The sequence below is a fragment of the Anastrepha ludens genome, chromosome 5 (assembly GCF_028408465.1).
Source record: "Anastrepha ludens isolate Willacy chromosome 5, idAnaLude1.1, whole genome shotgun sequence".
Classification (NCBI taxonomy): domain Eukaryota; kingdom Metazoa; phylum Arthropoda; class Insecta; order Diptera; family Tephritidae; genus Anastrepha; species Anastrepha ludens.
In genome coordinates, this window is record NC_071501.1 from 107,490,817 (window position 1) to 107,562,905 (window position 72,089).

A 72,089-nucleotide genomic window follows, 5' to 3' on the forward strand; every position below is an offset into this window, starting at 1 on the left:
TCACCCTGTGTGCATGCCAGTTCATATCTAATAGCTTTGACATACAGACGGTCGTTTAACAAAATACCTTTAACGGCCCTTAGGCACACAAATCGATTGTCGGACAGACAGCCGAACATATGTTAAATGACATTTTTGTAATTTTTCTTGTTTTTACCGACTTTTGGTTTATCGTCGCCTCATGGCATTGCGTATAATAAATTAACACATTCACTCTCAATAATAATAACAATGTACAATAGCAAATTTACAGGCAGCAACAACAAAAAATAACAACTACACACATACTAGCGCAATGTGCCAGTTCTGTGTGTGTGTGTGTGTGGTTGCAACATTTACTTATTGTGAGAAAAATTTATAGCACCCTCGAGTGCATATTTCATGCGAGTGCAAACTGACTTGCATCGCCCCTCCATTGAGTGCTCGCTCCCAATTTGCATGGATGGCGGAATGCTTTTCCTGGTCTCAATGCTGGCACTCATTTGCACAAACTTAGTTTCTTGCTGCCACTTTCATAGACTGACTGTCCTTCAACTCAAACAAAGCAGACGACAAACAATATTTCACTTTTCACATTACATTTAAATGCAAGTAATGGCATTCATGCATATGTGTGTGTATGTTTGTGTGTATGTGCGCATGCCTGATTGCCTTTGTTTGGTTTCGTATGCATAATTTGTAGGCTATTGACGTTAAAGCTTTAAACCGTATTGAAGTAACGGACGCTGGTGCTTTAAAATATCAAATTAAGTAAAAAGTTCTGACCATTTCCTCTCAAGTTTTTTTTAGTGAGCCATATCTTATGATGGATACATTGCATCAAGTCATGTTATGGGGTGATGTGAAAGGAGCTATAACGCTTCAAAAACAGTTCTTGAATAGTTCTGTGCCTGTTGAGGCCAGTTGTGTGTTACAGTTTTCTAAAATATAGCTAGAAAAAAAAGGAAATTCGATTCATTTTTCAGCACCACTACCGCCAATGTAAAGTGTCGAAGTAGGAGGCCAAAAAAATGTGTGCTGTTTAAGTTAAATTGGAGGTGCCATACCATAACGCCCTAACGCTACGAGATGACGGAATACTTCCGCATCCATGATATGGATCCCAGGTGGTAGTAACATATCATGAAACTGTAAGGCAGATAACTTAACGAGGGGGGGCACTACCACTTGCCTCCCTCTTGGTATGGAGATCGCAAGTATACCCGTCTCAACCTGCTTAAACAAACTGTGTGGTACAAATAGCATTGCCACTTCAGCCAACAGGAGATCAGGGTTGGGTATATATATAATAGATATATATAATTGGCGCGTACACCCTTTTTGGGTGTTTGGCCGAGCTCCTCCTTCTATTTGTGGTGTGCGTCTTGATGTTGTTCCACAAATGGAGGGACCTACAGTTTCAAGCCGACTCCGAACGGCAGATATTTTTATGAGGAGCTTTTTCATGGCAGAAATACACTCGGAGGTTTGCCATTGCCCGCCGAGGGGCGACCGCTATTAGAAAAATTTATTATGAAAACGGGTGTTCAAATCAAAATGCATATCGTGCACTTTGTGAAGAAAATCATCTTCAGTGATGAGGCAAATTTTCACCTCAGTGGATTCGTCAATAAGCAGAATTGCCAAATACGGCGAATGATAATCCAAAAGTGATTGCCGAAAAACCAATGCACCCACAAAGAGTGACTGTTTGGTGCGGTTTATGGGCCGGCGGCATTATTGGGCCGTATTTTTTCCAAAATGAGACCGGTCAGGCAGTTACTGTGAATAGTGTTCGCTATCGTGAGATGATAACGAACTTTTTATGGACCGAATCGGAAGATATGGATGTGAACGATATGTGGTTTCAACAGGACGGTGCCACTTGTCACACAGCTAACGAAACAATGGCTCTTTTGCGCGAAAAATTTGATGGCGGAATAATCTAACGTCGCGGCGAAGTCAATTGGCTGCCAAGATCATTTGATTTGATACCGTTGGACTTCTTTCTTTGGAGTTATTTGAAAGAAAAGGTATACGTCGATAAGCCAGCAACAATTCAAGAGCTAAAGGATAAGATAATTCGGCACATTAACGTCATAGAACCTCAATTATGCCTCAGCGTCATCGATAATTTGGACCATCGGATGGAGGTGTGCCGCTGAGCCCGCGGCGGCCATTTGGCCGATATTTTGTTCAATACGTAATTGGGCCATACCAATATTATCGTAATAAAGAGAAATTACAATAATTTCCTAAAAAAATTGTATTTTATTCAAAATCAACACCGACCCTTGAAACTTAACCACCCTTTAGAACGTAGTCTCGCGTAAGTGCATTAGCCTGCCATCCCAGAGGTTGTGGGTTCGAACCCCACGTAAGCCACGGTCCTTGCACTTCTCCATACTTACCTACTTTCCTAGCTTCTAAAAAGAAATGCATTCAACCCCAAAAACCTTATCCTTCCATTCCATACTCCCACACAAACGTCAGCACATTAATTGCATTGTGGCTGCTAAAACAAGGAAAAAATAAAGAAAAAGACACAGTTACACATTGCATCAGTGACGCCAGGAAAAAGAAGTGGCCAACCGCGGCAATAACGCCGACTGGTGGGCATTCACATTATTTAGGACTGAAGCGGCAGGCTAATCACCTGAGTCTTGTCGAGGCCTCTAGGGCTCTATGCTCCCGAGTGGAGTAAATAAGAAAAAAAAACCTAATTAGCTGCTTCTGCTTTTTATATGTAGATATCTGTAGCTAAAAAAAAGGGAATGACAATACCTAAACAGTCGCTCAGGTGTAAGCTACTGGGTGCTAAAATTACATCATCGAAAGAGTGAACAGCTGAAGAAAAGAACCATATGAATAAAGCAGCACGAGTCTCTGGATGCCTACGAGACCACTCGGACGCGCTTCCAAATGCTGGAGTGAGGTAACTAATATAGGTAACTAATATATTTTTACAACAATATAACCCAAACGATTTATATCTCTTGTACAAAAATTGTTGAAGAAGAGTAGTTAATCCTGTAATAAAGAAGAAGAAGTACCTACTTTGACAACATTGTTTAAAATTTACCAGATGTTTATATCGAACGGCGGAAGGAATGAGAAACAGCAAACTCCAAGTTTATTAAAAGCGCCCCCCTATTCTAAACCAGGACGAAAATCATTGTTATTTGAGCCGTTCTGGAAAAATGAATATCACCATCGTGTTCAGCAGGAAACATATCACTTTCGGAACGTAGTGTTACCAACTCATTGCATTGATTCTTTGGTAAATGTTTTGTAAATGTCCTCCAGTTTTAGAGAACGAATTATATTCATTCCAACGACATCGGAACCCTAAATTCGTAGACTTGCGCTAGCAAAGGCAGGACAGTCACAGAGAAAATGTTCAGTGCTATCCGGCTCCTCTAAGCAAGACAGGCAAACCGGATCCTGAACAATCCCAATGGTGGCCATATGCTGACCCCATGGATTGTTTCCTGTAATAATACCGATCATGAACCGAACGTCTTTCCTGCAGAGTTTTAGTAGACAAGTTCACAGTTTTCTGTTCGGGCTTGTCACAAAACACTTTCTGCAGTTCTGCAGCGTTCTAGACTGGACCATCGCTCTTTATGTAAATTGCACACATAATCGCTGATCCAATTCATGATTCCTGTGGAACTGATTCCGATTATTGGCTCCGGCCCTTGTGGGGTAGCCGCTGATCCGTAATTTCATTTTCCCGAACACCGCTGTGTCCTGGAATCCATTTAAGTACGAGCTTCGTCTTGCAGCAGAATTAAGCTTCTCTTACATTATTGAACATTATTTGGGGTTTGCTTCGCGTTCTCCAGGGCCTTCAGTGCAGCCTGACCGTCACTGAAAACTCAAATCTGTATCCCGCTCCAGCTCCTCTCGATTATCCTCTCTTCATATTACTCACTTATATTTCGCAAACTTTTAAAATTGCTTTCCCCATTTTTTACACGACTCTTTTACTTACACTTTTCAAGCTTTTAAGTCTTCTTCTAACTCTTTTTTGCGTTACTGTTTTACTTACATTTCTTAATTTTTTTAAGCTTCCTGCCATTGCATGTTTTGGACGGGTCTTTTAATTATATTTTTGTAGGTTTAGAAACTTTTTGCCCATTTTTTTTTGTATGAGTCTTTTACTTACATTTCTCAAACTACTTAGCCGTCTTCCGAAGATTCTTCGAAGTATGATAGTTCTGCTTCCTAAGATTTTCCGGCTCTTTTTTTATGGGTCTGGCGGTCTCCCTAGCCGAATGAGTTGGTGCGTGTATACTACCAAATGATAGAACAAGTTTTTTCGTAATAGCGCATGCCCCTCGTTGAGTAAAGGCAAACCTTCGAGCGTATTTCTCCCACGGAAAAATTCCTGCTAAGAAACCATTTGCCGTCCGGAGTTGGCGTAAAATTGTAGGTCCCTCAATTTGTGAAAATACATCAAGATGCACACATATAAGTGGTTTTTGTTGTTGTTGCTGAAGTGGTTGGTGTAATCCTAATTAGTGACCAGCAGCGTTTTACTATCACTGCCTCGTGTGATGATGTCTCTTTTTTTTGTCCTTCTAAGTCAGATCCATTTAGTCAGATCGAAGCATAGCAGCAAATTCAATATCTCGATGTCTGAAGTTTCATTAATTTGCTGTAAGAAAGACTTACCGAAGGAGTGAAGTCATGCCCTAGCTAGCCCTAGACATACACATAAGTAGTACAAAAGACTTTCCTTCGCTCCTTCCGCTTGACAGCTTCTGCTGATGGGATTGAAGCGTAGGTAGAGTCTGGCTGCATGATCCCCTACTTTTCAATAGCCAGTAAGGATTGCAGTGATGCGTGAAATGTTTAGTCGAGAACATCCTAACACGTGATTCCTCCTTTGGATTTTGTACGACGGCCATGTGATTTTTGTTGTAATACATGTAGTTAATTGCTTCCATCTTCTTTCGGCTAAAGCAAGATAGTGTGAAGCTATGGATGCTTTTAATATGTTTAGTGGGGTGGAGACTGCCACCGCTTCTGCTATGTCTAGTGTCGAACCTTTTCTTGCTAGCTCATCCGCTATCTCATTGCCTCGTATGTTCCTCTCTACACTGTAAGACTAGTTTGAAGGAAATGGAGTTGGAGTCTAAGGCCTTGATAGCTGCTTGACTGACAAAAAATAGCTTCTCTTGCACCAACTTCCTTAAGAGTTTTAGGGATTTACATGCTTCTCTGATCGCTAAAAATTCTGCCTGGAACAGTCTGGCATAGTTAAGAAGTCGAATTCACTGAGATAGTTTGAGCGGCTCCGAATGGAAACCAGCTCCCACACCACAGTTCATCTTAGAGTGTAGATTTCAATATCGTATCTTCCAATCACCTTCCTTTTGCCCCATTCGGCTCTCGGTGGAAAACGTACGGTAAAGCCTTTCTTGAAGTTAAGGTCGGGGACTGTGTAGTTTGATCTGTTTTTGAGCAGTGAGTGTCCCTGTAGGAGGATCTTGCTGTGACCGTACGACTTTGTTGTCCCGCTTCCAGCTTGATGGTAATAGATGAGTTGGTACATTGAGCGCTTCAGTAGAACTGGTGCTAAGCGCTCCTGTAGTTGAGATACACGCTGCTCTTTGGTTCAGCTAGTGTGGTTGTACGTATTTCTTCTATTACATACAAGTGGTAGCACATAATTAAATTCATGACAAGCTGTTCTGGGAAGTTGACTGCCAGCTGAACTCCGATGCATTTGTTTTTTAATAATTTCCGGACGAAGGGTTCATTTTTTCAAAAAGTAATATTATGTTAATAGTCTGCTAAAAGGTCAGAAAAGGAGAAACACCAACTACCGCAAGGCAATCAACGCAATTGTTTCACTTTGTTTCGCTTTATTTTAATTGTTTGGCATTTGATTACTGTGAGAATCAGCTGTGATAGTTTCTTTCACATAATTCAAGGTTGCATAGACGAATTTCATCTAGTTAAAGTTTTAATCTCCTCAATGATGAGATAATCAAGTTAAAGTTTTGCATGGGGAAATCTTGCTAAATCATGTGGACTTACCGGTCAATTCATTTAACAATGATAATTACGGGATTCTGGTAGCGTAGGCGATTAGAAGCAAAATAGATTAACGAAACCAACGCAAGTCTGAGTCTTGTCGAGGCTCTACGCTCCCGAGTGGAGGGAACAACGAAAAAAAAAATCAAAAATTACGGCATTAATTTCGGTCCGAACAAAGTATTAGAAATGCTTTGCAAATAAAATAACACGGTGCTACAAAAAAGAAATCGAAAGAATATAGTGATATAGTGCACGTTTTCGGTCAAGACCAGTACAACACAAAACTGTATTTACAATAGAAAATTCAAAACATCCTCAAACTTTTTATTTATTGCTAAAAACCCGATTTATGGTGTTTTTAATGAAGTAAAAATACATAACTAACCCATTTTTCAACCGATCTTTTATTTCAATATGGTCTTGGGAAGGGGAGTGTATGTGCGTTATGAATGTATATAATTCTAAGATTGAACGATTGACGTTCAAAAGAAATTTTCAATAACAAGCTCTGATTTGTGAAAATTTTTCACGTTTTTTTCAATGTGATGCAATTTTTCGGCCACTAATCTCCAACAGGCACCACAAATATATACATATTTTCGAACACCAATAAAATGTGCTCGAAAGAAGCTATTTTTCATCTTCATACATGGAAAGCTGTCAAAGTTACGATTTAAAAAAAAAAAAAATTTCCACATTTTTAAAAATCCAGCTGAACCGAGACTGCGAGAAATACCGCATGACTGATAGTGCTTTACTGCTCATTGTGGCTAATTTTGAGAGACATCAATAAGTTTACATAACAATTAATACATCGCACCAAACTGACCAACCGAAGCTTGCATGATACAGCAGAACCGTTTGCAATTTGCTGGTAAGCATGCACAATTTAATGAGTGTGAAAAATCATCACGCTGGAATGATCAAGACCTATTAAAACTTAGCATAAGTGCATCTAACCTAACCTAACCTTATTTAAATTAGGCTAATATACACACAAACGTAAGACAATGAAATTAAGTGTGTTTCAGTGCCGAGCGAAATTATGTGAATAAATTCACAGAGTTTGTAAATCTAGCCTATACAAACTAAACAATACATAAGATAACCTAACCTAATCTACCCTAATAGAACCTTACCCTGGCAACGGCTTTCCGAAGGCTAAGCGTTCGGCGAGCATTCGGAACGCATTCGTCTAGCATTCGGGACGTTTGCGGATATTTCTCAGATACACCCACACGAGCGCGGCGGGTTACGTCGGTGAAGTCGGCACTTATTCACTTAAGTTGATAAGTGCAATCAAATTCAACCCGAATATACAAACCTAGTTCCCAAACCTACAAAAAAACCTAACCTAACACAACCTGACCTGACCTAACCTACGTTCATTAGAGCGAACAAAATTGAATTTAGAAATAACATCTTCGTATCCAAACCTACAAAAAAAACCTAACCTCACCTAGTCTACCCCACATTGATAAGTGCGCGCCAAATTCAACCCAGACATAACATTTTCGTGTTCAAACGTACAAAAACACCTAACCTAATATGAAAGCAGTGAACAAAACTTTCAGTTTACGGATTTTTTTGTTTTAGAAAAAAATCCGTTACTTCGACACATTTTGATCGATTTTTTAAAGTAAATGCGTTTTACATTCGGAATAGACACAGCTAAATATAAGACTTTCTACTAATAAATAAACCTTTCATTTCAATATTATCGTCAACATCTCGTTAAACTCGCAAAAATTGGAAAAATTGACTACAATTTAAGTTTTGTGTTGAAAACTCAGTGATTATTTTTGCTTAGCGTGAAAAATAGAAGACATACGTCAGAAGGACTAACATTTATCTCAACAAAACTGTTTCAAGATTGGAAATCGGATAAAATGCAGACGAGCTACGAATTTTTAAGTGCCGGAAAACACCAAAAATCGGTTTTTTAACGATAAATGAAAAATGTTAGGGTGTTAAAAATTTTTTGAACACGGTTCCGCGTCGTTCTCGGCTAGATCCACAGTGCGCATCATGTCACTTCAAAAGTTCTGATTCACTGTAGCACCGTGTAATCAAAGTAAAAAACGATTTTTTTTGGTTTAAAAAATGCTTCTTTTATTTATTTCCACACTTGTCTCGCTTAGTTTGTGACGTTAGTTATTTCGTTAGTATATTTTTTTTCGAAATTTTTTCTTACTGCTTTAATATTAAATTCCAGTTATTATTTATTTATCAATAATCAATGCTACCTTTATAAATTTATTTACACACATGCACATGTGTAGGTGTGTGTGTAATGCAATATTTATATTAATACAATCAATAAGGGTACGTATGTGTGTATGTGTGCTATGTTCCTGCTGCTCTTCTTCGTTTTTTTGTGGGTCAGAATACACCAAAAATATTTTGAGTACTATAATTTTGAAACTCTTCAAATATTTTTTTATTGTTTTATTTTTTATTTTATTTTATTTTTTTTTTTTGAGGTTGGCAAGGATAGACAGTTAACGCGACACGCTGACACTAGACAGAGAAAGCGCTGGAATATTCGAAAAAAAATATTTAGGCGCTTGTGAGTGTAGACTGCATTTGGTTTAATTTCGTTTCACCGATTTTATATTTATTCCCTTGGTTTTGCATAGATGAGTAAAATTTTAGTGTACTCGCTTTTGGGTCTCTGAACTCTGAATTTCGACGATTTGTAAGCATAATTTTCAGTTTAAGCTAAAGTTAAGTTTAAATTTCCATTAAAGTTAGTTTAGCCACTTCTATAGTATTGTTTTTTTTTAATTTTTTCCAACGCACACACATACATTTACACATATTCGCATGTACATACTACATATATACTGTGTATGTATAGGTATATTTATTTATTTATTCACTTATTTTTATGCACTTGTAAGTTTTGTAATAAATTTTATTTATTATAATAATAGCAGTTGAGTGTATGTATTTGTATAGTTATATGTATGTATGTAGTTAATATGTATGTATATCGAATATGAAATGCATTTAAATATTTATTTATATTTTTTCTTCATTTTTTTCTCTTTCAATTGCATTTCATTACACTGCATTATTTCATATCAGTTGAGTTAGTTTCGGATAAACATTTCAAAATTTTAACATAGTTTAAATAGGCAAAACTGGCAACAAAATTTCTATTTAGTACTTAAGTTTTTATAGTTTGTAGCTTTTTTCGATTTTCGGCTTTTTTTATGGAAAAGCTTTCGTTTACACTTAAATTTAGCTAAATATATTAACAATTTTAAATAAAAAACTTATTTATTTAATATTTCATTTTATTTCTAAGTTTTGTTGAGTGTTTAGCAAAGTCAACTTTTAAGTAGTTCAAAGTAAAATCGCGTTAACTACATAATAGCGCTAAGAAAAGAGGCAGCAACTGTAAAGAAAATCACTTAACAAAAAATAAAAATACTCAAATTAGAGCATAGGCTGTGAAAAGCTACTGTAGAGGTAGCAGTCAGATGTGGTAAGCACGCAAGCGAGCTTGAAAGGAGGCAGCAAATCAGCATAAAACTTTTCAAACATTTCTTTTCATTTTCATTATTTTCTTTTTCACATTAGCGCCTCAGTTAAGCAGGAGCTTTAGCAGCAAACTTATAAAGTGAAAGCTGTGCATGAGTATTCAAAAGCATTTTCTAAAGCTTGCAAAACCATTTCAAGAGTAGCCTTGATTTTTTGCGTTACTTGCTTTCAACTGACACTTAGCAACGCATTAAGCTTTCACTCGCACTATGGGGTAATTATAGGCGCACACATGTGCTTGCCGGGCTGTGTTTAAATCATTAAACTGAAACACTGAAGATTAGTAACCTTTCCATGCATTTCAGAATCTATAAATTAATTTAAAAAAACTCTTAGTATCTCTATTTTTATCCCACATGTTGTTCAAACTTTCATGAGCTTTCACGAGCTTTCATACGCGCTTTGTAGCAATCACTATGTAACGAATTTGGCTTTACACTTCAATTTAAAAGCTTTCGCATGTGTTTATGCTTTTAAGAGCTCGCAAAATTGTTGTGGAAAGCTTTTGGGATTCTCGTCTTCTTAGTAGCGCATTGAGCTTTCACAAGCCTTCCTTACGTTTGGCTGCTTATGACAGTAAACTCTCTCGCTGTAAACTACGAACTCTCGCATATATTTGGGGTGTATGTATAGGGTGTTTCAGAAGTGAAGTGGTTGCAGATCTTTGGCGGAAATGATTCGTGATGTTACATTTTTATGTTTTTAAATTTGGTAATGGAACGAAAAATATTCATGACCAAAAGGTCCGATACAACCCCGCATTATAAATAATAAACAGTCTGAACTACAAGGTGAAGTCCAAAGTAAACAAAACTGGCATCATAAAAATGGTTTTGATGGCGCCATCTTTTTAATGAAAGGTGAAAGTTTGGTGACATTCGGTTCAGTGGAATCGAAGTTATTGCGTCTAAAGTGTCAGTATGTTTGTGTCGTCGGTACAAAAAGGAGTTTCGAACAAAGAGCTAATGTCAAATTTTGTTTTCAAATTTACATTTGAATTGGAGAAGTCAAAACTAAAGTAGATGCTCAGTTGTTTTTACGATTCCAAACGAATTGTCTAAAAGGGGTTCGTGCTACTAGGCCAAACCGTCAATGCAATGTTCTATATTGGCGTTTTGAAGCCTTGAATACCGCGAAGGAGAAAGCAGGCGCTTATTGCATGATAATGCACCATCTCTGCGATCTACTCTCGCATTGAAACCGCATTTTAACCATCAATCACTCACTGTATTCACATGAAATGCCTCCCTGTGACTTTTACCTATTCGAAAAATGAAAGGAAAACGTTTTGTGTCCGTAGCGGCCATCCAAAAGGCTTGTACCGACATCCTGAAGGACATTCCGGTCAAACACTCTTTCGAAAATCGTTTAGATCGCGCAAAACAGTGCATCGAGGCCAGAGGGGACTATTTTGAATAAATAAACTCGAAGTTATCAGAACAAAGCTACTATCCTTTCCATTTCAAGTCCGCCTTGTTTATTTTGGACTTCACCTTGTGTGTCAAAAAGGAACATTTTTATACGCGCATCCTGTGTTGCCAGAGAAGTCGTGGTGGGCATTTAACGGGTAAGAAATTTCATACACTAATCGCAATCGATGAAATAAAAAAAAAATACTTCGAAAAGTTTTTTTTTTTTGATCACCCTGTACTTTACAAAACCAAATCGTTTTTCAGTGCTTTTATTGCTTGAAAAGTTTGTAGATTTATTTTCGAAATGCTTTTGTGATCGCTTTTTAAAATTAACAAAAAAAATATTTTCACTTCTAAGCTTGAAAGGTTTTCAAAAGCTTTTGCACTCAATATTTGAAAACCATAAACTATGTCGCTTACAGCTTACAAAAAGCAGCATAATAAGCATACAACATGAAATGGATAGCCTTTTACATACCAATAAATGCTTGGTTTCGCAGGATTTAATTTGAATAAAGTTTTCACCGTTGAAGTTTCTCAAAAGCTTGAAAACTTTGTTTGTAAAGCTTCTGGCTTTTTACTTTTATGAGAAAATTAATGATTTTAGGAATAATTAATTTATATTCATTGAATTGAAATTACGTGGGTATTTTCGCTATATCATTTTGGAAACCATGACCTTTAATAGCTCTAAACTTTCAATTTTAAATAGCGTAAGACTTCACATATTTATGTTTCGGCCCACAATCCTCACGAATGCAATTTATTTATTATTAGTAGCCCACAATCGTATTTCGGAAAGCTTTGTGCTTTGTAATATTTTACTATGGATTTCTCTAGCCTTTAAAAGCTCACAAACAGCGTGCACTTAAGCGAGTAAAAAGCTTTCAACACAAAATATAATATTTCAGCCCTCAGAAAGGTTTGCGAGCACACATTTTAAAGCACTCAAAGCATACAACCCGAATTCACGCAACTTTCACGTGGCTTTCGTGTGCTGTGCGAAAGCTTATAATTCAGCAGACATCATTACTTCACATTCAATACTTACTTACACAAAAGCTTTCACTTCACTAATGGATTATGCGTTATTACGTTTTGTTTTTGATAAGTACTACCATTTTAAAAATATTTTTCGTTTGAGTTTTATCATAATTTCAATTTAAAAATTCAGTCGCCATTTCAACTACCACATAAAAACATTGGCTTTGGTTCTCCCAAAAAAAGAAACACTAATTTTAATATTAAAGTAAAAAATTTGGCATGCTTTCATGTTATTGTTTCTAACGACGCGCAAAAATTTCTTGGTGGGTTTGGCGCACTTTCGTTCTTATTTATTTATTTTTTTGTATGTTGCATATTCTTTTCCAATACGTCTGCTCTCGTGAACCCTAAACTGGTTTACCTCTGTTCGTGTAATAAATTCGAGTTCCGCCCTCCGGCCTACTTTGCTCTTCAAAAGTCGCTGATCTCGCCTTCAGTCTCTGGATATGTGCAGGTAAACGGATTCATAAGCCAATTGCACAGCCCCTTATCCTGACGCTTCTTCTTCACCATTGTAATGCGATTGTGATGTTCTTTCGACAGACCTGACGTAAAGCTACTTTCATCGCTATCCCGCGCTGTCGCCACACTATGATAGCCGCTCTCGGCGCGTCGCGAAATGCCCGAATGCTTGGAAGTGCGTGGCGTTGACGAGTCGTGACCGCTGTCGTAAGCCTCACAGGAGGTATTTAGTGGCAGCAATGGTAATTGGGTTTGAGAGGATGTTGGCATGGCGGCGCCACCGACGCCTGGCAGATGCTCTTTTTCGAGGGAGGGTCGCTTAGAGGGTGAGAGTAGCGCTGCTTTTTCATCTACTTCGCAGATGTTCTCGTGTTCCATGACGAAGGGTTTCTCCACTTTTGGCAAATTCGGATCGGAAGCACCGTCGGGATGGCGCAGAGAAGCATATTGTTCCATGCCGGCGATTTGCATGATGCCATTCAGGCTGGGCAGACTGCCTTGGCTAGGACTGCGCGAGGGTTGTCTGTAAGTGAAAAAATAGACAGAGGAGAGATATGTTGATTATTCAGCAGGGATTTACAACAATAGGGACAAGATATGTGCCATTTGAGGAGAGTAAATGAAGGTGAAATCAAAGCGTTCTTAAAAGGAGGGTTAGTGAAATAAATAGAAGGTTAAGGTAAGCGGGCCCGAGTTAGGTCTGAAATAACAAAGAAGTTAGAGAAGATAAATTAAGGAACAGAGGTGCTGATACTACTGATTCAGATTAAGTGGTAAGAATTCAACGGACGGAACCGGAGTTAGCACAGTATAGGAACAAAGGAAGCTCGATGAGCTCAGAAGAAGAAAAATATATGTAAGAAGACTGCCCTTGGGACTGGCTAAGTTTATGATTTGATCTATGTGAACATAGCCCAACCAAGAACTAAAATACTGCCGGATTTGTTCCAAAGCAATTTAGTCAAGAAACAAAGTACAAAAATATAAATGATTAATATTAGAGGATCAGCAATAAGAGACCAGAGAGGAAAGAATATTATGGGAAGTATTTATGATAAAAAAATAAGAGCAAGAAAACATCAAAAGTTAACTTAAATAAACAGAGCTGAAAAAAGTCTGCATCATTTAGCGCACATTAACTCATTTATCGCTGAAATCAATAGCTTCCAGCTCCCATTCAGTACTCACCGCGGGCTTGGTGGCCTATAAGGCGGCTCACTGCACACACTACCTGGACCCGTATTGAAGCGGTAGGCGGGTTCACTATACACGCTACCCACATCGCAGCCGCTGCGGAAGACGGGCGTCACTTCGGCCATGGCCAGCTGTGAGGTGAAGATCTCACGTAAACGCGCTAATTGATCGAATTGGTTCCTAAATGGAAGTAGAAAAAATTTACATGTATTATCATGCATTCAAGCGAAACGCTTCCCATATCTTACCTCGTTCTTTCACCCATCGCACAATCGCTAAACGCATCGCCGGCCATGTTGAAGCTCGACACAATGGACATGTTGTCAATGTGACTCAGCGCGGACAATGGATGCTCGCTGCTTAGCAGAGAAAAGGAAAAGAGAAGGAGAAACAATATGGTTGTATGAATTTTATGAATACATAGTAAGTACTTATACGCTGCCCAGCCACATGTGTATAACTCACCCGCCCATTGTGCGCGCTATTTCCTCCTCTGTCACCTGCAGCCCACAATCGGACATGCCCATGCTGTGTTGGGAGTAGTGATGCGATGATTGCCGTGAAGGCGTATTGTGTTGCAGCTCCTCTTGGCGTCGCAATTCTTGTTGCTGTTCACGTTGTTGTTGTTGGTAGAGCGATTCGCGTGACACATGTCGTGACAGTATGCGATGCAGACTTTCGTGCGAAATTTCACGCGAACCAAGTGGCTCGATTAGCGGCAACGCTGGCGGCACCTCCGAGGGTCCACTGTCCTGGTCCTCATCACAGTCTGCTGGCCGATCGCTTTGGTGTCCACTCACACCAACACCTTGCTCCGATGCCGCCGTAGTGCCGACTTGTAGTTGCTGTGAAATGGTGCCATAACCAGTGTGCGAGTGCGTCGAATGTAAATCAGTCTCATCTTTTGTCGTCGTTTGGGTAAGCCCGAGCGAGCCGGTGGCGCTGGACTGTCGTTGATGGTACAACGCCTTGGAGCCACGTATCTCCGCGGGTGCCGAGGCATTCGTTGTGCTCACAGCTGTTGAAAGACCCATGGCAATGGCTTGAGCCAACTCCGCCTCGCTGGCGCACAAAATAAACTGCTGCTCAACGGGTAGCGAATGTTGCTGTTGCAATTGTGGTTGTTGTACAGTGCGCTGTTGGTGTGGCAATTGCCTTGTGCTTGTCGCATACAAATCCTCCGGTGCGTCGAGTGACTTCTGCTTGAGCTGTGACATGTGGTAAGTAATATTGCGTAGATGCTGCGCTTGTTGGTCGCGATGAGCGGCGTTGGCAACGCCATGCGTGGGCGATGATGCTACCGATGTGGTTTGGAAGACTTGCGAAGTCTGGTTCTCCACCCATTGGCGTATCATGGATTTCTTATGCGAATCCATGAAGCCATAGCCCTGCACTTGTGAGGGCGCTGTAGGCAGATTACCGGCGGTCAGTGAACGGGTGGATTGCGACTTCGGGCCATCGATCCACGTCTCGCACTGCTTCACATGATTGACTTCGCGCATCAAATGACGCGCCTCAGCCACCTTGGCGCGTGAAACGCGCGGCCCATCAATCCATTGCTCTTCGCTTATCTTGCGCATTGGACTGCCGGGACAGTCGAGTGCATCGGAAGTGGCGGCGACAACATTTGTGCCACCACCCACGCCTGGGCGTCGGAGCGGCGAGCCTTTAGGTGACGGCACATTCGAGCCTTTCGAACACATCATCGCAGTCATGCCGGTGTGGCGCAAAGCGCCTGCAACTATCTTTGGTGAGGAGGCTGAGTGCGATAGTGATTTAACGCTGTGCACGGGTGAAAAGAACTGTTGTTGTGGGTCGGCGTTGGAAGTTGCCCCTTGAAGCGGTTGTTGTTGCTGTTGCACTTGTTGGGCTGGTGTTGGACTATTGACGTGGCCGCGTTTAAGGCTGCCATTGCGACTAGATGCATTAATGGTGGGACTTTGGGGCGCTGCTATAAAAGAATGGTAGGCGGCGGGAGGTAAAACAAAGAAGGGAGAAGTAAGAAGACAAAATTAAAACATTTGTAAAAAAAATTCAGCTGCTATGCAGGGTACGCAGTCATAACCTGCGTGGTCGCCCCTTTCACTATCCACCCACCTTTTTGTGCAGCCGACTTCTTTAGTGTGCTCGCTGCACCACTTTTCGCCGGCGACTGTTGCTGCTTCTCCAGTCCACTACCTTTCAGCGCTTTGCTCATCACACAACGATTATCGCCACTGCTTAGCGAGGGCAAATACACCGGCGGATGTTCGCCATCCGTCGCATCGTCGCTCGGACCCATGTAAATGACGGTGTCTGCAGATAACTCGGAGCTGGAAGGATCTGCGCCAGAACCAGCCGATGAGCCAGTCGATTGATGTCCTAAGTGGAAGGAAACAAGGTCAGGAAATAGTGAAACAGGGCAATAGAAGACGTGGGTATTGCAGAAATACTCCTATGTGCAAACATATGTATGATATTCACTCGAAGAAGAGGGGTAGTGACAAAAGTTTCCTAACTTTATGATATTTTGCAGGTGCATATTTTTTAATGTTAAAGGGTAAATGTGGAAGTTTGGAAGAAAGAAGTAAAATGTCTTTTCTTAGCAGACAGTCGGCGAAATTATCGGCTCATATCTTCTGAATATTGGTATTAAGGTTTCTTAAATATGATACTATGTTAATTTGCTCAAAGGATACAGTTTCCTCGAATACAGTGAAAGCCATTTTACGCATAGAATCTGAACTGTCAGTCAGTATCATAACTCCGCGTAACGAAATTTGCTGAAAAATCCCATTTTTCAAAATCACTACTATGTATATAGAAAGTGGGCGAAGTTATTGTACAATTTTGGCCATTTTTAACTTTTTTTACTGGTTATCTTAAAGGAAATTTTCCAAGGAAACAGATTTTTTTATTTAAAAAACGTGTTTTGATTTAATTTATTAATAACATTTTTTTGTTTTTCGTTCCATTTTTTTCTTGTTAACAAATTTTTCTTGTTAAAATTTTTTGTTTAATTTTATTTGTTTAAAATATTGTTTTGCTTAAAATGGTTTTTTAGTATATTATGATTTAAAAAAAATTTATGTCTATTTTTTTGGTTTAAAATTAATTTAATGGACTATGAATAAGTTCGTGCGGTTTTTTTCGAAATTTGAAACTTTATTGACGTAAAATGGTTACAAATTTAATATTCAAAATATTGTCCATCGCTTACTACTACTTTTTCCCATCTTTCTGGCAATTCACGGATTCCCTTTGTGAAAAATTCGGTCGGTTTTGCCGCAATCCACGAATCGATCCATTTTTTGACTTCATCGTAATTACGGAAGTGCTGGTCAGCCAGGCCATGTTGCATCGATCGGAAGAGATAGTAATCGGATGGCGCAAGGTCTGGACTATACGGCGGGTGGGGTAGGACATCCCATTTGAGCGTTTCTAAGTATGTTTTGACCACTTGTGCAACATGTGGCCGAGCATTGTCATGTTGCAAAATAACTTTGTCGTGTCTATCGGCGTATTGCGGCCGTTTTTCTCGCAGTGCTCGGCTCAAACGCATCAATTGTCGTCGGTAGACATCCCCCGTAATCGTTTCATTCGGTTTCAGTAGCTCATAATACACAACACCCAGCTGGTCCCACCAGATACACAGCATAACCTTCAGGCCATGAATATTCTGCGCCGACGTCGATGTTGAAGCATGGCCAGGGTATCCATACGTTGCCCGACGTTTTGGATTGTCGTAATGGACCCACTTTTCATCGCCAGTCACAATTCGATGCAAAAAACCCTTTCTTTTGTGCCGTTGAAGCAGTTGTTCGCATGCCATAAAACGGGGTTCAACGTCTCTTGGCTTCAATTCATACGGCACCCAATGGCCTACCTTTCGGATCATTCCCATGGCTTTTAAACGTTTGGAAATGGTTGATTGATCAACTCCCAAAGTTTTTGCAACCTCTTCTTGCGTTTGAGCCGGATCTTGATCGAGCAATTCCTCCAATTCGGTATCCATGAACTTTGGCGGCGCACCCTCGCGTTCTTCGTCTTCCAAGCCAAAATCACCACTTTTAAAGCGTGCAAACCACTTCTGGCACGTTCGCTCAGATAGAGCATGCTCACCATAAACTTCCACCAAGATACGATGACTTTCGGCTGCTTTTTTCTTCATATTAAAATAATGAAGAAGAATTCCCCGCAAAAACACATTATTTGGCACGAAATTCGACATTTTCAAGTGTGCTAAAAATATTGTTGTTTACGCTTCAAATAAAAAACTTATACTGACGTTTGTGCCTTACGACAGTAGCTCTCCAATGAATGTTTGGAAATGTGGATCGATGGAATAATAATCAAGTTACGCCATGTGTTGTAAAACCGCACGAACTTATAAATAGACCATTAGACTACTCGTATAAGTACTTTTATTAAGAATAAAGACCAACGAAAATATTTTTTTTATTTCAAAAATTTTTTTTGGATTAATTTTTTAATTAAAAAGTTTTTCTTTTTTGTTAAATTTTTTTGCTTTAAATTATTTTTTTTTTTAATTTTTCAATTAAAAAAATTGTTTTGTTTTATTTTATTAGTGAAATTTTTTTGTTTAAAATTTTTTATTTAATTTTTTAATTTTCTTTGGTAAATTTTTTTATTTAATTTTTATGAAAAAAATGAAAAATTAATGGGTAAAATTTTTTTTTTTTATTTAAAAAGGTTTCTTCGTTTTATTTTATTTGCTAAATTTTTTCGTTTACACTTGTTTTATTTAATTTTTTAAGAAAAAAATGTTTTTTGTTTTATTTCATTTGCTTAAAACTTTGTTTTTCCCAAAAATAAATTTTTTAATTGAAACTTTTTTTGTTTAATGTTTGTTGTTTAATTGTTTTTATTTTGTTCGTTTTTTTGTTAAAAGTTTTCGTCTTCATAAATGTTTTTTTATGTTTATGCTTAAAATTTTTTTGTTTACAATTTTTTAAATTTTATTTTGTATTGTAAATATAGAAATACATCTTTTAATTAACATTTCTTTTTTTTTGTTTAATATTTTTTGGAGAAAAAAAAATTTTTTTTAATAAGTGAAAATTTCGACAGGTTTAAGTTACCGAAGATTTGGTTTTTGTGGGAGGGCTAGTTTGGATACATTTGGAATATGTGGCGAATTGTGGTTGCTGTGTTTGAGTTGAAAAAGCAGGCGGTAGATTTCGAATTTGTCATTAGATATTCATGGGCTAGTTTTGTATGTCTGAGCCAGATACCGGTGGTGAATCTGTGTATGTAGCATCAGATTACAGTCCCTTATCAGTACTGCGTACAAGCAGAGTAACGCTTTTCTTTCTAGTTTGAGAAGAGTTTTCAATATTTCTTTACCCAGTCATTCTGTAAGTACCTCTTGAACTTTTATCATAATGCCTAAAGCTAGAACTCCAAACGATGCATGCTGAGCGTTGTGACTTTGAGCAACTAACTCAGCTAACAAATTTTAGAGCCATTTAATCACTGAAACTTTAAAGCTTCAGGTGTCTGGTGGGGAGTTATAGTCTTCAAAGGATGACTTCGCTTGCAATATTAACCAAACTTGTATCGACAACTGGTCTTAGGGCCATTGAACCACACTGGATATCTTCAACACTAAACTTTCTTGAAAACCGCAAAGATTCAGGGTTTCTCCGCTTTGCCTAAGAATTCGAAATTACTAAATATTATCCTATCCTATTCCACACTACTTTTGAAGAGTAACGAGACACTTTCAGGGCCTCTAAAGGACCTCTGCTAACGGGTATCCTTTCACTTCGACACATTTCCTCCAGCCACATACATACGTAAGTGAACTTATGCCATTTATCCAAATGCAAACACGTCGTATATGTAAGATTGTGTGTGTATGTGCAAGACCCATATTTTAATTTCCCTGATTTGCACTGAGAATTTACATATCTTTCCAAGGCGATTGTTGGTCGCTTTTCGAGTGTGATGCACCATAGTACCTACCTCCATTAACGCCCGCCGCCAATCCTCCCACACCTGTTTTGTCACTTGGCATTGGAAAACGATGCTTACGCCGACGCATGCGATGTATGCGTGAGGCCAGTTGTATCGTCGTCAGTGCATCCGTGTGCGACTGCATGCAAACGAAAGGACGAAAGAACGAAAAGAGCAAATGGAAAAGCAAACGTGACAACAACAACATTAGTAAAAAAGCAAATGTAAATTGAAAGTCATTTATCATTCTCATTGCGACACAGCAAAGTGCGATTTTATGAATGTGCAATAAATTGACCAACCGTTCAGTCAGTCGCAGTAGATGGCGAGTAAGCATTGCATCAATAGTCACTTCCATTATGGAATTGTTGCCCAATTAAGCCTCAAAACAACAATGACATAGTCCGAGCTGGAGTGCTACTCGAAAGTACCGCTTAAGAGCATACCAATTACCCGGCAGTGAAGCTCTTATTACACATTCACACGCACAACGCTACGAGACGACCAATCAACCCTCTGTCAGCGTCAACTCACCTGTGTGTGCGTCACGTGCGCCATTATGGCGACATGGCACGTCAACGGCGCCAGACAATCTTTCAACAACGGCGTCAATGGATGATCCTTGTTCGGCGGATGCCGTTGTCCACTCAATATGGCCAGTAGTATATTGCCGATGCCGGAGAGTGGCAGTCCACCGTTGCGGTTGGCACAACCACCCAAATCGATGAGATGTAAACGACTACGTCCTCCAGCCACTGTGCGAATTGAATGAAAATAAGTGCATTAAATTTTTAGCATGAAATATCTACACACATACGGTGTGCTTAGTGCAGCTGTGCATATGTGTAAGTGTGTGTGTGCAGGTGTTGCAGTTAAAACATTGGAATTCCAATTATTTTGCCGTGAGCTTTGAGATTGAACAGATAATGTACTCACCTCCGCCCTTGCGCGACAAACTGTACTGGTAGACGTGGAGTGTGAATATCATGGCCGGCTCAAGCCCGCCTTGTGGTCGCCCGGCGAGTGCAGCGTCTAGGAACAATGCGGCACGTTCGGCGGTGGGGGCACGCAGTTCGGTGGGTCCGCCAAGAAAGTCATCACGCAAATACACACCCGGCGAGTCATCGGATTCTGTTGCGCATTTATGTGAAAGAGGGCAAGGAAAGAAGTACAAAGAATGTAATTTAGTGACTTATAATTTAAGATATTAAAAAGGAGGCAAGCTTTGAGGGTAAGTTAACACAGTAGCCACAGTACCATATAAAACTAGTTTTACACTAATATCTAGGAAAAAATTGAGAGTGTGGCGGCTAATAATAAAGAGGGACACAGGGGAGAGGGCGTGAAATGAATTTAATGAAACTCTACTCTCTCACTCTTTCTTTTAAACCATTATAATTGAGAGGAATATAGAAACTGTATTTCTTAAATATACACTAAACTTACAGAAATTTGCAGAAGAGTATATTTTATATCTAAATATTCTGATTTTGAGATGCTGTTAGGCAGTCGGAATAAAGTTTATATATACACCAACATTCACAATAATAGTAGCGCGACATATTGCAAAGTTTTGAGTATTTTTTATCTTTATTTTTATTTATTTTATTTATTTATAAAAATATAGTTCATACTGTAACAAAAAAAATGCAACCTAAAGTTTCAAACTTAGTAGAAAATTAAAAAAAAATCAAAAAGTTTTCATCAAAATTTCAAACTTTTAATGAAAGTTTTTAGAAAAATTTCAAGGATGCAGATATAAAGCCCAATCAATTCTGCGATATGTTTCGTCAATTTGAACTGGCTCAAAATTGGCGTTGATTTTTGGTAATTTTTTCTTGTTGACGGAATGTTTATTATTGGGCTAAAGACTGCACACTCGAAGTTTTTCTAAAAATTCTGATTAAATTAGTTTGAAACATTAATGAAAATTTTGGAATTTGTGTTTGATCTTGTACAAGCCCTATTTTAACAAAAAAAAAAAAAAATAAATAAAAAAAAAATAAAAAAAAAAAAAAAAAATTAAATAAAAAATAATTTAAATATATTAAGTAAATAGACAAAACTTTACCATATGTGAACACTACTATTATTTTTACCACAAATAAATATATTATATTTACCACGATGTTATGTGTTAGACTGGGCTTCTTCTCTTTCAACTATTCTACACCACCTCCAAATGGCAGACAGTTTTATGGGAAGCTCTTTCATCACAGAAATGCACTCGGAAAATGGCCATTTCTGACTGAGGAGCGACTGCTATTTGAAGTCTCTTATATCATATATAAGTACATTGGGCTTCAAAAATGGACCAGTCAAATGGTAGTCACGCACGCACGCACTCGAATATGTCAGTCATCGTTTTATATAAATTTATCAGGAGAATCTGCTTAAGGGGTTATATACCTTGTGTTTTTCAAAAAAATCAAAATAAATTTTATTTCTTTATCGTAAAGTACAATCCCTTGAGAACATTTTCCAAAAATTTCATAGAGATCTGAGCAATAGATCGAAAGTTACAGCGTTTTAAATTGTGCGTCGTCACGTCCTGAGCGTACGGCCTCATGCGGCGCTTGAAACTTTAAACGCGATTATCTCAAAAACGTGTTTTTCCAAAAATGCTTTTGCGGTGGACGCGATTGCAAAAAAAGTATTCAACCGATTTTTATAATATTTTTTTTAAATTGTTCGTAATTGATGTCGCCTCTTAGTGAACGATCAACTTTTTATGTATAAATTTTTATTTTGCAGATATGAATTTTTTAATGCCAATTTTAGGACTGTAGAAGTGGAGTTTTTTAAAAACATGTTCCTATTTTCACAAAAATCAAAATATTTAATATATTGATCGTTCACTAAGAAGATATAACCCTATACTAATGAAATCTTTTCGATTTTTTGATTTCAGTTGACTTGGTGGACTTGAATCGCGTCCACCGCAAGCCTCTTCCAAAAAAAGGGTCTTGGGGGAAAACGCCATAACTCCGCCATTTTTAAATATTTTTACACAAACAAAGCCTTTTTTTTTTCTTTAAACATTGTAATATCCAATAATAAAAACTTTTATACAATAAAATTATTGCTACATATCTTTAAAAAAAACCCAACTTTCGCTAATTTCACCGGACCACAAGGTATATAACCCCTTAATCTCACAAAATCTTTGCAAAGTGCACTTTCTAATTTTAGTACGAGATTTCTGCATTTTATGTTTAAGTGACAAATAGTTTCAAAAGTGCAACAAAAGGTTAGGCATACCGAGCATAAGGAAAATAACCAAAATGGAAAAATGCTATATATTTTGATTTTGCGTTAAGGAAACTACGTATCTGGAAGATAAGTGCAAAAGCCAGGCTGCGATCAAAAATTTTAGGTCGGCAACGACTAGCTCTCTAAAGGTGTTCAAAAATGTTGATGATATCTTTTTTTCTTCGACCGCGCAGTGTTATGCCATACGAGGTCTCAGGAAGGCATGGAAGGTAGGAAACAGTTGAAGTTAGAACAGAACAGGCAACCTAATGTGGTTATCTGTGAAGTATCCTGTTCTCTTCGGTAAGCTTGTAATGAACGAAGAACGCGGAAAGACAGTCAAAGGCGAATATTCGTTGCAACCTTTTGACGGCAGTGCGAAGTGGGCCCGGGAAAAATAGTCATATTAGCCTCAGGTTTGGAGCACCTCCCATCATCGATTTCTGCAGGAGTTGCAGAGATGAAAAACATACAAAATCTGAGTTCTGTAGGCCACTTTTTCAGGAACGTAACATGCTAAGTCTAGTTTCATTGGAAAGCTTGATTGGATGCGCCGTAAGAACGAAATGGTTTGAGAATTTATAAAGATAGGAATGGACTAAATGTTTTCAGAGCATCACAATTGATCTTTTTGGCCACCGTGTGAACTGTTTTCAAGAATAATGCATATATCTCAATATAAACCTGAATCCAGCTTGTCACCGGATTTTTTATTTGTTTTATTTTTTTTTTTTAACTATGAAGGGGTCAGCTAACATTAAAAGGTTCAAGTTTTGTTGAAAATGACACTTAAAATTAAGATTAAGGTTCAAGATTAAAACAAAAATCCTTACCTCACAGGTTTCCTTTCAAAACTATTACAGACACAAGGAGAAAAAATCTTTTTTTTTTGAAAAACAAAAATTAAAAAAAAAACAAAATTTCAAATTTTTTTTTAATTTTTTTATTCAAATTAGTTTCTGTTTCCTTTTAGTTAAACTACTATTTTTTAGAAATTAGATATTTTTATATTAGATTATTAGGTTATAGAAACTTTGAGTGATGAATTGGCAGACAGACAGAGGTTGTTTAATTCCCCTCTTCATCTGATAGTCTTGGTAGAAGAATAAGCACTACAATAGTCACATATCAAGAGTTTAACGGCACCGCAACATTACGTTTGGTTCATCCCATAGCGCCAGTTCTGCTTACCAACACTGCCCCACTGGCTACATTATATCAAAACTTCAACCTTCGTATCGAAAAATATTATATTCTTACCCATTTAAGGTTTGAGAATAAGTTAAGATGGCTTCGACCCTAAGATTACTAATATTTCGATTTACTGGATAACAGCAGAGGAAGAGGCAGGCATTGGAAAGATCAGGTAGAGAAGGACTTGGCCTCACTTTGTGTGCTCAATTGGCACCGGTTAGCATAAAAAAGAAACGATTGGCGTACTTTGTTAAATTCGGTCAAAAACACGTAAGCGGTTTTCGCGCGATCACGAAGAAGAAAAAGCAATCCTGAGGGAAACTTCGGAAGAAACCAGGTATTAAATGGTTTGATTTGTTTAATGGTATCCACTGGGGCCGTAACTTTCTTGAGAATATTTATTATTTTTCCAAAATTTGTCAGGTACATTAGATACGCTTTTTTGAGCTTCAGATTCGTTATAGCGGCCCCTAAAGCCCCCTGGTATAATTTAACGACCATCCTTTTCAATTCGGCCATCGGATGCGTCATTTTGCATTTTAAAAAAGCTAACATCAATCATAATCAGCGCCTTTAAAAACCACTAAGTTAGGATTCTCTAGTCATAAAAAGAGGTAAAAAATGTTGTATTAATTTCCTAAATGTAACAGCCGCTCTCTCAAAATTTTATTTTCGGGCGTTAGGGCCCTTCGTATGCATATCGCTGTAAAATTAAAAGTTAAAAATAAGACATCCCTAATGTCACTGCAGTGGCTTTACAGTAGAACCATTAGTTTTAAAATTTAAAGTAAATTCACTGACCAGCCACCATTCGCTCAAACTTACCAGTCGCATGCGCCGCCAACAAATCCTTCGAACTTGAGTCCGGCTTCGTGGCGCTGACACCCAGCGCACTGACACGCACCGAAAAACGCGCACCACTCTTCTGACGTCGCTCATTAATGCCCTTGTAGAGCCACGAAATGGCGCAAGGAATAGCACCTAATTCGGTGGGCGGATTCACGCCACCCAACATCGTTTTCGGTTGACCTGCCAAATGCGAAGAAGGCGACGGAAAATGTAAGTATAAAAGACAATAAAACACAAGAAACATGTCGTATAGGAGAAAGTAAGAAAAATGTGCGATAAGCATTTTGAGATTACGATTAATGTAGAATTTATTGCACATTTCCCGTCGCAAATAAAACTAATGAAAAAAAAGCAAAATGAAAATGTGAAACTTACCGGAATTCGGATAGCCAATCGTTAGGAGACAACCGTCCGAACCTTCCAGCACGGCGGGTATCACCTCAGACAAAGCAGACGCACAGATATCGGACTGTGAACAGTAAGAGAAGAGAGAAAGCCGAATAAGAGATTAAAGTAAAACTTTTAAATAGTCAAATGATATGCCAGCTCGGCGCCGTCGCTTCACTCCAACTTTAAAAGCTTTCACATTGATTAGCGCACTCACCTGTTGATCCTCCGCCGTGAAGAGGCTGTCGAAAGCGAACATTTTCGGTGCCGCTACCATCGGGCCACGTTCCTGCGAAGTGGAAGCAGCCACTGCGCTCGCCGCCGACGGATCTGTCAGCGTCACTTGACGTTTCTTCTTATCGACCGCCATAAAATGCGGATGCTCGGTGTCGGTGTGTGCGTCCGAGACACGCAACATTACCTTAACCTGGAAAATGGTTGGCGAAGAAACAAATACTTTTTTCATGTGCAACAAAAAACAGAAAACAATTGGTAGTAAATTTACTATACTCGTATGACTAACACTAGCACACTTTTACTGAATGTACGGCTGTGTATATATATATGTGCCTGCCACATTTCACTTATGATTTGCGGCATTTCGTGTTGGACACTTGCAACAGTAGCTTTGTTGATTGCGATCTTAATTGCTGCGGATTGTAATTTAAATTAGATTTATGCCTTGATCACCTAATGGGTACTTCACTATTTACACCGCCTTTAAAAATGTCTGGCAATTTTGTTGACAGACCGAGATTATTAGCGGTAAATCGTAGACGGTAATTGGATCGCGTTTTTATGGCACTGCACGTCATGCAATACTTAACTTTGGTAATTCTATACGAGCACTAGAGTTTATTTATATGCGGATGTGCACACAGGTATGGGTTGCTGGGTGGGAAATTACGTTGTGTTGTACTCACCTTGCCGATGCCGTAGTTTTCCTTGTTTGCAAGTCGCCGTGCCAGGCCCGGTGGCATGGGTGGTGGCGCTCGCTGTAGCGCCCCACAAAACCCTCCATTTCGTGTGCTGGCGTTTGGCAGCTCGGCGGTGCGACTTTTGGTGGAATTGCGTGTTTGTGCAAGTTTCTGTGCAGCTCTACATGAAGAAATGTTAAAGAAATTTGTTAGAATTATTCGTTGCAATTAAATTTTTCATACAACACATTTTAAAAGTTATGGATATATGCAGATGTAAGTAAATATTACGAAATGTAATCCTAGATTACGCAATATACAATAATAAATAAATTTAGTTTTTGTAGCTCAATGAAGTAGTTAAGGGGGAGCCTGCTTGAGAGATTACAAAAAATCGATTTTTTTGTTTTTGCATAAATGTCTTCCCAAACTATCCAAGAATGTGTCCTCAAAATTTCAGAAGCAAATTCAAAATATTTTCGGAGTTTCAGAAGAAATTGTGAGCACGTCGAGCAGGTATACGAGCGGATTTTTCATATACAAAAACTTTGACGCGCGATTCCTCGGTTTTTTATTTTTACGATTTTTCCTAACTGGCGGGAAAGATAGGGAAAAAGTTAAACGTCCTGTCGAAACGAGATAACATTGATTGAATTTGGAATTAAATTCTTTTTTAGTTGAACCTAAAAAACCTTAAGAAAGTTATGATTAACCCACTTTTTAAACAATCTAAAGCGAATTTGTTTTTCCAAAAAATTATTTTTTTTTTTAATTAGCGAAAAATTGTTGAATTTCTCACCTTTTGTTTAATTTTCTTGGTTTAACTAGAAGATATACTATACCAAAATAAAAGCTTTTTGGGTTTTTGGTTTCAGATGAAAATTGCGACCTGCATCTTTCCCGCCGCACGACACATGCACACTCGAGGCGCCTCGGCAAAATGCTTGTACCACACATAATATGACATATATTTTAATGAAAAAATTTGAGAAGACTGTTGAAATATATAACAATAAAACCAGAAAGTTTCGTTTCAATCGAATATTTCTTTCCTTCCCAAAAAAATCCACGAAGAAATCGATTGTTTGAAGCCTCTAAAGCAGGCTTCCCACTTAATACTAGTCTTATTCACTGGCAGTACTAGCATTAAATGTTCAGCGTGTTTTTTTAGAGGTTAGGTTTTCAAGTTGGCACTACTTTTTTCGTAGATGGTCTTTTTGACAGCTGTCACTTGATTTATGCTCAGTTTGGTTTGCCATTTCATAATGAATAGACTTACACCTGAACAACGTTTACAAATCGTGCAAATTTATTACGAAAATAATGGTTCGGTTCGCGCGACGCATCGCGCGCTGCGTCCAATATTCGGTCGACATAATCGTCCATCAGAGTCTCTAATTCGATTAACCATGGATCGGTTTCGCACCACGTTTGCTCTAGTGGATAATACGCATCCTCAGAGACGTCGTACAGTGCGCACCGAAGACGCTATTGCTGCTGTGGAGCAGAGTATCGAAGAAGATCCGAATGAGTCCATCCGCCATCGCGCGCAGCAATTGGAGATGTGCCCATCCACTTTATGGAAGATTTTGCGGAGGTTGGTTTGCGGGCTTACAAAATCCAACTCGTGCAAGAATTGAAGCCGAACGACCATCAAGCGCGTCGCACGTTCGGTGAATGGGCCCAAAACGAGATGGCCACCGATCCCGATTTTCACAAGAAAATTTTGTTCAGCGATGAAGCTCACTTTTGGTTGAATGGGTATGTCAATAAGCAAAATTGTCGCATTTGGAGTGAACATAATCCACAAGCCATTGCTGAGACGCCGTTACATCCTCAAAAAGTCACTGTTTGGTGTGCTCTATGGGCAGAGGGAATCATTGGTCCATATTTCTTTAAAAATGAAGCCGGCCATAATGTTACAGTCAATGGAGAGCGCTATAGAGCCATGATTAATGACTTTTTCGTGCTTGAATTGGACGATGTTGATGTGGACGACCTTTGGTTCCAACAAGACGGCGCTACATGCCATACAGCCAACGCAACAATCGATTTATTGAAGGAAACTTTTGGTGAGCGCATTATCTCGCGCCGTGGACTAGTGGCGTGGCCTCCAAGATCGTGCGATATAACACCGCTGGACTATTTCTTGTGCGGCTATGTGAAGTCGCTTGTCTACGCAGATAAGCCCGAGACGATTGACGTCTTGGAAGAGAATATTCGGCGCGTTATTGCTGACATATGGCCCCAATTGCTGCAAAAAGTGGTCGAAAATTGGGCCTCTCGGCTGGAATTTATTCGAGCCAGCCGCGGCGGCCACTTGCCCGAAATCATTTTTAAAACATAATGGCAAACCCTTATCTTTATAATAAAGCTAAATTCTTGGCCATAACATTATATTATATACGTTTTATTTCATCTTGAAAACCTAACCTCTAAAAAAAACACCCTATATTATGATACATTAGGTTCTTTTTAATTTAGATGTTCCCTGACTAAAGATGGGAGTTGGTTGAATCCCAAAATCATTCAGTAAATTTTCCGCCTTGATGAGAGATGTTCAGTCTTGTCTTTGCCAAGGCAATACAGTTACACAAGATATGCCCTGTGGTTTCATCATCCTTCAGACGGAACCGACACTGTCTCATTCCTAATGCGAATTTTTGAGAGATGCTAATTTAAGTAATAGTGACCTATAGAAGCCCTAATATCTTCCTAACATCTACTTTACCAATGTTTTAAGTTCCCTATTACGGGTAAAAGGTCTTACGAGGGGTGCCTTTTATATGTCGGGATTAGAGAACAAAAACAAATTTTAATCATCGAAAATCACTTTATTGTTTTCCAAAATATTCTCCAGATCTATACTCTTTTGCATGCGTTTGAACCAATTGTCGAAGTACTTTTGCCACTCTGAATGAGGTACCTCCAAAACATGCATTCTGAATGCCGCAACCGCTTCTTCCACGTTGACCTCTCAGTTTGTTTTTGACGTACGGGAATAAAAAGAAGGCATTCGGTGCCAAGTCAGGACTATACGGCCACGGATGACCTATTAATTCGATGTTTTGGGTGCTCAAAAATGCAGTTGTTTGAGCCGATGTGTGAGAGCTCGCATTGTCCTGGTGAGCAGTGATCCGTCTTTGGCGATTGGTTTTCCTAATTTCTTGGAAGACAACTGGCAAACAAATGGTTGTATACCACTCAGAATTTACTGTTCTGCGTTGTTCTAGTGGTACGGTTGCGACATGTCCAGTTTTTCCGAAAAAACAGGCAACCATTTGCTTGGAAGTGCTTCGTGCGCGAACAACTTTTGTTGGATTTGGCTCATCTTAAAACACCCATACAGTCGACTGCTGTTTACTTTCGGGCACATACGCCTAAATCCATGATTCATCACCTGTCACGATGTCATAGACATGTTTCGAAGCCCCGCGATCGTATTTTTTGAGCATTTCCTTAGACCAATCGACACGAGCCTTTTTTTGAGCGATTGACAAATTGTGTGGGACAACGCGAACAAATTTTTTTGACAGTCAAATGTTTATTCAATATTGAATGTATGCTATCCCCACTAATGCCTAAGATTGTCTCAATCTCACGATAGATCACATGACGATCTTGCAATATCAGTTCGCGCACAGCATAAATGGTTTTCGGAACAACAACTGATTTTGGACGACCTTCATGAAATTCGTCTTGGAGTGAACTACGACCACGATTGAATTCACCATACTATCGATAAACACTGGTCCTTGATGGAGCTTCATCGCCAAAAATGAATTAAGTTCATCCATGCAATGTTGCTGAGTTAATCCACGTCGAAAGTTGTAAAAATTAATCGCACGAAAATGTTCTCGATTTAATTCCATTTTTGGACCGAGATGAATCTTTTAAGTTACTGTAAACAACACAAATAGCACTGGTATTTCAAAACGTTCTGAGTACGTAAAAGCCAAAAAATGTCAAACTTTGCGATACAGCTGTCAGTTGCCAGATTGCAACGCCAGGGTTGCCAAATCCCGAAATATAAAAGGCACCGCTCGTATAGGTCTTTTGGCTTGACGAAGTTCTTATGTAACTTCCCAATGGAAAATTCTGGAGTATTCTCCAAACTATTTACCCTGCTTTTAGCTTCTGCCTAGTTGATACGGTTCTGGGTATCCGCAGCTGTTTCATTACCTTTTATTCCAGAGTGATCCGGAACGCAGCAAAGTAAAATTTTATTTGTTGCACTAAGTTACTTAAGATTGCTAAAGCTTTCGTCCATATTGCACGTAATTAGCTGTTACAGTATCGGCACCGTAAACTCTAGTCTCAACGGCCTGTCTTGCATTTTCGTCTTTGCGCCTTCAGCGAAGAAAAACTGTAAAATGTACCGAGTTCTCTTTTTATTGACTTCCATTGTTAAAACCCTATTACTCACAACTGAATGGAACAAACAGAAAACCCGCCAACTATTTTTTTTTAGTGTGAAATGTCTTCTTCTTCTTAATTGGTGCGATAACCGCTTACGCGATTTTGGCCGAGTTTAACAAAGCGCGCCAGTCGTTTCTTTCTCGTGCTAACCAGCGCCAATTGGACACACCAAGTGAAGCCAAGTGCTTCTCCACCTAATCTTTCCAACGCAGAGGAGGCCACCCTCTTCTTCTGCTACCACTAGCTGGTACCGCATCGAATACTTTCAAAGCCGGAACATTTGTATTCATTCGGACGACATGACCCAGCCAACGTAGCCGCAGAATCTTTCTCTCGAACACCCCAAGCGTCGCTTCATCGTATGTTGTCATCGTCCAAGCTTCTGCGCCATGTGTTAAGACGGGCATGATGAGAGTCTTGTAGAGTGTTAGTTATGTTCGTCGAGAGAGGACTTTACTACCCAATTGCATACTTAGTCCAAAGTAGCACTTGTTGGCAAGAGAGATTCTACGTTAGATTTCAAGGCTGACATTGCTAGTTCCTAAATAGACGAAGTCTTTTACAACCTCGAAATTATAACTGTCAACAGTGACGTGGGTGCCGATACACGAGTGCGCCGACTGTTTGTTTGATGACAGGAGGAACTTCATTTTGTCCTCGTTCACCACCAGACCCATTCGCTTTGCCTCTTTATCCAGTTTGGAGAAGACAGAACTAGCAGCGCGGTTGTTAAGGCCGATGATGTCAAATGTCACCTTGACAAATTTTAAAGTGTTTGATCGATATTTTAGGAGCTATCGATCACTACAGTCATCTACCGAGAAAATAATGGATTTCCTTTTCGCAAACTAATATTTTCAGGACTTGGCCAAATATGCCCCCTCCGCTTAATTCACTACATTGTATTTTCTACTGTGACTAAATTAAAATGTGACTTTACTTAAAACTTTTACAATCTTTATTTATTCTTTAAAGTAATTCTTCTTCACCAAAATACAAAAATTTGAACAAAATTTTAAACTCTATTTTTTAACCGCGCTCAGTTCATACAGCAGTTTACGTTGAATCTTTTCTATGCATTAGAAACGATGGTTATTTTTTTTAAGTTTATTGAATAGCCAGAAGTTCTAGTAATTAAAATCAGCAATACAATGAAGAAGAAGAAAACAAAACAACAGAATAACAACCTTATTTTTCGCCACACACTCCCTTATTTCCACCTGCCTTCCTTCGCACATCCATATACAAATATTATTTCGCCAGTCTGGCAGCCGCAGTTTAATTTCTAAGTCCAGACAACGTAACTTATATTTTTATATATAATAAAATAAGTACGTGCGCATGTATGCGGTTGATAAATCCCCAAAAGTGTTGTCTCAGCCAGCCCAGCCGAATGCCAGCCGTTGGTTGCGAATGAAATGAACCGAACAAAACCAAAAAATCCCGAAATGCAATTATGATACCCCAACATAATAACCGTATTAGACACGATGTTAATGTCATTAATTAACACACAACATTAATACATGGGGAAGTGTTTGGGGAAGGAGGTGTACCTGTGTGTATGTACTCGTACGTGTATCAACATGAAAATAGACCAGCAAAAACCATATACGAGTGCATGTAGACAAGAAAGAAAACAAAAGCTATAATAAATGTATGACTACCGCCACTAATGGGATGGAAGAAGAATAACAACTTCCAAGGCAGCAACATTTTGAGCTGAAAGGCGAATTTGCACTTTAGAACTCTGCTGTTTAAATAACTTCACTGTATGAATTTCAATAATTTAGCCATTTAAGTGTTAGACCAGGAACCCGACACGCCACAGAGGAAGACAAGAGCAGATTTACAATTTAGATAAACTCTGTATCAACTGTATGCGGCTTCGGTGAGTGGTACTGAGTAGATGAAATTTTGGATAGACTACATAACACCAGTTACAAGCGATGAGCTCAACTCTGAATACACCTAAGGGATTGGCACATCGGACCATAGACGTTTTAGTTGGGTGAAGATCTCACACTCATGTGTTAGTGGCTTAGTTGGTATGAAAGAAGGCGATACGAAAGTTGGTAATGAAATTAAAGCAAATGTTTTAAGGGGCCAGATACCTGTAAAAGGCCAAATTTTCCCTGATTTTCATTAAAATTATTTAAAATGAAGAAGTCAATATATTATCTTCAAAATTGGCGTACAGTTTATTTATATATTAAAATAATAAAAAAAAATTAGTTTTTATTTTAATCATTTAAAATTGCGGATGTATACGCAATTCTTCCAGGATGGTCGTAGCGGGGCTTCTCAATCTACGGGCATTGTAGCATCAGCGTCAGTGACCAGAATACAAAATACCAAAATTTTTTTGTTTATTAATGTCCTAATTTCTATATGAATTAAAAAGCAAATGGAAAAAAATTCGCGGAATAAAATGCTTGAATAAAAATGATTTTTTTGGCGAATTTTCGTACTATTTGTGCTTCGAAAAATTTATTATTTTTTTTGAACAATTTTCAAAAACTTGTATTTACATAGAAAGTAATATCATAAAAAAGATGTGTGCAAAATTTCAGTGAGATCGGTCAAGAACTTTTCGAGTTATCGTGGACGCCAGTTCGAAAAATATAGTTTTGAGGAAAACGCGTCTAAAGTTTGAATAAAACGTAACTATACCCCTCCCAGCGCTCGAACGTAAAGAGTAGAGTCGTCACGGTTGACGATCTATAATATAAGAAATATTTCCAAACATTTTTTGATATATTCTTAAAGGATTATATTAACATTTTATGAAAAACATTTTTTTTTTTTGAAATTTTACAGGTATCTGTCCCGTTAAGTAATGGTAACCAAGAACGCAGCCGTCTTAATTGTTAATTGCAGGAATTTCGCTTCGATTTTCGTCTTGGAAAAATCGTCTTCTTACTTTCAACAAGAAACAAAAGCAAATTTAAGAAATTTAATTCAATTCGGATTTGTGCGTTAAGAACTCAAAATACTGAACTTCCAAGCTTTTCCATTCTTTAAATATTCACTTTTAGAAGAAAATAAAAACTAAAATGCTTTAAAGCTGTCAATTTTAGTACCAATTCAAAGCATCAAATTCAGCTACATTTTTCGTTTGTTTCCATTCTCTTTTGAGGAGATCAATTTTCCAAACTTCAAAGCGCATAAGACAAGTATTATCAAGAGAGACTACTAACCATCGGCGTTACGGGTAAACGCACAAAGAATTTGAGACCAAAAAATATGCGGCGGCAAAAACAAAAATCAGTAAAAAAACAACAATAACTCAAAAGCCAGAGCTAAGAACGACGAATTTGCGAACAATGCAACACCAAATTTCACTGCCTCCCAGCTACTCGCATATTTCAAAGGATTCGCACCACATGCAACCGAGCGCTCAGTGCGCGTTGGTTTATTCTACGAGTGCTACGCAGCAAAGCAAACGTCCCAGAAGCAGCGATAAGCAGCAGACATGCAAAACGATAGCGCAATAGAATGGCAAAGCAGCAGCAGCAGCAGGAGCGGCAGCGGCGGCATACATTTAGGCAGTCAAGCAGTCAGTCAACCGAGCTATCAAGCGAGCTTTGCGTGAAATCGAGATACCCGAAAATATTAAACAAAAAGAAGTGGAATTTGGACTGACGGCGGCAAAGCCAATGCTGCGGCGCAAGACAAAATCCCTTTGATGTGAGTGTGAAAAAAGCAGTAACGGCTGCTTTTGAGGCGAAGCAGCCCAGCAGAGCTAAGCAAATAGAAAGGCTTTTTTCGTTTGCCATAAGTTTGCATGCTTTGACTGCTGCGCTTGCCTTGTCGTTTGTTCGCTGTATAGTTACGAAGTAGAGGTACTGCCTCTACTGCTCCTGCTGCTCGTGCTGCCACAAGGATATCACTGTTCCGTGCGTCAAGCAAAAAATAAAGCACACAAAAATCCATGCAAGTGGGTGAGAATTTAGTAAAAAAATGTGTGGATTTTTGAATGAAAGCAGTGCATTGCTTTGGGCTTCGAATACGCTTTGTGGTTGGTCTGTTTTGAGCTTTAGCGAATTCAATATTAGTTTTTTTTTTGTTTTTTTGTGAAATGGCACTTGGGCGGAAAAAATTAGAAGTCAATGCCATTACACCACAACTCGTGTGATAAAGGAAAAGTGAGGGAAAATGGCAAAGAAAAAAAAAATGTACGAGTTATTTCACTTTATTTAATACGAAAGCTTAAAACTTAAAGTTTTCGAGTTGGTAACACCAAGTCCATCCTGAACGAATCTTCCAAATACGCTTAAGAATAGCCTAGTTTCACTTTATTGTCTTAAAAATTTTAGATGTAGAATAGACGCCGAATGCAGAATGCTGTTTGTTAACTTCTAATTTTCTGCTAAACCTATTAGGCATAAGTACATAAAATGGTTCATCCACTAGCTACTCTACGCATTAAAGGAGCGCTAAGAACAACTCCAACAGCGGCTCTCGAATATTTGACTTACTACCGTAGACCTTTTTGCAGAAAGCATTGCATCTGCAAAATCCTGCAAAGTCTCCGGGACAACTAAAAGCCCTAAATGAACTCTCATACAGAACATTGGCATGGCTGAATAAACTGAAGCAATAAAGACCGGTTTTTAAAAGGTAAAAACGGTTAAAGAGTACTATCGAAAACAAAACAACAACACTTTAGCTCCAAACGCAACACACTTAACTTTTACGCGGACGGTTCCAAAGTGACTAGTGGAGTAGGCGCTGGGATATACTGCCCAGATTTAAGACTAAGGAAGTCGTGTAAGCTTTCAGATTTCTGTAGTCTATTACAGGCTGTGGTTTTCGTAGTTCGAAAGGGAGCAGATCCAGCTCGTGTTACTACTGAGACAAACTTCAAAGTTAACCTTTATATAAATAATCAGAAAGCCATTAAAGCATTTAAAGACATCGTTTAGTATAACGTCTAAGATCGGTCTTCAGAGCAGCGAGCCAATAGAAAGGTTTATAGCGAATTGTATGCTACATTTCTGAGGGGACGAGGTAGTCTTGTTAAAATGATGGTCTCTCTATCCTCGGATTTTGTCAACGAGATACCAAAGTGCATACGAAATTAAACAACGAACTAGACGAAAACTTTATCGGAAAATTCAGTATAAGATGACAAAGTAATGGCGCAGCGTAATGTACGGAGAAGGGCTCGCGGGAAACTTTAAAGCACCTTCTTTGTGGATTCCTTTGTGAATATACTGCGGTATTCAAAACACGCTTCAAATATTTGGGGGCACCACATTTAGACCTATTGAAAGAAATCTCAGCAGTGGGTTAGAAATGTCTCCTTAAATTCACAAAAGAAACAAACACCATGCAGGTCACTTTTTTCAAAACGCATAACTTATAAACTCCGTATGGTATCGCTATGGACCGAACCGGTCTGCAAGTTAACCTGGTCAATCTAACCTAATCTTTCAGGGTCAAATATTTCAAATTCCTTCAGATCAAAACAAATAGTGTACAAGCTTCTGTTGATTTTTGAGGCTTTACTACTTAGGTTGGGTTAAAATGGCTGCCCAAGGAATGGGCACACTTGGGCGAAGAAAACAAATTCATCCTTTGTGGTACCATTGTGAAGAAAGTAAGGTGGATGAAGACCTATGGGAAGAAAGGAGTGGCCGGTTAGAGGTGGGGGTGGGAGTGCGTTTAGTGTATGTGGATTATGAACGATGACAATATGCGGTTGCACTAACCGCTTTATGCTGCTGATGAAGTTTATCAGATTTTTAATGTCAAGGCTTGTTATATCAGCAATTGTAGCAAAGAAGTAAGAGCCAATATTCATAAATCTTAGCACTGCGTGAGCAGAGCAGCTAAGCAGAAGGTGCTGATATGATTCCATCTCATTCTCCAAACATCCGTCGCAGAAAGGACTCGAAATAATTCCAAGTCCTACAGCATGCATTCCTCGCGCTTTTGGTCCTGTGAGAACACCCACGAAGTTCGAGCGATTGTTTGAGCACTCCTAATCCAAACATGGCGAGAAGGATTTCGCGACCTTACAAGTTTGAGTACTTGCTCGGCACTCGCTACGCTCCATCTTTCCAGGAGCAGACCGCAGGTGGTCAAGGGGATTCCAATCCTCTCTCTTCGTGGTGTAATTAACTAATATGTGCCTTGTCTGGCAAGCTCATCCGCATCACAGTTTCCCGCAATGTCGCTGTGTCCGGCAACTGAAATGAGCTTAATATCGAAGAATTCGAATGCAATCGAAAGTGAAGCCAGACATCCTTGATTACCATCATTTACCCAAGGACCCTTCTTTCATTGCGGTTACCACTGCTTGGAACACACTGCGGTGATCCGGTAACCTGAATTTGAGTCTGATGGGAGCTTCTCCCAGAATACAGCTCCGCCAACCTTTCCTTCCAACTTCGATCCATCCGTGAACAAGTACTCGAGGCCCTGTCCACTCCTCCCTTGATGGAATGTGAGTGAAGAATGTTACGCTTGAACTAAGCGAGTATCTTAGGATACATGAGTGCCCATAAGTGAGGTTGAGCCTATAGTCTGAGCCCCTCAGTCCGATCTACAGGTACCACATTTAACATTGCGTTAAGCGCTAGAGTGGGAGTAGTTCGAAACGCCTCACTGAAGCTAAAGAGGCTTTATTACTTGCGGGACGAGCAATCTTTCAGTTAGCGTACGAACTCCACACCGGAAGAGCTCCAGCGTGGAAGTTTCGAGAGTTCTCGTTTGTCGTATCTAGCGAATATCTCTCCAATACTTCTGACATGCATCAGGCCTATCGAAGTGAAATTTGGTTTACCTCGTTAAAAATGACGGACAGGCATTCATCATCCCAGAACATATGATAGTAGGCGAATTCAAGATTAGCTCGTTGTGCCTCGTGTAAGCTTCGGTTGAGCCAGTCTATTTTGATATTTTAAAACTGAACCATGACTCAGAATTTGCTGTATTCTTCTCTTCGTAACATTGAGAGACATTTCACGTCGAATTTGGTTAGGGCTGCTGGTTTTATTGACAGCCTACCGTCTTATCTCTCTATTGCACCTGACGTCAATCTTAGACTACCGCCCAATTCTTCTAATCTTTCCATATCCATCAGGATTTTTCAAAAAGTGGTGATTTACTTTTAGCACTATTTTGTGAACTGAGCCTCCGATTGACTATAAACTAGAATACTAGCATGTTCCTCGATAAATAGCTGGGGTCCTCTATTTGACTCACTTAAATTGTAGGGTAGACCATTTCATGATATATTCAAACTATACAAATGCAAGGCCCCAGCAAGATTTAAAAAATATGTTTTATTATTTAAAATATAATAAAATTCTCAGTTTTAAGAATAGTAGTTGGTGAAAACCAATATAAATACGCCCAAGAAAATTAGCCTCCATCCTTTCTCTCCCTTTCTATAAGTGACGTTTCGGTTTTCTCAAAAATGTTCACGCAAAATAGTAGCCTTAAATTTAGTTTTTGTCTACATTTCTCTGCAAAATCAGATAATCTACTCAAACTGTTATTTAAAAAATGCGACTGAAGCACATCTCGTGCTACACACACCATCCATTTAAAGCCTGTGGCACGTGCATCAAAATATGACATTTAAATGTTAAAGATACAGAGCGGAATAAAAGGGTACCAGAGCAGAATAAAAACTCTTGTGAAAAGGATTCAGAGTGGAAAATGCAAAATTTGAGAAGAAAAATAAAATGGAAAATGCTGGCGGGCAGTAAGCGAGTCAGTCACACACACACACATTCACATATCCAAAAAATAGTGCAAAAAGCCGAAGTGGTAAGGGCAGACAGATGGATGGATGGATGAATGCAGAGTGTCCCAAGGGAATACCTGTACGCTTCCAAATGAAATATTTTTAGATGGATACACACAGGCGTATATATATTTGACGTAATGGGGGAAAACAAGTTGTTATGACTGACATGGTCACAAATACAATTACATATTTCGTTGGTCTAAAAACTACTGCAATACATATAGAGATTTACAACTGAAAAACTACCGACATACGTTTGGGCGCACACAAATGAAGGATTATGACAGAAGGTAGGTCTCGAAATGGCGAGACATGATGAACGACGACAATGACAAAAAATGTAAAAAAGAAACAAAAAGAGACTAGATTTGTTGCAAGAGACAAATCACAACAAATCTAGGTATGTGGGTACATATGTATGGGCATTAGGATGGGTTGGTTTTGAATTAGTTAATTTTATAGAAAAGTATTAGTTGAGAAATGAATTTACCCAAAAATTTCCAAGATGTGTAGACAAAAGATTAATTATTCTAGCACCATTCAATTGGCCATAGAACTATATACCCGAAATTTTACAAAAATTCTGATACAAAATTTGAAATTTTGATGAAAATTGAGTTGAGATTGAGTTAGTTTTATTAATTTGGGCAAAGTTGGATATATAAAAGTTTTGGATTTCATGTTATTTTAATATATAAAAAAAGAAAACTTAAAAATTAAAAAAGAAACAAATTAATAATCAACATGCCAATAAGTCCCTGTGCTAAAGTTACTAGGCGCGCTTTATAAAGTGTTTTCTAAGCATAGGTGTTATTTCGATATTCAAAGAAAAATGTTATTTTTTAATATAAATGATCGGATATTTATTTCATTATAAAGAGGAAGGTATGCCTTTAGAAGTGGAAAATAACATCAGGCAAATGACCACCACGACCACGCTTACAGGACAATATCCTTTTCATGAAATTTTCCATAACCGAATTGCAAAGTGGCTGTCCTATGCCCCCGAAAGCCTCACGAATTCCATCTTTGAGGAGTTGAATCGACCCCGCGCTGTTGGCATAGACCTTCTCTTTCATGTGGGCCAAAGGAAAACAGTCACAAGGTGTTAAATCACAAGATCTCGGTGGGCAATTGTGATCACCTCTTTGAGAGATAACACTGTCCGGAAACTTTTCCCGTAAAAAATCAATGTTTTCGTCGCTTGCATGGTCGTAGCTCGTAGGATTAATACGATCCAATTCCGGCCATAAAAAATCGTTAATCATCTCTCGATAGCGCAATCCATTCACCAGTAACACCTGTTATTGGAAAACCATATACATATGTAGGTGCAGCCCGCATCTAATATGACTATGCATTTTTTTATTTTTTGATTAAATTAATTTTTTTGCAAAAATATACTCCATTCTATAAAAAAATCAAATAAATTCAAGTTTCAAGATTCATAAAATTCGTAACATTTTCCCAAAATTTTTTATCAGAATTCAGAATTAATAAAAAAAACAAAATTTGGGTTCGCAGTTTCCTAGCCCATTCGATTTTGTTCAAATAAAGTGAAAGTTCGAAGTCTATCAAAATTCTCCTTGATTTTTGATAATTTTTTTCCCCCCTGACGATGCTATATAAAAAAAAAGGTCGTGGATTTGTGAATAGACAAAATGCGCAACACCTCAAAGAAAAAAATTAAAAAAATTCAACATGCTTTTCTGGTAATTTGAAACTTCATTTACTGAAATCTAATGGGCTATGTTATAAAATCTGTACATATGTACATTTTTTTTTAACTCTGATTCAGAAATTTGAAATTTGGATACAAATTTTTCCCAAGTTTTTTAATATATATTTTTTTTTGTATGAAATCGGGATGAATATGGTTTTTGTTGGTCAATGGGCTATACTTTTTCTAAGAAATAATGAACATTAAAAAGAATAAAATAGCCAAAACTGGTCAAAATGTTATATTTTTTCGAGGCCTGTATATATGCAGTGTCGGTTAAGTCAGACTGAATTAGATGTGCAACAACAACAAAAAATTACTCAAAAGCTGTCTAAGCTCATTAAAATATCCAGGAAGAAAGCAGGTTTAGAAAAATATGGGTAGATGTGAATTTTTCTTTCTATTTATAAACAATATTTTATATACACAAATTTCAGTCCACTAGTGGAAAAATTAATGAATAAAACAAACATCCAATTTACCTTTATCTTAGTTTAAAATTGTAAGCTTAAAAAACATAAGTGAAAAATTGCTAAAACTTTTGAATTTTTTTTATTTCTTAATTTTTTCCACAGAGTATTTGGAAAATCCGCACTGGTCATCAAAACTAAAGTTGAAAGTTGTGTTTAAATTACATCAGAAATTTTTTAAATTTTAAAGATGTAGAAACAGCTCATACTCAATAATTCTATTTTCTTTATAGATATTGGGAAATAGTTACAAAACCCTCATACTTCACACAAAAAAAAAAAAAAAACCCAAATTAGTGTGAACAGAACCTTTAAATAAAATATGTTTTTTTTTTGGTTGAGTGTACACTTGTAAAAATTTAGAAGATTTCTGTGTGAACACATCAATGGAACTAAATTCATGAAAGCGTGTTTGTTCCAACAACGAAATATTGAACAAAAAATCTTTTATAAAGATTTTAAATATTATTTTGTAACAAACTAGCTAAAAGGTCCCAAATAAAGGATGGTTAAGTTTCAAGGGCTGGTGTTGATTTTGAATAAAATACAATTTTTTCAAGGAATTATTGTCATTTCTCTTTATTATGATAATATTGGTATGGCTCAATTACGCATGGAACAAAATATCAGCCAAATGGCCGCCGGGGCCTCGGCGGCACACCTCCTTCCTATGGTCCAAATTTTCGATGACGCTGAGGCATAATTGAGGTTCTATGCCGTTAATGTGCCGAATTATTTCATCCCGTAGCTCTTGAATTGTTGCTGACTTATCAACGTACACCTTTTCTTTCAATTAACCCCAAAGAAAGAAGTCGTTGACGTTTAGGTGTGGTTCACATTCAACATCGGACCTTGAACTTTAACCACCCCTTATTTTAGGTGGGCAACTAAGTTATCGCTGTTCTTTTGATGAAAATACAATTTTATTCTGAAAAACTGGTTACAAGTGAATCATTCCATGTCCATCGCTGGCTACTACTTTTTTCCAGCTTTTTGGTAGATCTCGTATACCGTCGCGGTAAAACTGCTCATCTTTTGAGGCTATCCACGCATCAAGACAATTTTTTGATGTCTTCATATGAATGGAACTGCTGGTCAGCTTGACCATGTGCCATCGATCGGAACAGGTGATAATTGAACGGCGCAATATCTGGAGAATGTGGCGGGTGGGGTAGGATTTCCCATTTCAGTGTTCCCAGGTATGTTTTAATGGGTTTGGCAACGTGAGACCGAGCATTGACATGATGTAGAATCACTTTATCATGCCTCTCCGCGTATTGCGGCCGCTTCTCGCATAGTGCTCGGCTCAATGGCATCAATTGAAGTCGATACGAATCCCCAGTGATGGTTTCGCTTGGTTTTAACAGTTCATAATAAATAACACCAACTTGGTCCCACCAAATGCATAGCATTACCTTCGCAGCGTGAATATTCCGCCGAGGCGACGACGTAAAAGCATTACCGGGCAGTCCTTATGACTTCCTTTTCCTTGGATTGCTGTAATGAATCCATTTTTGATCACCCGTCACGATGCGATGAAGAAAACCCCTTAATTTTTTGCCGTTGGAGCCGTTGGAACCCAAGTCCCCTGTTTTTGAATCTTTCACAAAGCATCCAAACGCTTGGAAATGGATTGGCGGGTAACTCCTAATACTGTAGCAAGCTCTTCTTGCGTTTGACATGGATCCTCATATAGCAATGCCTCCAATCACCGTCTTCGAAGGTTTTTGGCCTCCCTTCTCGCGCACGGTCGTCAACATTAAAATCACCGTCTTTGAAGCGACGGAACCAATCGCGGCACGTTGTTTCACTTAAAGCAGCATCTCCATAAACTTTTCGTAGCTCTCGATGCGCTTCAGCCGCCGTTTTTTCGAATGAAAGAGGAAAATCAACACTTCCCGCAAGTGACGATTATTCGGCACAAAATTATACATTTTCACAAAACCAAAAGTGCATGATACCAAAACAAAATCACTAATGTGTCGGAGCAGTTTGTTTACCATATGTCTAAGCTTAGTTCACGACGTTGAGGTTATGTTAGAATCGATTAGCATACACTTCTGACGGCGTCTATTGACAAACAGCAGGAACTTAGTTGCGCATTATACAAGTTGGGAGTACAAAAACTCAAATCTGTTGAGATAAACTTTTCATGTTCAAAAGATCGCCTATTACAATTTTTGAATATTTATTATAATTAGTTTATTTGAACTTTCCTATTTTTAACGCCTAATGAAATGAAATGAAAGCCTATTAACCTTAAAATATGGTTGCTTAGGCTATAAGAATCTGCAATACTCATTGACTTAAAAACTAAAACAATTAAGAAATAAATATAAATCGAGCCGCCCTAATATTCGCAACCAAACATACCATTTGACTTACATAGACACATTGACATATGCAAAAACACGACAATGCAAGTATGCATGTAAAAGAAAATACGGAATCAGAAAACACAGTTACGCACAAAAAGACGCCTGCTTTTGACAGACAAAACCAGGTTAAAAGTTTAAAATATGTTAAAGCATATTTTGAGGCGATTTTCATAACAATTCGGTAGCTAGCAGCAGTTAGAGTGGTTTAGTGAATAAACATTGTATTTATTTATACACACACATACATACATGAATACACACATACATTTATAGATACCTACCTACATACATATGCCTCACATATCTCTATTTTAATTTAAACCATTTTTTTACATTTCCTTTTCTCTGGCTTTGTTGTGACGGCCTCTTGATGCTCCGCAGGGACTTAAGGCACAGAGCAACCAGAGCAGGAGAGTAAGCGTAACAACGTCTATATTTAATACCCTTGTTTTTGGAGCTTCATATGAACCCAAAAATGTTAATTCTAGCAAAACAAGAACAATAAAATAAAAAAATAAAAGCAAAACATTGAAAACAAAGAAAAGCCAACGGCCAACAGGAAGCCAATGCCGTATTGCTGAGTGCGTGTATTGGTGGACATCTTTTGGGTGCAGTAACATGGAGAGGGGTAAATGTTTTTATGTAAAAGTGTATAGGGAATGTTTGCAATGAACATGCTGAGCAATTATATTTCTACTCGGGTTTTCAGATTCTAAAAAGTGAGGGAACAGGCTTTCATTAGCTTGCAAGTTACAATACTTTCGTCAGAAATCTTTAAATGCCTGGTGAATATATCGCCCAATGACGCAGCGAAGTCCCAATTCAGTTAAAATTCCAATGTTGTTAATCTCAAAATATCTTGTTATGTCATCTGCATTCCTGCCTATACTGTGAGTAGATAATCCCAAGAAGAGTGACGTGCAATTTTTCACTTGCGAGTATTACAGATTTTCATTCAAAAGAGGTCCTGGTTATGATGCAATACAGAAGTTGATAAATTGGGGATGCCTGAAATTTCTCAATGATTAACATCTAAACTATGTCTGGAACATAAAGATTATTTCCTATTCATCCTATGACAAGCGAATGCAAAATGGCAGTAATGACAATGCTGACGACATCGATTGAATGTATCTCCAATCTCGAATTTGATACATAAAAAAAGGCGATTTATAGTTGGGTATCTAACATACAAATCATCCGTTCACCATTGAATTGTATTCCTTTCCAATCGCGAGTATTTACTATAGAAACATCAGCTACACACCTACGAGGCGGTTCTGTTTGGCAGCTGCCTTTATTGAAGATTAGACTACCTCACAATAGATTTGACAGACTTCAAAATGATGAAATAGAAAAATTATGAAAAATATCGACTGGTGTTCACTGGCGTTGTTTGATAGATTTTAAGTGTATCCAAAGGTTTCCTGGGTAATATCGGAAGAAAAATTTTTCGCAGATGTGATGAGTTCTGAAACAGACATAAGTGAGGTAGAAATCTTAAATAATTTTGATTTTATGAACTACTTAGAGAATTTGACGAACACACACAACGGCATGAAGTTGGTCCATGGACTAACAACAGGAAACGGGAACTTGCGAGAAGTTTGAAGAACATAATAGTCAAGGTTAGCTAATAAGTGGTAATGGTAATGGTTATATGGGTTAGGCCAAGGCCTTTATGCACTGTAACCAGATTTAGGTATTGTGCGCCCCCAAGTGCTTAATTTTAATTACAGTCGAACTTCGATAACTCGAACTATGACATGCCACAAAAAAAAAATTGAGCTATCAAGATTTCGAGTTATCAAATATAATATACATATGTACATACATACATAAAAATCCATAAACAAAATAAAACCTGATGGAAAAATAAAACAATCCATAAAACTCAAGGGTTAGCAAACAATTTTATTGATAAAACAGTACATGCTTCAAATTATGTATAGTTGCTATATTATATAATATTGTATGTGTATATTTTAAAATTATATATACATAATTAAGAACATTGTATGAATAGATGTATAGCTTTCATTCGTTTAAAGTAAAAAAGTCAGTTATTTGGGATTGACGAGAGGATTTTTTCTTATGATCTTAAAAAAAGCTTCAATATTATTTAAACCATTGTACAGAGAATCGGTTGTATGTTCATTGGTTTTTAAATATGACCGCAAAATCTTGAACGAATTTGCAACTAGCTCGTTTGAAACTGGTTGCAGCATATCATCTTGGAAATCATCTTCTATATCACTTTCGCTATCATGCTCAAATTCGAATTTAGATCCCAATAGCTCCACAATATCTTTATATGAGGGAAACTCTGAAGTAACAATATCGTTATCCACATGCATAAAATCATTAAAGGTGACACCTTCTGTACCTTTGATATTTTGCCAAGCTTCATATTCATTCTGCAGTTGAATCTCTTCCTTACTCCTTTCTTTTATGCGTTCGCTTATGAAAACCAAAGGAATGTCATCTTCTTCCTCCCATTCAGAATATTGACCGAAGCCGGCTTTTCTAAAACAATTAGAGATGGTTTCAGGCTTAACATCGATATTCCATGCATTAGTTATTTCATCAACACAGTCCATTAATGTAATGTTAAGATTTTGGATTACTTCAAAGCATTTTATAGTATTTTTCAAAATTCTGCGACGATAATGACATTTTAAATTTTGTATGACACCTTGATCGAGTGGTTGTAATTTTGATGTCATATTCGGGGGAAAAAATGCAAGTTTGATAAACTTTAATCTCTGTTGGATGTCTTTAGGATGCGCTGGGCAGTTGTCAATAAAAAGTAGAATATTTCTTCCGGCTTTTCCAAATTGTTTGGCTAAGTTAAGAAGCCATTCTTCAAAAAAGGCCCCCGTCATCCACGCCTTTGAATTTGCTTTATAGTCGAGAGGTAACCATTTAACACCTCTAAAACAGCGGGGTTGATTACTTTTACCTATCAAGAGTAATTTCAATTTTTCTGATCCATCCATGTTTGCAGCAATCATCAATGTAACTCTCTGTTTACTGTGCTTTCCTCCATGGCATTTCTGGTTTTTAAAAGTTAAGGTGTTATCTGGAAGACATTTAAATAATAAGCCCGTCTCGTCTGCATTGAATACGCCCCGTGCTTGATAACCTTCTAATAAATGAGGTAAAACATCACGTTGCCATTTCATACAGTCTTCTTCGCTTACATCATTACTCTCACCACACGCCTTTTTATGACATATACCAGATCTTAGAAAAAAAAAAATAACTTTAGGTGCCAGCTTGCACATTTATTTTATGAATGTACATACCTTCGTTTCTAATTATCGAGCCAACCAGTGCTTGCCTTGAAATTCGGTTGTTCTAATTTTTGACTAAATTCCAATGCTTTTTCTTTAAGTAATCCTCTGGATATAGGCAAATTCCGTGTTCTTGCCGATTTAAACCATTCTAAAACTGCTTTGTCTACATTTACGTATGTTGGCCTTTTTAGTCTCTTTGAACTCCCACTTGCACCACCACTTTCGATTGCAGTAATAACCGTTTGTTTATTTTTTAAAATAGTTGACACTGTATTTGCCGGAATAGCATACTTTACAGCTACATCTTTTTTTCGCGCACCCATTTCTACTTCCTTTACTAGTTTAAATTTTTCATCAATAGATAAAGTTTTTAAACAACGTCTTGATGACATGTCAACAGAGTTTATTTTCGCGTAAGAACTAATATACTAATAAAATACCTGTGGACTTAAATAGTGCAACGATCCAACTGCTGACATCTGTTTGCTATAAAATAAGCAACACGTAATAAGGGGATTTCCCCGGAAATTCCACTTATCAAAGCTAGCGCCAAATATTCTGTTCGAGTTATCAAGATATTCGAGTAATAGAAGTTCGAGTTATCAAGTAAAAATTACACACAATTTTCACTCTAAACGCCATTGCCAATCAATTTGATTCGAGATATCAAATATTCGAGATATCGAAGTTCGACTTATTGAGGTTCGACTGTATTTAGTATTACGAGGAATCAAACCAGCGTCTTAGGAGGAAGCATTTGTAAGTCTTCCTCCAGTAGTAGGTACGAGCCCAGGATTCTGTGTCCGCTGTGATCTAATGCTTTGTAATTGGTGATTAAGTGTGCTATGGACTTCTCCTCATCACAGCAGAATCTGCATAAACGAGTGCTAGACAGTCCTTTTGTGTTGAAGTGTTGATTGCAGGCAAAGTAGCTTGTAAGTGCTCCACAGAGTAATCTAAAACCCTTTTTATCTGGCGTTAGAGCAGATTTTTGAGCATTTTGGAGTGATTAGGGCCAAGACAATGACATCGCAAAGATGGCCCTAGAATGGAATCCACAAGGCTCCAGAAGAAGAGGGCGGCCATGAACAACTTGGATGCGATCAACACAAGCGGAATACCAATCAAGATGTCCTGGCATAAAATGCGAAAAATTGCAAAAGATCGCTCACGTTGGTCTGAGCTTGTTTCCGCCCTATGCCCTGATTAAGAGCGGTATTTCTTCATATTACTATATAAATAATTTCATGTACAAACTATTTATTGTTAATATGGCAAGAGATATCAAGGAATAAAAAGAAAAAGGGCCGTTTATGCCTGGATTTAGATCCATTTTTTGACTTTCTGTTTTAGGCTATTTTTGTTAAAGCCAAAAAATGCGATCTAGGCCCCACTATTATTGCTCCTACCCCTTGGAGCGTTTTGCATCCATCTGTATACCATTTTTGCGAGTCATCATATGGCCATGTTGAGCTAGACGGGAAAATTATCTTGTGTCTCTTAATAAGATTGAGTTCGCTGTCTGTGCGGTTATTCGCCTGGTTTATGCATGAGGAATGAATCTCCTGAACCTTGTTTAGAGTATTGCGGTGTCCAGTAAGATATCCTGGTTTTAAATTTTTCTTTCATATGACAGGAGATTCCTTGCATAGCAGCTTCCTCTTGTACTGCTAAGTGTAGCGGTGGTAGATTTAAAAGCGCTTCTATGCCTGGAGTTGGGGTAGTTCTCATAGCCCTGTTATGCTTAGGCACGCCAGCCTTTGTTGTGTACACACCATTTTTGTCCACCATACCAATACCCCTTATAGTAGGATAGGACAACTCAAAGAAAAAAATCTGCAGCCAGAGGGTCTACAGGTATTATCTTTGGTCACTTAACTTATGCAACGATAGTCCAAAGATGGCCGACAACAAGAAATTATAGAGATATAGATATCAGATCGGTCCACCAACACCCTTGGAATACAGTCGATAAATTACTAAGATAGCGTTTTTTCACTAGACTGAAAGAGAAAGCGAGGATAGAATTAACGAACCTACCCAGTATTATATGGAAGACGCTTTACATCTATTTCTCGGCTTTGGTCGAGATGAAAAAAATTGGCAGCTACTTCTCTCCTTTAAGAGAGAAGAAGTTTGCTTATCACGAGAACTTTTCGAGTTTGACAGTCGGTAATTTTTCAATCTTCATTGGCCATTAGAACCAATTATTTTGCTCCTTCTATAAGCTGGTAAAAATTGAGCCAATGATCCTGGAGAAAAGGCTTATGCTTTAAATATTGTCCGTGGCCTCTAGAGAGTTGCTTTTTTACTATAGCAAACAAAGCTGTTGAGAAACAGAGAAAGGAAGTATTCGAACTCTAATGATAATGAATAGGACCAACAGATGGCGAAATTCTGCATGGTAATAAAGAAATTCTGTAGGCGGCTAGTATCCATGCGGAATATCTCCTCGGGCGTACTTACTATAAAAAGTGAGAGCTTAAATATCATCTTCAACTCGTAAAAGCACTGCCGATTCCATTTTATCATATCACAGAGAGCTATCACAGAAGGAGCTCGAAGTTATATAGAGTTATAACGTCTAAATTCCCATCGGGTGGCGCTCCTTTAATACACACACAACTATCAAGAGTTACGGCTTTGTTAGCCTTAGACGATCATTCGAACGCCTCCGATTTACTCGTTCGCCCGTAGATATAAAGCCTTCGCTACCTTACATGTCCGAGCCCTGACTCCGTGCATGCTGTGCAGAATCAAGGTCCAACTATCCAAAAGCCGAGGAGCACCCATCTCTCTTTACACCCTCTACAGTGCCGTGCCCGCAAGTCAGCTCCTCAGCCATGCAGCCTCCTGGGAGCACTTAATGTGCCTCGAAAAATCAAAATCACATTTATTCGGAATCTCATTAGGTAAATGGTTTTATGTTGTAAACTAAGTTTGTCGCGATTTATGGTATTTGGAGAAAAAGTGTAAAGCAAAAGTGCGTACAGTTGGGTCTTCGCAGCGCTGTAGGGCGCGCGCATAATGCGTTTTGGCTGATAACGGCGCTGGCTGCCGTTGGCAAGACAGGCAATTGGGTGGTATTGCGTTAAAATCGCATTATACTACAAGGATTTGTGGAGTTTCAACAATAAATGTGTTAAGCCGAAAAGTGGATAAAAGTATGAAATGGAAGCAGCGAATGATTGGATGTGCGCAGGTCCAATGAAAGCAGGGCGAGAAAAGCGCGTTTGCATTTTACGAGGTGATAAATTTTTGCCTTGCATGAGCGTAGCTAAATGTAGGTATGTGTGTGTGTGTATATGTAATGTTATTTTTGCTTACCCTGTTGGAAAAAACTCAACTAGGCCGTGAAATAAATGTCTGGTTCAGAGGTAGCAGCATTGGGACAGAAAAGCCTCAAACTTTGGCAATGATTTATGAAAATGCGACAAATTTTCATCAGAATTTCAAATTAAAAAAAGGTAGATTTAATCAAAAAAAAAAGTTTCTATTTAAATTTAAATTAAAATTCAATTTAATAAAAATTAAAAAAAAAAATTGTTACGCAGTTTTATAATCCATTTAATTTGAGTATAATAAAGTGCAAGTCTCAAGTGGCTTAAAATACTTGTTGATTTTTGATAATTTTTTTTCGTCAGCATTCGTTACTTAGAGAAAGGGAAAAAGTTAAAAAAATCAACGCGAATTTTAAGCCAGAGTGAAAAATGCTCTTTCTAATATATTTTGTAACGAGGTCAACTTTACGTACGAAGTTATCGGATCAACAAAATTCACCGATGTGAGAGGGAAATGAAGAAACTTCTTTTCAATTCGTTCAAGTCTATTACTAAGGCAAAAGTGATGCGGCCTCCATGTAAAGACATGATATTGCAACTTAGATCGAACAAGTGAGGTGATGAGTAACTTTAACCTTAAAGTCTGATCCAACGCGCCGGATGAAGGCAAGTGTACGACTCAGAAATTATATAATTTAAAGGACTCAAAAATATGAATTTCGAGTCAAAACTACACCCAGGTCTGAAACTTAATTCATAACATCAGAATATTCATATAGCCAGAACTTTTGTGTTGACCTTACCATTGTGGTACTCACTTTAGTTCTGAATATTAAATAAAATTCCGGAATTTGCTTCTTAGAAATTCTTCGCCTCCAAACGAATAGCCGAATTTTGGTAAAATCTTGCACTCATGGCGTCGCGTACATAGTTCTTAGCTGTAGGTGGCTTTTAGATCGAAATATTCCAAAAAATTGTATTTGTCCCATTTCACTGATATTCGGGTTATGTTTTGATATGAATTTATTAATCCTTTGTTTATGCCTTTGATATCGTTTTTTGAATGATCGAATCCTAAGCACTGCGTATATAATTTTACAAAGATGACGTGCGTGTTACTTTTTGTGTGTAATCACTTTAAGAGCAAACCTTGAAACCTATCATCCATGCACCAAAAGCGCTGCGAAACGGTTCGAGTTGTTGATTGGTCCACGCGAAAACGGCCTCGAGGGCAAATTACAGCATAAAAATTTAAAAGAGACATAGTATTGGTGACCAGAAAAAACTATTTCGGGTTCTCTAGGGATCTAAGGAAATTTTCCTCATTTCAGATTTTCAACCCAATTCCTTTATTTCATCAAACAAAAAGGTGTTTGGCTGCCCTTGAGTTATTCTAAAAGAAATAATATTCTGCAGGCGGAACTGTAACTTACATTTGGTAAATAAATATAAAAAAATAGGACTTTGTTGAATATTTCAGTAATCTAACCTAGGCTTCCAAACAGTACACCAATAGTCTGCTTCATCGATTATTCCAACAACGTCACCAGCGCGAGCTACTATATAATAAAGTTTGTTTTCTCAGATGTACTATAAAATGGTTCAATACTTCTGAACTATCACAGAAGCGATGTAGAGTGTAAATCTTTTAGAAACAAACATCTTTGGGTCAAAAGCAGTTCAAAGCTTAGAGAAAAAGCTAAACATTGAGTGGAACTTTGAAGTTCAGAATAAAGGAAAATGGAACGAAAGCATTGATTTACTTTAACAAAGGTTAGGTTAGATAGTGCTGGCTGATCTGTAAAAACATCTCACTCAGACCTCTCCATTGTGTTGTCAGTGCTATATGTTTAGAGTCGAGGATATTACTTTATCTAAAACTTAATGCACGTCTTCACGAGTTTTAACAAGCCGTTCAGCCTTTTGTCAGAAATATCCTACAAAGATGAAAAATATGTTGATCCAAGGCACATCTTTTGAGTATTACAAAAAGCAGGGTCTCGGCAAAGTAATATTTGTTCCAAAGAACCCCTAGCATTCAATTCGATGCACGTTACCCGCATCGCTGTGGACTAATCGTACTTAGCCTGCGTGCTGTGGAGTGGGACACTGGCCCGTCCTCAGCCTTCTGTAGAGAGTGATAAAATAGAGTTTGTAGTTTCCCTATTCAAAGTCCTTAGCATAATTTTGGCAGTTTTTTACGCGGTTGAGTTTTCCCATATTGACTGCTTTTTCAGAGCTTTCTTCCTCCCTTAGATTCGATTTCAGAAAGGAGAGTAATGTGTACTCAATCTCGGCAAACGAATAGCTGCCTTATCGAGGTCATCGGCTCTCTCATTTCCTGGTATTTCTTTGTGTCCTGGTATTCAGTAAATAGTGACCAGCCCATTTCCACAGAGTTCATCCATTTTGGATCTGCACATTCCGAGTTAGTGCAAGGAGCCATAATTGCTTTAATAGCCGCTTGGTTATCAATGATGTTTGGTTATCAAATGTTTGTCCGAGTATTAAAAGGAGTTAATTCCAGACCTAATTCAGCTGCTTTTGTTGCGGGATAGATTTCAGCTTGAAATATACTACAGTAATTAAGGAGTCTGAAGGGCTTTTGTACAAATTTCGCTTCTAGTGCTTCCGCCATTTTCCATTCTGTGAAAAAATTTTGTGAATGGTATGAGATTCTAGACCTTCTGCCATCCATTTTGCTCAATAATGGCGCTAGAATTTTCGCAAAACATAATAAAAGCTATACGAGGTGTGTTCAAAAAGTATCGCGAATTTTGAGTTTTTTCAAAAATTATTTATTTATTCATTAATATCTCTTTTGTCCCCTTTAAAGCAATCCTCATGAGATATTTTCCAGTATTCGAAGCACTTCAAAAAATCATTTTTTTTATCTTGTTTAGCTCCTCCTTCGATGCCGACTTTATCTCGTCAATCGTAGAGTAGTGTCCTTCTTTCATGGGCCTCTTCAGTTTCGGGAACAAGAAAAAATCACAGGGGGCCAGATCTGCAGAATACGGTGGCTGTGGCATCATTAGTGTGTTGTTTTTGGTCAAAAAGTCATGCACAAGCAACGATGTGTGAGCAGGGGCGTTATCGTGATGCAAGAGCCAATTTTTGTTCTTCCACAAATCCGTGCGTTTCTGGCGGATTGCTTCCCGCAATTGCGCATAACGTGCAGGTAATATTCCTTATTGACTGTTTTACGCTGTGACAAGAACTCATGCTGCACAACGCCCCTGCAATCGAAGAAAACGGTAAGCAAAACTTTTACATTCGACCGAACTTGGCGCGCTTTTTTCGGTCTGCAGAAGCAAACCAGTTAATTGATTTCCCTACAGGGTGGGCATTCTTGACATTGTTTTCGTGCTATTTCTCCAGCACACACGCAGACGCCTATGCATACACAACTAAATATGCATGAGAAGTTCCATATTTACGCGCTTGCAATTTACTGTTTTGACGAACTGCCTTTGTTTTGATCGTAAATAATTTTATGTCTCTCCGTTCGCAGTTGCTTTTCTTGGCTTTACGTTTGCCGGAGTCGAGTATCGATATTCTGTAAAAAAACGCTTTTCCGCCTGACTTTCGCATTTGCCTTGGCGCTTTTCCACTTCATTCAATGCGTAATGAGTTTTTAAAAATCGAGCTATAAAATTGAGCGGGTCATAAAAAGCACGAGTTTCAAGAGGCGGTGGAATCGGCAGTGGAAAATCAAGGGCGAGGTGGCTTTATTGATTACATATACGATTGCTCGTAAAGGTAGCAGTTAAAAATAAAGAGTAAAATAAAATAAGTCGAATAAATTTAAGGCATTTTTGGCTGACTTTATCAACCTTAAAATAGGTATGCTTGCTTAACTAACGATGAAAATTAGTATTACTGCTAAACTTTGCTGGCTTTTTAAAAGTTGCTGGCAACAAATTTGTTTACTTAAATTCACTGGTGAAATATTTTTAAATTCCCAAAAAAACAAACAAAAATTAAATACTAATACAATACAAATTTCAATTTCTAGTTTTAACTGCCTTATTGATTTAGTTAGATTGTTTCAGTTTTAAAGCAGGTGGCAGGATTTTGAGATAACAAAAATATTTTATAGAGGGAATGACAGCATGCACAAGTAGAACACTCTCAAGTTAAAAAGGGTAATTATTTGCAGATGTCAATGTAGCAGATTTTATGTCAAGAATGGGACCTCCACCAGCACAAAGCTCAATTTATCAATTGAACATTAGCTGTGTACTGCATACGCTGTCTAACCTAAGAAGTTCTTTGAGTTGGCCTGAAAACAATCTTCAGTGACAAGATCATTTTTAGTTATTGGCCATTTGGCTGTCAGACTAACTGGCATTGTATTGTCAAATAACGGTTTAGAAGGAGGAAGCCAGAGAGGCACCTCTCTTATTGCTATTAGCTCAGTCTGAGAGACACTCGAGTGGTTAAGGATCCTTAGATTGAGGTTCAGTGAGAACTCTTTTAAGTACATCTTGTCATTTAGCTTTCAGCAATCGATGTAGCATAAGTGGCTGCATAACATGAGATCTTCCCATTTTCTCTTCTTGGTCGTCCTAATAAAGAACCTGTATGTAAGGCAAAGACGAGCGTAGCGTAGTACCAGCGCGCTGAACTTTGCGGGAATAGCATCAAACATTTTAGCGTCCAACCCCAATAGCCTTCTAAACTCAAATTACATTCAATCTATAATCAATTTCATTGCATCTACTTGAGAATTTGTCACATAAATGTGTTCGAAGAAAATCTAGGAGAAGTTCCTGTGCCATGGTGGGAATGGAGGGCAGTGCATCCTTACGGTCATACAAATGCTAAATTTCAAGAATCCTACTCAGCTACTAGGTTAGATTAGGTTGAAGTGGTTGTCTACTGAACAGAACAGTTCACACATATCTCTCCTAAAACCAGTGTGTACTTTTCAACGACATTAGAAGATCCCTGATTTCCACATTACCGCGATCTTCCAATTCATTAAAGAATCGCATAACTAAAATAGTAAATCTACGTTTGGATAGAGCAAGACAATGGCACAAGAGGTACAAGATCTTCCTCTTCCGCATCTAGACAACTTCTGCAAGAGTCATGTGCTTGCACGCCCATCCTCTGCGCGTGTCTGCTTGTTAGACAGTATCCCGTTATAATAGAAATCATTGTGCTAAGCCTGTACTTATTTTGGCTTAGCAGCGATTCTGTGCGTTTAGCATTAGGAGTCGGCCACAATTGCCGGGCGATTCTAAAGATGGTTTCATTACGCCACCTTTCATTCTCATTTCTTACAATTTCCTCAAAAATGAGTAGCTTACAAGTCTGTAAGGGTAAACCCATGCCACTGTCTATGTACTTATCGGTCAATTTGATGTGGAGTCTTGCTAGTTCGGCCCTACTCTCGATAAGGTTGCACAGGAATGCCGGGCGGCCCTAAATGATATTAGTGACGTATTCAAGGTCAGCCTTATTTGGGTTCCGGGGCATAGAGATACTAAGGGAAACTGTAAAGCTGATGAGCTAGCCAGAAAAGGTACTGCTCTTCAACTGCTCAGTGATAAAGGTACCATTGGTATACCGATGGCCACGATTAAACTAATAATAAAAAACAGCATTACCCATGAGGCCAGTAGGTCATGGGAAGAAGAAGATGCATGCGTAACAGCCAGGCGCTACTATGGCCGCAAATAAACAAGAAAAGAATAAAGGAATTGCTTAGTCTCTCAAGGGACAATATCTCGAAGGGCGTGGCTTGTTTAACCGGTCAATGGCTATTTGGCAGGCCTTCCTCGAGACTAGGAGTTTTCTTCCATGAATATTGCAGAAGTTGCAGAGATGAGGAAGAGGGAGGAACAGTTGAGCACTTCCTTTGCAATTGTCCAGCCCTAGCTAAAATCAGAGCAGGTTGTCTAGGTAAATACTTTTTTAATTCTCTTACAGAACTGTCTGGCGTGGGGTTGGCATCAATACTACGTTTCATAAGAGCCACGAAATGATTCCACGAAGGAAGATAAAAGAGGTTTCCGTGTAGCACAGTGGTATCACAACGGACCTGTAAGATCTAAGTGAGTTGGTCGTGCAGACCGACTACCACCATAACCTAACCTAACCTACGCTCGATATCACATTGACCAGGAACCCATGTTACCTTTAGGTGAAATTACTTAGCCATCGAATTAAGAAATGTGCGGCATTTCATGACTACTTTAGAGGTTTTCGATTGCTTTGTGAGGGATTTTATCACCATCAGGCTATCTGTGAAAGTGCAGATATAACCTCCAGGTATCGCATCGCACTATATGAGCTGCACATCAGCATTACACTGTCACGGCTTTTATTGTTGCCTTCAGTTCAGCCTGAAAGACAATAGAGTAGTCGGGGAGCCGAAAACCATGGGAGATCCTCAGATGTTCGGAATATGCACCTCTGCGCACCCTGACCTCGACTTTGCAGTCATTTATGTATATATGAATGAACTCGCCCTGGCTTACATCGTACCGTTCAAACTCTTCTCTTGAGGGTAGGAGTACCGTGAACGTTGTAATGGAAATTGCCGGCGGGAGTGCATAGTACACCAGTATGGGAAGCTCCGAAATGCCAGCTAGGATTTTACCATGGTCGTAGCCCGTATTTGACCATTTACTTAAGGTGTCCAATCTTATTTCCGCACTGCGTGTGATATATCTCGCCTGCAGATCCCCTGGAAGGAAGAAGCATATAATGCCTTCGATGGTGTGGTTGACATTGCCCCGATTATGAGAACAGGTGCAAGTCTTTCAGTCTTTGGATCCGATACTAACTAATCGCTAATGCTTTTCAACTACTTCTTACTTCCACCATCGTAAGCAGCCAGATAAAGCTAACTTTAACTAAAACTAACTTTATCTAAAAACCCTAACAGTCAACGTGCAGTTTGACTTCATAATTTCTTGTTTTGAACGTGATAATTTTTTAATCGTTATGCTTCTTGAATAAATTTGGCAAACAAACTTTTCTTTTGCAAATCAGGTTTCAACCACCTTTTGTTATTTTATACGTACGTCCATATTTCTCATTCTCAATAGAAATTTGCTTAAAAACTTTTGCCCATCAACAATTAGAAGATTACCTTTTGAACTGTTTTCGCATCCTCATCTAAGTAATTATGAATAATAAATTTTAAGAAATACACAAAACCACACAAAGGCAACTCATTTGCAATAACTTAAACTTCTCCCACATCGCAGTTATACCGCTAATAAATAATTCACACTCGCTGTCAAAAGTGAAGTTGAGGTTGCATTAAAAAGGCTGACAGTTTTCGTTGAACTTTTCCGCTTTCCGTCTGTTTGCTTTGCTTTGTTTAATAAATAATTGAAATTATAAGCAGAGAAGTAATAATTTCGAAATTGCGGTTTATTGATTGCATTCAAATTGGAAGTATTTCTTTGTGAAGAAAATGTGGTTTTATAAATAAGTATGAATATTTCTATAATAAATCACACAGTGGTAGGTAGGCGTAGTGAATAAATTATACGGAATCATATGTAAATATGGGTGCATTATAGTTTCATACACATACACATATAAACCAGCCGTTGCCAGAGTGAAATATTCTTAATGTTCTTAGATCATATTTTAAATTTGTGTTACATCCACTCCATCCGGTCAACATTGCTGGGCTTTAAAGTATTCAGATGGCCATCTCTCAAAACATGTTTCAGAAGTATTTGTTTCACATGTACCAGATTTTATTGAATGTGAGAGGGATCCACGAAAAAATTTCCATTCATCTGTACCTCAAAACAAGCTGAGTAAATTTCTCCAGTGTGCAGCGCAAATCTCTCTTCTACTTCTTTGTTTCCAAATTCTTAATACAGAATGTAAGTGATCACAGCAATAAATTCATTTCAATTCTTTATTCTTTTTTATATAAATTGCTTTGATAAAATATTTATTTTACTTTTTTACTTTTAACAGCTCTGTGGCTTCCCGGACTGCTACAATGCACTCCCGCCTACATTTTCCATTACAGCGTTTACGACCCTCCTACCTGCAAGGGGTGAGTGGGAATGGGACGATGTAAGACAGGGCGAGTCCATCCATGTATACATAGATAGCTCAAAGCTCGAGGGCAGGGTGGGCGGAGGTGTATACTACAAACATCTGGGGGTCTCCTTCAGTTTTCGGCTCCCCGACTACTGCAGTGCCTTTCAGGCTGAACTGATGACATTAATGAAAGCCGCGACACTGACACAGTGTGATGCGATATCCGGAAATGATATCTAGATTTTCACTGATAGTCAAGCGGCGATAAAATCTCTTACAGAACAGTCGACAACCGTCAAGGTATCCTCACGACATTGAGGGTAATTGTAGAGCCGATAAACTAGCGAGACTCGGCATTAAATTGACCGATGAGTACATAAAAGGGTATGAAATGAGACGTTCAGCTATTAGTCCATAGATGCCGCTAGGAGTATTTTTGAACCTTCCCAAATGTCTTGTTTTTTCCGTCTGTCATCTGTCAACAATAATGGCTCGATGATTTATTTGCGGCCAAAGACGGCCAATTTTTTTGGCACGGCATCCACAAATCGCCTGAGAGATGGGAAAAATGTGTCGCTAGCGATGACTATTATTTTGAAGGTTAAATTTGTAACCATTTTTTGTTAATAAAAGTTTGATATTGAAAAAAGTCTCATTTCATAGGTAGGTAGACAATGACATACGGATACTGTTACAAATATGTAAGCTACACATCCTTGAAGAATTCGTAAGGAAAGCAAACGCGTAATGGCGCCACCTGCAAAATTGCCCGCCAACTGTGGCCGACTTCAAATGCTAAACGTACAGAATCTCTGCTAAGCCAAAATAAACACAGTCTTAGCACACTGATTTCAGTCATAACGGGGCACTACCTAATAGGTAGACACGCCGACAGGATGAGTGTGCAAACACATGACTTCTGTAGAAGTTGTCTAGATGCGGAAGAGGAAGAGACAATCTCGCACCTACTGTGCCTGCTCTATGCAGACGCAGGTTTACTATTCTGGGTAAACAATTTTTTAATGAGTTGGAAGATCTCAGTTCTGCAGAAACCAGAGATATTCTAAAATTTTTGAAAAGCACTCTCTGGTTTTAGGAGAGATACGGACAAGCTCCCCACGCATCATCACAATGGGCTATGAGCCTGAGTGTGTCTCACAAGACAACCGCTTCAACCTAACCTAACTTTTAGCAAAACTATCCCAAATAATCCCTCGTTTTCCTTCGATTTGCCTTGCATAATAAGTTGCAATAACTCAAATTTAGGACCACGCATAATATGACTGCGATACAGCCGCATTCACTTTCTTCGGGTTACCCCTACAGCTGGAGGAGTAGGTGCTGTTTGGAGTCCGAGGAAAATTTTAAGAGAATACAAGTCCGTAAGTGGTTTTTTTCGTTCTTATATAATATTAAACTTAGAATCATATGCTCGCGGAACAAATTAACTCCTTTACACTTAAATATTGCAAACTTTTTCAGTCAATGTTATGTTCGTTTATTGAAAGAAGTCAAAACTATATTTTATGACGAAGCGGATTTTTTACTTGGCGACTATGCTAACAAGCAAAACAGGCGCGTCTGGTGGGAGGAAAACCCGCATGTGAGAAGCACTAGAGAAGCCAGTATATCCTCACAGAATGGAAGTATTCTTCAAATTTTAGAACAGTGGTAGGCTAATAATTTTTCTTTGAAAATGATGCTCGAAACACCATTGCCTTCAACTTCGACCGCCATAGAAGCGTGATAAAAAATTGTTTGTAGCCGGAACTTGAAGTCATAGACTTGGACGATCTTCGGTTCCAGCAAAATGGTACGCCATGCTACACCACCCATGCCGTAATGGATCTTTTTCGCGCCAAGCTCAGTACTTATGTTAGCAGCAATCTCGATGATGTTAATTGACCACCTCGGAGCAGCGATTTGACGCAGGTACATCTTTGTTTTTGGGTGCAGAGAAAGACTGATATTATGGGAACAAATCATGAACGCTTCAGGTTCTTATGGCGAATATCAAGCAAGCCATTCGTGGGATAAAGGTAGAAACCGTCAGCAAAGTCTTGGATAACTGGGTTAAGAGGAAGGGTTGCTGCGAAGAGAGCCGAAGCAGCCATATGCATAAAATTATGTGCGCTGAGTAATGAGAATGTTTGCTCCTTCGCATAAATCAACTGAGTTTGATAATTTTTTTTTTCTGCCAAAGTAGGCAGACGGCTAATTTTTAGTTTCCCTCAGTTTCCCTGCTTGTAGTTAAACAGATTTACTTGAGCAGAAAGCTTCAGATTTATACTTTTCTGGGTATAGCCCACGAAATTTAATCAACATCGGAAAATTTTTAACATCCTCATAAGATTTGATAACTCTTCTATTCTAAGTGAAAGTGGAAGTAGTACTAAATTTGAGCGATTTCGGACTACTTTTGCAATTTTTTACAGCTTAAATGGAGTCAGTGCAACGAGCAAGTTGGTCAACCAACTTGGCCGCAGAGGCGTTTCACAAAATTTCCTCTATAAGCATGCAGATTTGAAGATGGAGATGTGATGAAAGCGCATTTCTTAGAATCGAATCGGACTTTTTAGGATGCATAATTTTACACTGAATGGTATTCGATTCTCGAAGTTGCAATATTCCTTAGCAACTCTCTTTAAGTAAGTATGATAGATCTTTAGATCAAATTAGTTATGTAATTCAAATTCTGAGCTTTTAATAGATTCAATTCTGCTCAGTTCTCGGAAAGAAACTCTTTCCACAAAGTAGTAGAAAAAATAAATATGGATGTTTTGTACACACACGAGGGACGCTTGAAAAGTTCGTGCAAAAATAATAATAACCTCTCGTAATAATCGACGAGAAAACACCATCCAAGTCAGCTAAAACATATAGAAATCCACATTACATGTCAAACAAAAAACCGCATTTCAGGCTCCCACGTTAGGCCATCTTTTTTATACATTTTTGCGTCGCTAATTTTGAATCCAATGCGTATTTGATACTCTGCTTATCTTTCACTGCCCTCAGTGATACAATACCTCTCCAAATTGTGGTGGATTCTCTTCATTTTCAAAAGTTCCTTAAGGAACTCACAAATCGTTTCACTCATTTCGTGCTGTAGAGTACAACGAATTTCAAAAATAATAACAAAAATTCAATCGCAATCAAGTGATTGTTGGAACTTCTTGGGGTGCTTTTTGTAGAATCAGATTGCACATTAACTAAGTCACCAACTTAAGGGGGCCTCTTATCAGTGGCTCCAAAATAAGATGTTTTTTCTCAATTTTTTTTCAAGGCGAAAGAAGCGACACACAGGAATAATCTTTTTGCATTTATTTGGAGAAAACAATTTTTTAACATAAATAAAAAACAAAATGGCGGACATATGAGGGATCTCGCACAGATTCTCGTTGCGCGCTAGTAAAATGGCGTGTGAGTTTGCGGTCGTAGTTTCCACCCGAAACAGAAAATAAAAATATTTTCTTATTCAGAAGGCTTTCCCGCATATAATAAATAGGCTTCTCTTGTATAAAAATATGAAAAAATGAACACACAATTAATTATTGAAAAAGTGCTTTTTTCGCAATTTTTTTGTTTTTCAATTTTTTGAAGCCGACTGATAGAGGCCCCCTTAAGTTGGGCTACTGTCGCTGGATTATAACGACTGCTGGCCCACTAACCTACCCCGACTGGTCGCCGGTATGGAGTACCCGACACTCTGCATCGCAAGGCGCTTAAGTGCGTCTGAATTGACGACAAAATACAAGCACTCAGTCGGTTAACACGCTTTAGCAGCGTAGGGCTGTCTGGTTATAAGGATTCGGGTTTTTGGGTTTATTAGGATCGAAGTTTATGGAATTTGGTTAATTGGGCTTACCGCTGGAGAATTGAGTCATAAGATTATATGGTTTAATTGCTCAGAATAATGTTCCTTTACGTTATGAAATTCAGAGGTGGTGGAAATAAATGGAGGGACTCAAAAAAAGTATAATAAACATGATTTGACCTCTTAGTCCGAAAGTCGAATTTTTATTTTCTTAGTGTCGGTGTATAATAAAATGTCGTGCTAAGTCCATATAACACCCTTTATAGTAAGCGTACATCATCGATATGGGAAAAATGGGAGTAGTTGTCGATGAATTAACTACTTCAGATGGGATAGTTCAACGAAAATCGATATAAATTTGCTTATAAATAATATTGATTTCTATAGCCAACTGTTCCTCCGCAATAACTTTTCTCACATCTCAAGAAAATAGAACAAATTCAGCAGTACTGACATTTCTATGAAGAAGCAAATTATTGAAAAACGAAAGTTAAGAAAAAGATGGCAAAAAACTAGATCACCTGACGACAAGAGAAAACTAAACTTAGCCACAAAAATTCTTAAGGATACTTTAAACAAAAGAAATAACAAAGAAATCGAAAACTATTTGAAGAACATGACTCCCAACAAAGATACAAACTACTCTCTTTGGAAATGTACCAAAACATTAAAAACCCAAATAAAACAGCAACCACCACTGAAGAAAGATGATAATTCATGGGCCGTTACAAAAGAGGAAAAAGCGAAAACTTTAGCAAAATACTTTGAAGAGGTTCTATCAAATGACGAAGAAAAGAAAATTGACAACCAAAACAACTATCATTATGACTTTACAAAAATAAAAAGGACGAATACACACGAAATAATAGCTTGCATCAAAAAAGGACTAAAACATAAAAAAGCTCCCGGATATGACTTGATAACAGGAAAAGCATTAGTGGAGCTACCAATCAAGGCATAACCAAACCGGGTAAAGATCCAACTGCCGTATCATCTTATAGACCAATAAGCTTACTACCGACAATATCTAAAATTGCTGAAAAATTACTACATGATCGACTAACCCAATTTCTGGAGAAAAAACGTATAATACCGGATCATCAATTTGGATTTAGAAAAAAACATTCGACTATCCAACAGATCCGCAGAATTACAAATAAAATCCAATCAGACTTTGAAAACAATCGTTATTGTGCGGCAGTATTCTTAGACGTAGCTAAAGCGTTGGACAAAGTGTGGCACAAAGGCTTACTCCACGAAATAAAAATAATGATTCCTTTTGACTACTATCTTATCATAAAAAGCTACCTAACTAACCGAAGTTTCTATATTAAATATGACAATCAATGTTCAGATATTCATCAAATAACTGCTGGAGTTCCGCAAGGAAGCGTTCTTGGACCTCTACTATATGTTTTATTCACCGCAGACATACCACCTCCTGACGAAACTAATTCATCAATTGCTACGTTCGCAGACGATACAATACTACTGGCATCGGATAAAAGCTTAACTATCGCTACTGAAAAACTGCAGCGATACACAAACGCAGTTAAGGAATGGTTCGATAATTGGTGCCTAAAAATAAATGAAGACAAAACCGTACAGGTTATATTTACTAACAAAACAAAATTTACTGCAGTTCCCATAAAAATAAATGGCAAAGCAATTACAATTAAACCAACTACTAAATACCTTGGAATACATTTGGACTCGAAACTAAATTGGAATCACCACATAACGCAAAAGTTCAAACAAATAAAGGAAAAACTTCGACAACTTCATTGGTTAGTCAGCACAAAATCCAGACTTACTATACAGAACAAGCTATTATTGTACAAAGCCATGATTAAACCAATCTGGCTACATGGACTACAGGTGTGGGGAACGGCTAAAAAGTCTCACCTAGTAAACATTCAACGACAGCAATCGAAGATTCTTCGAATTTTGACCATGTCTGACAGGCACACGAAAAATGATGACATCCACAGGACTTTTAATATAGCAACAGTAGACGAAGAGACCAAAACAATAGCAAGAAGCCACTTTGAAAAAATACAGGAACACAATAATGTAGAAATCAACAAACTTCTGGAAAGGGGAAAAAACACTGAAAGACGCTTAAAGAGAACTCGACCAAGCGACTTAATGAATGCTAGAAAATAATAAATGTGCAAAGGGGTTAAATTGCTGTTAAGGTTTTTTAAAATGTATGTAAATCCGGGCCAAATTGTTAAACAACGTACTTAATGTCAATGGACAGATGTATAAAATAAAGGGAAACAACAAAAAAAACAAAACAAAAAAAAAAAAAACATCTCACCAAATTCGTTTGACAGTCCAACTAATATTGCTTTATTGAATTTTTAACCAAAAGGCTTAGAACTGCCAGCCCATAAATGTATGTTTACTTGACTGTACATGTGTGAGCATGTCAGAGTATTTGTGTTTGCACTTTCTTATAAGAAAACTTAACCCAACTGAGCCAGCCGCCTAATCATGTTGTCGAAGTTCAAAGCACGTTTTGAGAACTTTCCGAAGAACGCAAGTTAAGCATGCAGCGGGATGTCGAAAGAGAAAGAGAAAAAAATGCCAAGAATAACAAGAACAAAAACAAATAAAAGTATACACAAACATTTAAATAGAGGCTGAAGTTTGTTGCAGCAACGTGCTTGCAATTTTGTGACAAGTTTTTCGGGTGCTTGCGAAAGTAACAACAACTACGTATAACAGACTGACGACGAATTGTAGGGTTTACAATGGAGGTTGAGAAACGAAAAATACAAGAAAAACTCAAATAAGCAAAAAAAAGCACAAAAAAGAAATACATAAAAGAAAACAACCAAGAAAAAAAACGACGAATAAAAATAAAAAGGTAAGGCAAAGAAAAAATTAGTAGCGCCAGAAACCTTGCATGTAGGCAGCCTTTAGGGAGAAGAATAAAGCAAAAAGTAGCCTTACAAGCTACCTTTTAATAAGAAGGAGTTTTTCCTTCAAAATTCGTGTTTGTATTTACTTAGGCTGGCAGTTGCTTGTTACCATGTGAAGCAGCAGAATTCCTTTTCTTAGCGTAGTGAAATATGCTGGTTAGAATTTCTGCGACGTGCAAACATGCGACATTTTTCTCCCAATAGGCAGCAACCTTTCGCATGCCTTTACCACCAGCAGCTTAATTTTAATTTCTTTCCAATTTCTTTGTCGCCTACATTTTTCTTCTTTTTTCCTCTCGTTTTTTCTTTATTGCCTTTATTTCCTTACTTTGTTTTTCGATCGCACTTTGTGGATGTATTTGTGTACTTGTGTAGGTGGAACATTGTGTCGAGGGACAAGCTGCTCACTGTCTGCTGCTCCCAACTAGCAAAGCAATAACGAAGGTTACGTATACGCACCGCAAGACCAAAGTGGCCGTGAATGATGAAGGTCCCAATAACAATAACTGGTTGCGGTATTTTTAGTATTCTAGTTGAGTACGACGGAGTGGCTGTTTGTATAGAAGTTTCTTCGTTTCTACATTCCACCGCATGCCCATTCTATGCTACAAACAAGCAGAAAATGAACTACCATGGATGGATGGATAAGCGTGGAAAGGTTAAGAATGTGAAAGTGAAAGAAAGAAAGGGTAGCTAACATCATTTTGGGTAGTTGTTTGGTTGTTGCAGAAGCTCAAGTGGAGTGGAGTGAGTGATATATAATAATTTAAAAAGGGAAGGAGTTTTGGTGGGTAAAGAAGAATTTTTTCCTAGTTTTTAAAATTGCTATGGGACAATTTCGTTCTTACTTTTGAGTCGCTTGTTTTATGAGTTTATTACTTAGTTTAAAAAAAAAAACGTTCTCAACTTGGGTTGGCGTGTGAGTGACGGAAATGGACCAAGCTTACATACGAAATGAGCGCAAAAGCAGTCATACATACAAACACATTAAATGCAAATAATTGGCAGATAGATTCTCTAGTGCTTTTCAGGCAAACTCCTTCTCTAATTTGTGGTGTAAGAGTCGTGATGGGTCCATCCCACAAATGGGCAGCCATCGCTAGATTGTGTATTCGGTTAATTGCTGGTGGAGTGTATACTGTGTACTCGAACTATAAAATAATTAAAAAATATATATTTTCTAAAAGTGGTCGCCCCACAGTAGGCAATGCCAAACCTCTTACTGAATTTCTTGGAAAATTTCTTCTTACAAAATGTTTCTAGAAAACCAGCATCCATTCGAAGGGGCATAAAACTGTTAAGGTATCCTTTAGAGCAGCGTGAAAGTATATGTTTATAAAAAAACAATAATTAAAACTAAAAAAACTAAGAATAAGAAAATAATGTTAAAGATAATAAAAATAAAAAAATAATAATAAATAAATAGAATGCGTAATTAGCTTCTCTAAAAATATCCGAATGCCCATCTTCTTCTTCTTTCATAGCGTAACAACGCGGGGTGCGTCAAAGCTTCCTTCAAAATGCTTCTCCAAAGCGGTCTATCTTGAACTGTTGTTTCGTAGTTACGTATTCCCAGCTTCCTAAGATCGTGTTCCACTACGTCTATACAACGGTTCCTCGGTCTGCCTTTGGCCTTCACGCCCATTAGCTTTCCTGTCAAGGCTTTCTTCACGGTACAGTCAACAGGCATACGGATCACATAGCCATCTTATGCGCTGCGCTTTAAGAAAACGCACATCTGTCTCGTTCTGAGTTAGATCGTTCAGTTCCGAGTTCAATCGAATTCTATAGGTACCATCATCCATTCTTAGTGGGCCAAAGATCTTTCTTAAAATTTTTCTTCCCATGCGAGCAATCTGAGCACAATCATCAACCTTAAGAGTCCATACCTCACAACCATATGCTAGGATTGGTCGAATAAGAGTCTTGTACATAGAGAACTTTGTAGCTTTAGACAAAAGTCGGGACTTGAACAAGTTAAGGTGGGCGTAATACGCTTTATTGGCGGCGTTGATGCGATCCCTGACGGCGGAAGTTGAATCACCGCTACATGCGAACATAACTCCTAGGTACTTAAAATGCTGCACTGCTTCAAAAGTATAGGCTCCCACATGGAAATTTGGCATCTGTGCAGGCCGCCTCGATTTCAACAGATATTTGATTTGTCCTCGTTTAAAAAAAGGCCAATATCGTTCGCAATTTTGTCAATTTTTAAGAAAATTTCTTTTAAGTCATTCCTATTTCTTGAGAGAATAGAGATGTCTTCTGCATAAGCACATATTTGGGTTGTTTTCGTTATCAAGGCACCACCTTTGTTGACTTCCCTTACGACAAAGTGCAGCATTAAATTGAATAATACTACTGGTAAGGCATCACCTTGTTTTACACCTGTTTCAATAGCGTTGTGAGCGTTGCGCTTACGAGCCTTATTAGTTTGGCAGGTATTCCAAGAATAAGCAATATGTGCTGGATCCTATCTCATTTAACACTGTCGAAGGCTTGTTTGAAATCAATGAACAGGCAGTGAACATCTAGCCCGTATTCATAGTGTTTTTAAAATCATTTGGCTAAGAACAAAACATTTGTCGATTGTAGACTTGCCTCTACGAAATCTGAATGTCCATAGGATTTGATAAATGCCGAAAAATAAAAAAAATTGCAAAGGGCAAAGTCATAAATTTTAAACCGGGTGCAGATGACAACACCACAGCGAACATTATGAAATGGAAGAAGGTGAAGTGTATAAGTACCTTGGTGTATTACTAAAAAGCAACAATGTTAAAACAATGCAAATGAGGCAAAAGCTTATAGCCGAGTATAAAAGACGCCTCCACGTACTTGTACAAACCTGAATGGCAAAAACCACATCAGAGCTATCAACTCATTTTCAATACCTGTAATTTCGTATAGTTTTGGCATAGTAAAATGGTCAACAACTGAACTGAATAACTTGGAACGCAGGATGCGGACAATAATGACTAAACATAAATGTCATCATCCTAAAACCTCTGTGTTGAGATTTGCACTTCCTAGGAAAAAAGGAGGCAGAGGTGCAATTGACGTTGGAGCCCGGCACGACAAGCTGATTCTGAAACTTAGAAATTACTTCTATAGGAAGGCCGGAAGCTTAGCACTTCACTATGCCGTCAGTACAGCTGATGACAAACTTACTCCCCTCAGAATGATGCATGAGTTTAACAGCAGGAACACCATAACAAAAATGGACAAAGTTGAACAATGGTCACGAATGCCCATACATGGCGTATATTACAAAGAATTGAAAAACCCGCATGTCGACGCGAAACTGTCGCACTTATGGCTAATCAATAAAGGAATTTTCGCGCAAACAGAAAGTGATATATTTACTATGCAAGATGGTGTAGTAATCACGCGAAATGATGTAAATTACGTTATCAGAGAGCCCCATGCTCCGGAAAAGGTGACGACCACGGTGAAACTCTAAACCATGTTCTAGCTGGGTGTACGCTATTAGCAAACTCTTTCTATCTTAAACGACACAACGATGTTGCAAAAATTATACACCTACGACTTGCTCAAATGTACGCTTTTCACCGTGAAAAGACACCCTATTACAGATATGTTCCAGAACCAGTGCATGAAAATAAGGACATGCTTCTCTATTATGACAGAACAATCCTTATGAATACCACCAGAACTTATAATAGACCTGACATATTTGTGCTAAATAAAAATGGCAGCACTACGTTTGTCATAGGCATTGGCATCTTATTGAACAAAAAATATTCATAAAACGTACACAGAGAAAATCAGCAAATACTCCGATTTGGGGATTGACAGCAAGCGGCAGTGGAAACTCAGAAAGGCCTTTATATTGCCACTGATCATACCGGCCCACGGACTCATTCACGTAAATCTGACGGAAAACCTCAAGGAGCTCAAATTGGAGAAGCACCTTATCTATGACCTTCAAAATGCGGCTCTGCTGAATTAATAAGAAATTTCCTTCAGTAAATTAGTATACATATATTTATTGTTACAATATTCACACCTGTACCTATTAGTTATATTTTAATTTAGAGTTCGATAGTTAACACAGTGTAAACATCTGACTTGCAGCTAAGCTGCCGCCAAGTTGTGTAAGTGCCTCCCAAAGAATGGGATGTTTGAGAAAAAAAAAAACAAAAAGAAAATAATAATAAAAAAGAAAATAATAATAATAATAAAAAAAAGGCTGAAATTGAAAAAGAAACAATTTTTTGGGCCTTCTACTGAAAATTTTCTTTTCAAATCCTTAAATATCCTTTAAACATTTTTTCTATTTGTTTCGGGAAAAATATATATTTATGTTCAGTACTAAAAACTCTACTATCATATCATCGAATTTCGTCCCACTAACTTTCTTTATTTAGGGTAAAAATTTTTTGTTTCATTTTTGTGGAACAAAAAAAATGTGCGTTTTTAATCTGATTCAATTTTGAACATATCCCTGAGAATAACCTTGAAAATTTTCCATATTTATTTTGGAAAGATATATATGTGAAAAACTTTATTTACACTACCATCCTCGGATTTCCTCACTCGAATTTTATTACTCTTAGCATAAATTATTAATTTAGGAAAAGTTTTTTTTTTTGTTCTTACAGCAAAAAGAAAATGTACAGTTTTAACTTGATTCGGTTTCGAACGTATATTTGCTATATTTATTTTGGAAAAAATTTTATGTTAATAATATTAATATCTACTCTACCACATCATCGAATTTCCGCTTCTAACTTTATTTGGGATAAAAAAAAATATTTTTTGTTTTTCGTTTTTAGCCTGATCGATTGTAAAGTATTTTTTGTTTTTGGTTTTGAGTTAAGAAAATGTTATTGTTTCAGAAAAAATTTGTGCGCTGCCAAACTTCTGCTTGTTTCATAAGAAGCTGTTGGTATTAGGAACAATTTTTTAGGCAAGAATTTAAGACTTATTATTCCTATCAACTGGCACTTCAATAGTCATACTTAGTTAAGCGTAGCTTAGGAAATTTACATCAGTACCTTACCTACGGCCGCCGTAGCCGAATGGGTTGGTGCGTGACTACCATTCGCAATTCACAAAGAGAACGTCGGTTCGAATCTCGGTGAAACAATAAAATTAAGAAAAACATTTTTCTAATAGCGGTCGCCCTTCGGCAGGCAATGGCAAACCTCCGAGTGTATTTCTGCCATGAAAAAGCTCCTCATAAAAATATCTGTCGTTCAGAGTCGGCTTGAAACTGTAGGTCCCTCCATTTGTGGAACAACATCAAGACGCACACCACAAATAGGAGGAGGAGCTCGACCAAACACCCAAAAAGGGTGTACGCGCCAATTATATATTATATATACATATATACCTAAAAAAATAATTAAGTTTAAAATATTAAGTTTTATTAAATTATTATTACTAAATAATAGGACTATGAATAAGTTCGTGCGGTTTTTTTCGAAATTTGAAACTTTATTGACGTAAAATGGTTACAAATTTAATATTCAAAATATTGTCCATCGCTTACTACTACTTTTTCCCATCTTTCTGGCAATTCACGGATTCCCTTTGTGAAAAATTCGGTCGGTTTTGCCGCAATCCACGAATCGATCCATTTTTTGACTTCATCGTAATTACGGAAGTGCTGGTCAGCCAGGCCATGTTGCATCGATCGGAAGAGATAGTAATCGGATGGCGCAAGGTCTGGACTATACGGCGGGTGGGGTAGGACATCCCATTTGAGCGTTTCTAAGTATGTTTTGACCACTTGTGCAACATGTGGCCGAGCATTGTCATGTTGCAAAATAACTTTGTCGTGTCTATCGGCGTGTTGCGGCCGTTTTTCTCGCAGTGCTCGGCTCAAACGCATCAATTGTCGTCGGTAGACATCCCCCGTAATCGTTTCATTCGGTTTTAGTAGCTCATAATACACAACACCCAGCTGGTCCCACCAGATACACAGCATAACCTTCAGGCCATGAATATTCTGCGCCGACGTCGATGTTGGAGCATGGCCAGGGTATCCATACGTTGCCCGACGTTTTGGATTGTCGTAATGGACCCACTTTTCATCGCCAGTCACAATTCGATGCAAAAAACCCTTTCTTTTGTGCCGTTGAAGCAGTTGTTCGCATGCCATAAAACGGCGTTCAACGTCTCTTGGCTTCAATTCATACGGCACCCAATGGCCTACCTTTCGGATCATTCCCATGGCTTTTAAACGTTTGGAAATGGTTGATTGATCAACTCCCAAAGTTTTTGCAACCTCTTCTTGCGTTTGAGCCGGATCTTGATCGAGCAATTCCTCCAATTCGGTATCCATGAACTTTGGCGGCGCACCCTCGCGTTCTTCGTCTTCCAAGCCAAAATCACCACTTTTAAAGCGTGCAAACCACTTCTGGCACGTTCGCTCAGATAGAGCATGCTCACCATAAACTTCCACCAAGATACGATGACTTTCGGCTGCTTTTTTCTTCATATTAAAATAATGAAGAAGAATTCCCCGCAAAAACACATTATTTGGCACGAAATTCGACATTTTCAAGTGTGCTAAAAATATTGTTGTTTACGCTTCAAATAAAAAACTTATACTGACGTTTGTGCCTTACGACAGTAGCTCTCCAATGAATGTTTGGAAATGTGGATCGATGGAATAATAATCAAGTTACGCCATCTGTTGTAAAACCGCACGAACTTATAAATAGACCTATTATATTAAATTTTATGAAATTAAATTATATTTCTTTTTTTTTATTAATTTCTAATTTTTTATTTGTTTCGAGGTTCGCAGATCGAATCGTATGGAATTTTTTTTATATTTTTGTTACCTAGTGTTATTCCATAAAACGCGTAGCAGAAATAAGAATTCATTAGCAAAAGGGATCAGAGACCAGTTTTTTTCTTGTTTTCATTTTTTATACCATAAAAGCATGCACAAATATTTCAGAGTATTTCCAACGGTGCCATCTGCATATTCGTGCTCGTGTCCTTTTAATTCCTGACATGCCATCCATCGCACTACTACACGGGCAAGAACATGAAATTTCTACATTTTCTGTCCTTTTTAGCTTAAAAATTTCTTATTCCACTCAGCTTTGCAGTCGATGGCTATTGCAAGTAAGATAAATGATTTAAAAAGGATGGCGATGCCAAAGGCTGTTTTCCTCTGCATTAGTTGTATTGAAGCAACCTTTGCTGCATTCTGCTGTTTGTTTGAGTAATCATGTTTTGTGCTATTTTATTGGGAATTTTTGATATATCCATTTTTTCATTTCGCATTTCAGGCACCTTTCCATTGGAATTCTGCAGTAGTTGTCGCTGAAAAGGTTCTGATCGAAATAATTCCATTTGCTTGCTTCAAATGGCATTTGAAATTCAAAAATGGCATTCTTCATTTTTATTAATGCAGTGAAAGTATGTCGGTATTTCAGTGCACATAAATAAATAGTCATCAATATTAATATATTTACAGCTCCTACCTAATTTTCAAAATGTGGAGCATAAAGAGGTACGAGTTTTCGGTTGATTGCATCCCTCATTGGTACCAAAAATAATTTCTTTAGAATTTGATTTTTAGAAGAGTTTTAAGTCACGTCTGCTTGGGATGCAAATCATTAGAGCGACCAATAATTTAAGTTTTTTTCCAAACTGGCTTTCATTAAGTTACTTAATGAAAAAATGTGGTAAGGTGGTACCTTGATAACTAAAACAACCCAAATATGTGCTTATGCAGATGACATCGCT

The 72,089-nt window shown here is 38.1% G+C and overlaps 1 protein-coding gene across 1 annotated transcript; it reads right to left on the bottom strand.

Moving 5' to 3' along the window:
- Window positions 1-11,673: 11,673 nt before the first annotated feature.
- Window positions 11,674-45,600, bottom strand: LOC128864833 (kinesin-like protein CG14535). The gene is made up of 13 exons (XM_054104591.1): window positions 45,137-45,600; window positions 26,255-26,429; window positions 25,549-25,758; window positions 25,320-25,413; window positions 24,921-25,124; window positions 20,586-20,780; window positions 20,184-20,404; window positions 19,659-19,788; window positions 15,789-16,052; window positions 14,157-15,639; window positions 13,940-14,047; window positions 13,686-13,871; window positions 11,674-13,020 (listed from the first exon to the last, which is right to left on the bottom strand). Exons 1-13 carry the CDS (start codon window positions 45,598-45,600, stop codon window positions 12,447-12,449), a joined length of 4,308 nt encoding a protein of 1,435 aa, XP_053960566.1. The 3' UTR covers window positions 11,674-12,446.
- Between the last annotated feature and the right edge of the window lie 26,489 nt (window positions 45,601-72,089).

Excerpts from the sequence above, each read along its gene's own strand:
- LOC128864833 (XM_054104591.1), bottom strand. The coding sequence starts at position 45,600 with ATGGACTGTGTTGATGAAATAACTAATGCATGGAATATCGATGTTAAG. Across the intron at positions 16,053-19,658 it reads GGCGGCGGGCGTTAATGGAG|GACATCAATCGACTGGCTCA; the intron begins GTAGGTACTATG and ends CCTTCCACTTAG. Across the intron at positions 13,872-13,939 it reads GCGATGGGTGAAAGAACGAG|GAACCAATTCGATCAATTAG; the intron begins GTAAGATATGGG and ends ACTTCCATTTAG.